The 72089-nt window shown below is 44.6% G+C and overlaps 2 protein-coding genes and 1 pseudogene across 2 annotated transcripts; 2 read left to right on the forward strand and 1 right to left on the reverse strand.

The window, feature by feature from the left end:
* Positions 1 to 8552: 8552 nt before the first annotated feature.
* Positions 8553 to 15258, forward strand: LOC121551030 (riboflavin-binding protein). The gene is made up of 6 exons (XM_041863554.1): positions 8553 to 8712; positions 9486 to 9693; positions 9844 to 9937; positions 10174 to 10302; positions 10437 to 10533; positions 13605 to 15258. Exons 2-6 carry the CDS (start codon positions 9531 to 9533, stop codon positions 13974 to 13976), a joined length of 855 nt encoding a protein of 284 aa, XP_041719488.1. The 5' UTR covers positions 8553 to 8712; positions 9486 to 9530; the 3' UTR covers positions 13977 to 15258.
* Positions 15259 to 24245: 8987 nt separating this feature from the next.
* LOC121551029 lies at positions 24246 to 26013 on the forward strand (annotated as a pseudogene).
* A 3838-nt stretch (positions 26014 to 29851) lies between these two features.
* Positions 29852 to 31760, reverse strand: LOC121551028 (transcription factor jun-B). The gene has a single exon (XM_041863553.1). It carries the CDS (start codon positions 31341 to 31343, stop codon positions 30363 to 30365), a length of 981 nt encoding a protein of 326 aa, XP_041719487.1. The 5' UTR covers positions 31344 to 31760; the 3' UTR covers positions 29852 to 30362.
* Positions 31761 to 72089: the final 40329 nt, after the last annotated feature.

Genomic DNA, 72089 nt, shown 5'->3' on the forward strand with positions numbered 1-72089 from the left:
GAAAAAAGCTATAGCTTGTCTTAAATGTCTGTTTTCATTATTATAACATTAACCATAATGTATCCCTCTCCCACTCTCCTAGTAAAGAAGTGGGTCACAGCTTCCACACACACACACACACACACACACACACACACACACACACACACACACACAGACCGCCTGCGTGGAAAGAGACTCCCCAGAGGATCATCATTAAGAGGAAACAGACGTGGCTCTGGGCTTCAGAGAACACATTTAGACACACAGGAGGCTTGTTCCAATGCCAAGGCATGAGGAGTGTAAAAATCACATAAACAAGGGGATGAGAGGGAGGAGAGGAGAACAGACAGAGATAAAAAACACAACTGATGTTGCCAGTTATTTTTCCCTCTTCCTCTCTGAACCATCCATTGCCATGGGAACCTGTTTCCTTGTTTGTCTTTTCCTTGCCTTTCCCAGACCACTGTCATTTTAGACCAGACTGTTCTATACTCAATAAGATTATTCTTAATGCGTAGTCTCATTGTATTACATTTGGAAGAGGTGGTGAACTATAGCTTCATCCCACAGCCACTGTTGAGGGCCATGAGTTTGGTAAATTAGACCAGGTTCACTGTAATAAATCCCAAGTGTGCCACTGCCACCCTGTGGTGACACGTGACAGTGCAGCAACGTTGTCACGCCTATTTAAACAGCATTGAGTGGACCCATGCTGGCCTTCTCCCAGTGAGTCTGGGAAAGGCACCTTAGGGTTTGCTAAATTTCACAAATCCAATTCCGCCACTGTCCACTACAATAGTGCTGAATTCCCGATCGCCCCTACCACTATTTGCTTATTTGTTTACTTTAGCACCCTTCAGCAGCTTTTACTCATGTGACAAAGTCACCATGGTCCTTTCTGCCCTGACAACAAGGTTTTGCATCTGCGACTGACAATATATTTTACATAGGAAATCCATGAGGCAATAAAAGGAGCAGGCAGTTTAATGTAAACCAGTCTTTAGGCAGTCTTTCAGTTATTGTTCATGGAGGTACAGTCAGATCTGGATTGGCCTGCTTTGTATTACGCAATTGCAGATGGCACTGCCCCCATCATAGAGTCACTAACAAATCAAAGTCACAGTGTTATACATCACAACAGACAGTATCCTATCTATTGTCTGTCTAGCTGTCTGTCTGTCTGTCTCTCTTGTTCTCTCTCTCTTTCTCTCTTTCTCTCTCTCTCTCTCACACGCACATGCCCCCCCCCACCCAAGCATTAACAAGATCCCCCCCACCCCCACCCAAGAACTAACAAGATGACATCATTACTAGACGATGGCAGAAGGCATGGTGGGTAATCCGTGTGGTCAGCGTGTCTGTGTCTGAGTCAGGACGTGAGTCCCCTCTGCTAAACCAATGGATGAGCCCAGCAGGATGCCATTAAGCTCTGAATTCAGCACCACAGTCATCACCCACTGTTAGGGACAGCCACTCTAAGAGGATTGGTCAAACACACACACACACACACACACACACACAGACACACACACAGACACGTCTCAAATGGCTCACAACCAACCAGCCAGGGACTGAGGGAACAGCCTGCCCTAATGACCATGGCATGGCTCCTTTCTTTTGGGCACCTAGATATTCTCCTGGATCAGAGTCCCTCTTTTTACTGTAACTGTGAGAAACAACAGCAGACAGTAACTGTAAACCCATATGGGCCAGATAACTGTATTAGAGCTCCAGGTAAATTAGTCCATGTTTACGACTGAAAGGGGATTTGAAGGCAGGATTTGCCCTGGTCAAGTTGGGGTCTTAAAATCATTTTTGTTTTCAACTCAATGGGACTTCCTGTCACTCTTTTAAGCCAACTTCTAAAGAGAAACTATTTGTCATGTATAATTCATAGCTGTCTAGCTCAGGCAGAAGGCAGTACACAATAGACCAAAGATAAAAGGCAACAACAAAGACAGACACAGCAAAGCTTATTAGAGGAAAGTGCTTTCAGAGAGCAAGTTGAAATTGATGAAAGTCTTAGTGCAGTCTTTGTTTGTGAGTGTGTGAGTGTGTGTGTGTGTGTGTGTGTGTATGTATGTGTGTGTGTGTGTGTGTGCGTGTGTGTGTTTGTGTGTGTGTGTGTGTGTCGCTGTGGAGTAGAAAACAATGCTTAGCACTGTTGCAAAGTGGCTCTGCAGGCACTGTGAGTGTGAGAGAAAAATGGGGATCAGAATGGATGTGATGCACAGCATGTGAGTATATAGGATCTACTACTCCTCTGTTGATTTGATGACCACAGAGACAGCTGGAGTTAGAGTCTCCCTGGACACCTCCTGTCACACTCACACACATACATGTAGGCTTTACACTCACACTGTTCCTGTCCAGCTAAGCCTATTAAATAGAAGCAGAGGGTCGGTGTGTGAATCTGTTTGAGAGCATGTGTGGGCATGAGAAAAACAGTATACAGCTGCAGTAACAGGCTTAAAGTGGTAATGCCCCACTGACCCACTGAACACAGGCCACATGGGTATTCCATCCCAAGAAGTCTTTCTTAGGTTTTTGTAGGGCTAGGTTTTTTCCGGTTACACTCATTTAATTAGAACGCAAAACTAACAGTGGTTACAGCACACCCCTCATCTTCAACAGTGAATGAGGATGAATGCCAAAACAAAGTGTGATCAGCATGCATACGGCTGGTCGCACTGCAGAGAGAACAGAGAGGGGGAGGTCAGTGCGGTGTATTGATCTGTTCCCTCTGAGGTGTCATTGTAAAGGTAGAGTTATGGGGCAAACAGGGCCTTACGAGAGGACGCTCCCCTCCCATCCATCTACAGGAGACGAGACTGAGTCCAGAGACTGCTTGTAATACAAACATGAATCTGTCTGCGTAGTGTCTCATGCAATCTACACTGAGTATACAAAACATTAGGAACACCTTCCTACTGTTGAGTTCCACCCCCACAGCCCCAATTTGTCGGGGCATGGACTCTACAAGCTGTCGAAATCATTCCACAGGGATGCTGGCTCATGTTGACTCCAATGCTTCCCACAGTTGTGTCAAGTTAGCTGGATGTCCTTTGGGTGGTGTACCATTCTTGATACACACAGGAAACTGTTGAGCGTGAAAAACCCAGCAGCGTTGCAGTTCTTGACTCAAACCGTTGCGCCTGGCACATACTACTATACCCCGTTCAAAGGCACTTCATTATTTTGTCTTGCCTATTGACCCTCTGAATGGCACACAAACACAATCCATGTCTCAATTATCTCAAGGTTTAAAAATCCTTCTTTAACCCGTGTCCTCCCCTTCATCTACACTGATTAAAGCGATGACATCGACAAGCGATCATAGCTTTCACCTGGATTCACCTGGTCAGTCTATGTCATGGAAAGTGCAGGTGTTCCTAATGTTTTGTACACTGAGTGTCTCTTCCCTGTGTGTACACACAGACAGACACTCTGGAGCTATACCCTCAAATAAAGGTCACAACACCTGCTTCAATGTCACCACGTTTCTGTAAGCATTAAGGTGTGTTGGGTGTGATGAAAATAGAGAAAGCGTGTGTGTGTGTGTGTGTGTGTGTGTGTGTGTGCGAGCGCAGTGCACCTCTGTCAAAATCAAATCTGATCATTACTCATTGATTATTTCTCTCTGTTTATCACTCCATCTTTCTCTGAGCCTGTCTGTCACGGAATGGAAATGAAAAAATATCCTCTTGGATAGCGTAAAATGTCTACCGCCTCCCCCAGCCAAGTCATAAACTGGATGGGATGCCAAAAGAAGAAATGAAAAAGCCTTGCTCTCCCACTCTCGTTTATACAGATTAAGAAAAATATTGAAAACAAACTTCATCCATGTAACCATATGATATGCTCTGTTGTAGACAGAAAGTCCAATAATGTCACTGTTGGTTGTTTAGAGACACAGTATAGAGGCAATCCCATTAATAAAATAATGGGAGGTAAGTTAGTATAGGCCTTGTGTCGTGTGTCAGTGTGTAGCGGTAGGACGGAGTCAGGCGCAGGACACAGAACTTAGTAAACGACGTACTTTACTTAACAAAAGTAACAGAGCATAGCTTCCACGCAGGTAAGAAAAAATACCAGCTCACAAGAACAAAAGCAAAACAACGAACATTCACGCACAACACCATGAGGAAACCAGAGGGTAAAATAGGGAAACAAATTAACGTGATGGGAATCAGGTGTGTGCAATCAAGACAAAACAAGTGGAACACAGAAACATAGATCTGTGGCAGCTAGTACTCCGGTGACGACGAACGCCGAAACCTGCCCGAGCAAGGAGGAGGGCAGCCTCGGCTGAATTCGTGACACCTTGGCCCCAGAGAGAGGGGTAACAGAGCTAGGTTGGCCTGACCTGCTGTTGTTAGGTCACAGGCTCTTTTGGAAGGCTGTGGCACTGTCCATGGTCCTGATTTAGGTATTGGGGTAGAGGCAGTATAATGCTGTGTGGGACTTTTCTTAGGAAAATAAATGAATGGATGGCACCTCTTTACCATGGCAGGACTCTATAATACAGTTAAAACCTTTCGATCTTTTGCTAAGGAGCCGATGGCAATTGTACATGTCCAAGCACGGGCTTATCTGTCACCAATCCTGTTAACGCAGCAGGTCAGGGTGCTTAGCTAATATGGAGGATTTTACATATCATGACGTGAACAAAACACTGCAGATATTAGAGCGATGAAACAGATGCCGAGTTCAAGACAACTCGGAAACTCGTAACCTACTAGTAAAAATGTGTGCAGTGTAGTACTTCTTATTTCCACATTCAGATGCGCGTTGTCTTGAATGCGACAAGAAGGTTAGAAGCATTGTTTTACATCAGATAGAGTGTTTAGTTCACCTGCACAAATGGTGCTTTCAAGACAACTCGGAAACTCTGAACTGCAGCATGATATCGGTTAAAGGACAAGCGTTGCATAGAAGTGACGCCATCTGACATAAAACAATGGGTTAGTTATGCTGCGTTCAAATCATGTCGGGAACTCGTAAAAATATCCTTCTTACTGGGAAAAATGCAGATTTATGATGGTATGATGTCTGGACCCCGATCTTTCCCACATGCTGAACTCTGACACCATGCACCACTAAAAATTGCAACAAACATGGCCGCGATTTCTGCTGTCAATCGCGAGACTGGTTCTTGCGTTCCTTCCGAGCCCCGAGCACGTGAACGCTCCAAGTCGTTCCTCCGAACTAAACTAGTCATTCCTCCGATCACTCCGACATGACACTAACGCGGCATTAGAAGCACGTCCGTCCTGAACAGGTGTCTGTCTACAAGTTAGCCAGGTGGGCTACTAATCCGGTAGGCCTCTAAGAAAGAATTGTTTCAGTCCAGATACTCCACAAACTTTCAGCCACCACCGAGAGCAGACATTGATCACATCTCACAGTCCGTCGTTGCCACTGACGCCCACTTCCAGCAGGCATGGAGGATTGCACCCCGGGGCGCCTCTTCCCAATTCGTGGGGAGCACTAACACAGCAATGTATTTGCACGTTATACTGAACCCTTTAAAAAGTGTTTCTCCTAATTTTCCATTTTTCCCCCAATAGACTACATGGATGAATAATAATACTGTTTTTTTTTACTATTGAACATGACATTTTAGTGTACTATTTTACGGTTCGTTTTTTTATGTTCTTGATTTAGGCCTGATGGACCTTGGGTGTTTTTGAAAAGGCCATCTGGCTGAGAATAACCCCACAAAGTGTAATGACATAGTAGAACCACAGGGTGGGGGTCTTGCTATTGGAGAATGCTTCAGTTGGGCTTTAAACTGATGTGTCTGAAATGTCTCATCTCATATTTCGTAAGATTTTGTTTTTCTACTTTTTCCACCAATAATCTTACCCCCTGAAGATTACTGACACTAGTGGGACACTTTAAATAGAAAGACGACACAGTAATCAAGTCCATTCATCCAAAGGACATATGTAAAGCCAGAGACAGAAGAACTGTGCTTACTGGCATGAAGAACTGTGCTTACTGGCATATAAAACGACCTGTAAGAAACATGGTGTCTGACTATGATTTATGTAATTTAGGCTTTAAATATTGACAAAGCTCTCACTTGATGGATTATAATTTATCGCAGCATCCAGCATCTTCTCTCTTTTTCATGTACGCGAACACACATGGACACAACATTTTAGTAATTTAGCAGACGCTCAGTAGTGTGTGCATACATTTTCATACTGATGCCCCATGGGAATCGAACCCACAACCATCATGCTCTACAAACTGACACACTCTCTCTTCATCACTCCCCAACACGCCTTAATGAAACATGGTGACATTAAAGCACCCAGGTTTTAGTCATTTAGCAGATGCTCTTATCCAGAGCGACTTACAGTTAGTGAGTGCATACATTATTTATTTATATTATTATTATTTTCATACTGGCCCCCGGGGGAATCGAACCCACAACCCTGGCGTTGCAAAATCCATGCTCTACCAACTGAGCTAACTGGACCTATTGTGCACCGCCCCATGGGTCTCCCGGCCGCGGCCAGCTACGACAGAGCCTGGATTCGAACCAGGATCTCTAGTGGCACAGCTAGCACTGCGATGCAGTGCCTTAGACCACTGCGTCACTCGGGAGGTTGTGACCTTTTTAGACTTAATGTCAACACAAAGTCTTCTACCACTAGAATCAATTCGTACCTCTCAATGAGGAGTCATCATCTAGTAGAGATTGAGCCTAGATTGAGCCTATTTTCCCATTGCTATCTTATGTAAAGAGTTGTAGTTTTATTTTTTTAATAATATAAAGTATGCAATTCTATCAATATTCTGTAACTTCACACAATATTTTCCAGATCATTTCTAGGGTCCAGTCTGGATGAAGTAATACTCAGGCCACATTCTGTTGGCCTGGAATTCCAATCAGTCTGTATTTCACTTGTCGTTGCGTGAGAGAGCAGGTTGTGTGTGGCCTCTCTTAGCTTACGTAACCACACTACACAGCCTCTGCAAAGCAGCACAGACTACACTAATATTTCTGCTTTGTTTGGAGATTCAGAAAGGGGACTGTGAGATCAGTATTTTGAGTTGTCTTCCTCTTTAGTTGTCCACCACTCTTAAGTCAATCCAAAAAACAAAAGCCAAAGAAATGGGTCAGTGGATCACAGCAAAGAATGTCTTGCAATTAGCGAGACGACAAGGATGGTTACACTGTTTGCCAACTCTAGGCCCGGTTCCCGGTGACCCCGTGGTTAATTAAAAACAACAGTTCACAGCAATTCTCTGTCCCCCATTTCATTGGTCCCTGAATAGCTCCCACACAAAGGATATCATTCTTCGCCTTCTAATTGCCAAATGGAAATTGTTTCTGTCTGCTTCTCGCCCCCTCGTCCTCGAATATAAGTGCATTGTGAACAGCCCCTGATTATGAAACTGTCTGGTGAATTTGGGCCCATTTGAGGCCAATGTGTAGAATCCCCATCCTGCCAATAGGATGATATGAATCTAGGCATTCTATAGGTCTACTATGTGTTATTGCTCCAATAAGCTCCATTCTTTTCTTCTATGAATACAATGGACTTATATAAGACTCAAGGTATTGCACACCAATGCTACCAAACCCAATAATGTCAATGGATCAGAATGTCATTATCTTATTGTCATATCTTATTGTCATATCTTATTGTCATATCATTTCAGGGTCTTGGTTTTAGGCAATCGTATCTAGGCCACAAGGAACTTCATCTGCTGTGATGAGGCCAAAAGGCTTGAGACGACACAGAGAGTCTGAGGCAGGGATTAGTTGGCACCCCGGGTCTGAGGAGGAGAGAGATTACAGGACAAGAGTACAGGACAGGATGAGCACTGGGCAAAGTGTTTGTTTAGATCTCTATCTTCACCAACATACAGTAGGTCACACCGCCCAAACATTGAAACAAATGTATGCCTCATTGGAAAAATAAATGGAGTGCGGATTTTGCTGCAAGTGGCAGATTTAAGTTTATTTGTGGGGCAATGGTTGTCAGCAGGGAGATGTATTCCAGGCCCTCAGCATATCATACAGTATCAAATCTCATCCCTCACCTCCCCTTCAGACAAAGCCCTGACCTCTGGGTTTGTGGGAGGAGGGGAGGACAGGTGACTCAGCACTTGAGGAGGATGCACTTATACCAAGGACAACGGAGCGCCAACGCGTTCATTTAGGACCCAATCAATTTCATTAATCCACTGACAACCATATACTAGTGTTTTTCAGTAAACTGGTGCTTGATACAGAATGACAGTACCTTTGACACAGAATGACAGTACCTTTGATACAGAATGACAGTACCTGAACATAATATGCTCAGGCCAAATAATTTAAAGGTCATCATATTACATAGTACAATACTGGATGGGAATACCTCCACACATATCTTTCTAATTACTATGATGCAAATGATTGTGTGTGTGTGTGTCTGTGTGTGTGTGTGTGTGTGTCTGTGTGTGTTTGTGTGATATGGATTACCAGCAAGGGGGAGGTCGGAGGAGGTGGAGGGGGGAGGAGGTGGCCAGGGGCTTAGATGTCCTTCAGTTAAACCAGTGAGAAACTGTCGTGCTGCCCCTGGGAAGAATAGATCATAACAAGCAGAGAGCCCGGAGGAAGAGCTGCGTAGAGTGGTGCTGATTCGACGACGATTCCAAAGCTGAGGAGACAAGTCGCACAAGACCAAGCAGAATCAATAGGAAAACGGTTTCTCCCACCGACAGGTAGGCTAATGCAGGCGAGGAGTAAAGTATTTTTGTCGATAGTGGAAAATAAACAAATAGACACCGATTGCAAACTACGCAGTTGAGATGTTGTGGTGTGAAATATTTTCATTCCCGTTATTTTGTTTAAAGCTAATCAAACATGGTTTTACAGTAGCCATTTGTTCAAGTTAATTATTTTGTCGTCAATTATTATTATTAGTTGATAGTTTAGTTTGTCAGGTATGGTCATCGTTTTACTGTAAGAAAGTCAGTCATTTGTATGTTTGTAGCTGATATTTTCAAGTAGCCTACATACAGACGACCTACAATAAGTAGCCTACATTGTTATACACCTAACAAAGCGATTAGTAAACTCTGAAATGTGTTAAAGATGTCTGTAACTCATTTTCTATAAAATACTTAAACGGAAGTTCATAAGAAAATACCATATTTAGGATTTAATCAGTTATTGTTATGCATGCTTAGCGTTATCTAATGACTAGATAGGCTATAGCGTAATATTTTACAGGCTGTGTCATACATCACACCAATCTTTGAACCTCCTTAATTAGGCTAGATGCTCCAAGGCACGTCATTGAATACAAACTATGTTATGGACAGACTAGACAGTGGTTGATCAATGGTGGTTGATCTTACTCCCTTTTTGATGGAAACATTCTCTTTAGTGCTATAGGCAATAGGGAAACATTCAAATGTCACATTATTTAAAAAACTGGTCTTGATATTGTATGGTTCACTGAACCCGTTTATCTCCCGCTCTGCTGTCCAAGGTCCTGATTATAGCCAGCTAGCTGAACGTATCGCAGGTTGAAGAAATGGCTATCACGTCAAACTCCCTGCCATTGGTCTGTGCATATTTAGCAGCTGCCCTGATTGGTCGCATTTTGTGTTTGGAGGGGGCGTGTCTACAGGACGGTAGACTGAAGGCCACGCCCAGCCAGGAACCGCACCTGAAAGAGTGCACAATCTATGCTGAGAGTGAGTGAGAGCACTGTGCTTTTGAAAGACCACAACATGCATTGTCAAACCATGATAATGACAGAAAACTGCTGTTGGAAGTTTGCTATCCAAATCCTCAGTCCTCCACACCCCATGGTCATAATCTCTCCATATCTGTTCTCTCATCAGATGCATGTTGTTCAGAGGATGACATCCAGGATCTTAATCCCACAACCAGTGAGAAGAACAGCCCCTGGGACAAGTGTGGGAAACTGAGCCCAACGTAAGTCTGAGATTTAGAGTGGCATTTGATCATGACTTGCTGATATAACCAATATTTTCAATCTATCACATCAAAGCCAATAGCCAACAGAGACAAAAGCATTGCACTGCTGGAGCAAAGAGATAGTTACATGCTGTGGTCTACCCTCTCTCTCTCTCTCTCTCTCTCTCTCTCTCTCTCTCTCTCTCTCTCTCTCTCTCTCTCTCTCTCTCTCTCTCATCCATCTCTATTTCCAGGTGTGAGGGCTTCCTGAAGCGTGTGACCTGTTTCTACCGTTGTTCCCCTGATGCAGCCCGCTGGCCTCACTCTCGCCACCAGTCCTCCATGCAGGCCGTGCCACTGTGCCACAGCTTCTGCCGTGACTGGTGAGCTCACTACAATAACCTAGGATCCCTGATGTAAACTGTACTGAAGGCTCTGCACTAACCACATCACATCATCCAGCAGTATAAAATGTTGATCTGTCATCTGGTCATTGCAACATTACATTTTTCTTCAGGTATGAGGCCTGCAGGATGGACATGACCTGTGCTCGTAACTGGGCCAGAGACCCCAGAGGACAGAACTGCACTGGGAACTGTGTGCCGTATCAGCAGGTAGGCTGTTGTTTGGAGGGCAGCAGCAGTCAGTCTCATGGGCGTTAGCCATGTTGAGTTGGCTGTAATGCTGTGTTGAGCTGTGTTTTAACCTTAGAAGACAAGTTTTGATTTCGAAAATAGATATTTAGAGTCAGTGATTCATTTCTTTGAGGAAGTAAAGGACCATCCTAGTCTTTTTCTCCAGCTCTGTCTCTTATGATAGAGCTGTAGGAACATATAGAAGCCTGGCACGCAAGGCTAGGTTAGCTAAGAATCATGGGTAGTATAGCTGAGTCAGTGTTAGTTGTACTGGTACTGCTGGTCTCAGTGGTCAGTGAGGGGTTAAGGACACAGAGCCTGGCTCAGTGGAATAAAAGGCGGGGCTCTGCCAGGGGCGGACTGGGACCAGATATCGTCCCTGGCATTTCTAACAAACCTGGCAATTTTTTTCCTTGATGCCCCCACACCGGCCCATTTTTTTATTCGAGGCCCTCACACCGGCCCATTTCTTCCCTTGAGGCCGCCATTATTAGCCAGATAATTATCATTTTGCACAAATAATCCAAGTTAGACAGGCCCACTGTGCTAAAAATGGTCCAGCCTATCTGGCATTTGCCCAGAATGCCAGATGGCCAGTCTGCCCCTGGGCTCTGCTCTGTACTGCTCCACTGGACAGAAGAGGATATAAAAAGAGGCAGAGTGACCCAGGGCTAGTGCACAGCTGGGACCAACTGTGAACCTCCCAGAGTCACACACAAGCATGCATGTACACCAGAGGAGGCTGGTGGGAGGAGATGTAGGAGGACTGGCTCATTGTAATGGCTGTATTGGAATAAATGGAATGGTACAAAAAACATCAAACACGTGTTTGACTCCATTCCATTGATTCCATTCTAGCCATTATAATGAGCCCGTCCTCCTATAGCTCCTCCCACCAGCCCCCTCTTTCATACACACACACACGCACACACACACGCACGCACACACACACACACACACATAATTAGTGGTTGGATGTGATGATGAGAGGTGACAGGAGTGTGTGTATGTTTGTGTGGGAACCACAAATAGACCAAATAAAAACATAATTATTGTGAGGCCATTAAATTAAAGTTAAGCTGTTATGAATATAATGAGGCTCCTGCTATACAGAGACCTCAAAAAGACCCCAAAAGGATGAGTCAGAATGTTTGAACAAAACAACTCACATCAACTCACATTAGTTTGACCCTTTACAAAAGAGCAACTGACTTTGGAACTCAAATGAGGTTGGAAGCCATTTGTGTCCAGACATTTTAATGACGGCTCTTTTAATGATCTTCAGCTGTTCAAAACTCTAGGTAGACAGTTTGAGGTAGACAGTTTGTAGGTTAGATTGGAATATTCAGTTTGATTCCTCATCAGACAAAGGAATTGGGAAGCCAACTGCACCCCACCCATTCACATGTCCTCCCTAATCGAGCTGACAACGCTTCAGTCTGCCTCAGGGCCACTGTACACAGCACAGGCAGGCTCCAAATAAATACACGGAAACACACACACTTACACGTAGGCTACTGCACTCACATATAGGCTACATACACACACACACACACACACACACACACGCACTTACTGCATTCACACATAAGCTAGACACACACAAAAACATTTGTCCATGCACATACAATACTGCACACACACGTACAGACTATCAAAACATCCCCTGGCCCTTCTCCCAGGCTCTTCTCTGGCTTTCTCCCTCATCATATGTAAGCTCTGCTGGCTCCTCTATATCGCCTCACTGGTCACAGCAATGTTCTTATTTACATCATCAACAAGGAAACCAACACTCTCTTCACGCTCTCCACTCAAAGACTGGGTCTGAAGTCGGAAGTGACTCTGCACTAACATGCACACAGACTGACAGCCTGTGTTGCGCTAACAGCAGGTTGACGTTTATTGGGATGAATCTTCTCCTTAAGGCAGAACTGAGCGATTTCCGCTAGATCGGCCAACGAAAAGTCAAAATATTGGCTATATTGTAAACATGTATGAAAACAAATGTAAGGTTAGGGTTAGGCACATGACCATGGCCGCCCCAGGAGAGGAGGCTAGTAATAAGACCAGCTAGTAGCTATATTGCTGCACAGCAACAGCTTTGTCCTTCTAACACAGTCAATATAGCAGTGCTTCCTAAATGTTCTGAGTGACTCACTCACTCCTAATCCCTCAGACTGACAGGATGAGAGAGGGGGAGAGGAGAGGTGGGTGGGAGGGAGGAGAGAGGGGGAGAGAAGAGTTATAACGGTTGCACTTCTTACAAAGTGGTGATGACTCACTCCCCAGAGAATCAGAGCTTACAGATGTAGGATCTTAATTTGACCTATATTGTCACAGCAAAAGAATCATGCAGCAACATGATTTAAATGTTTAGTCCATAATGTAGCTGGAGCTGTGGTTAAGCTATTAGCTGGCCAGAAATAGGCTACATGAAAAGTGTAATACTGTTAATATAATCATGTGTTAGATTGGGTTTTCAGTTAATTTATGTAAATCACAAAGCTAATCTGCATTTCCTGCATTGCTGTAAAAATCCTCAGTGATCAAATTCAGATCCTACATCTGTAAATGTGTAAAACCACAGTGTCACTACCATTCCACTAATAAGCTTTTCCAATCTAAAGCTTTTCTGAGAAATGTAGGCTTAGACTTCATGATGTTTTTTTTAGCCCTAAAACCTGAATTTGGATTCAAGTGAAGGGAAAAACATATTTATTTCCCTTAATCAGCTGGCTTTTAGATGAGAGATGAAGCATGACCTTGTGTGCTGCTCCCCCGTGTCTCTAAAAGCCTTTCTCTGTATGTTGAGGGCCACTAATGGATGGGTGAGAGAGGGGTGGGAGTGGCAGCTGCTGCAAAGGCTTTGTTTTTTCAGGGTTGGCATTGCCCTGAAAAGGTACATAATCAATAGTCCATTTAAAATGAGTGCCTTAATTAGAGGTATAATTTGCAACACAAAGAAAAGATAAGGCTCAAATGTTTCAATATATTTAGTTTGAATCTAATGTCAAACCACACCTCCAATGATTTGCTCTTTGCTACCACAGATGTACCAGCACGGCCGGGACCTGTGTGAGAGCCTGTGGGGGGACTCCTTCATGACGGTGGAAGATGAGAAGGAGGAACGGGAGGGAGGTGAGGGTATTAGCAATGGTAATAGCGGACGTCCCTGTGGATGCCTGACCCTCAGCCCCTCGGATAGGGAGGTGATCGCTGCTCTCAGGGCCCTGGAGGAAGACCCAGAGGAGCTGGACACCACCAAGAGTGGCTTGCCTCAGTACCGTGCCCCCTGCCACACGCAGCCCCAGACCAAGCCTGCCACACTGCCCCCGCAGGCGCGGAGGAGCATCGACAACATTGTGATGCGGAAACGCTCGGTCGTGGTGGATGATGTGGAGGGTAGTGGGAGTGGGCTGTAGAAGAACTGACAGAATCTGATCTCTGAATCTGTAGCACTGTCCCCCAGCTGGGGTTGTTATATCTTGCTCCTATAACTAACCTTACCTCACATACTGTACCTCTTGTCATTACGCACCATTATAACCCATCAATCAAATGTTGCTTAGAGACGCTCCATGTTTTGAAGTAATACCAGACATATAAACCATTCTGACATGACATGCCTTTAACACTGTGTAAATAATGTACGAATAGTGACATTGACCATAACATTATTCTGAAAGGCAGAACAATCAGCAGCTAACATCAAAGTGTATCATCATGCTGTATTACAGTGTGTTGTTACATGGTACTTGGCCCAGGGACTGCAGTTGAAAATTAGCCGGCTAGCTAAAACTGGCACATTTATACAGTTGTAATGTTAATGTGCACTGTCCCTATAAAAGTAAATGTAATAAAGAAAAGAGTTGCTAAAACAGGTGACACCATTCATGATCACCATCAATGTTTGACATGTAATTGTCAGTCATGTATGCTCATTATAAACATATGTAGTCTTGCAGCTACATTAGTAGGCCTACAAATTAAAATATCTATCATCTTGTGAGGTGCCTGGGGCTGGCTCAATGCATATCATACTGTAGAGTTATGTTTACCCATCAGTAGACTGCAGCTGGTAGTTTCTAAACTGCAGTTGTGTAACTTTGCCATCAGACTAGGCATAAAGGAGATATAAGTATTAATACTGAAGCATCCAAAATTCCTCTATTCCTCAATCCTAAACACTTTTTTTAGACATACCTGTACAACTGTCAACATGCTTGGAAGATTTTACTATTGTGATATAACGTAATGTACTACTGTCTTCTTGTCATTAAATGTTTGATAGTGGAGGAGGGAGGTAGGGTGTTTGTGATGGTGGTGCACAGCAACATCATTAGAGTGGTTGCCATCCTGCAACCATAGGAGTCAGTCAAGTTGTAAAAATGCTGAAGTATTCTTTATAGCTGGAGGAAGTCTTGAATTTCAGAAAGAGAATCTGCACAAAGGACAGACTTAGACTGCTGATGTGGAAACATGACTCATGCCAGTAATGCTTTTGTGTTAGTTTGATAATGCATCAAAACTCTATTGAGGCAATGTCATTCAAGATGCTGTGAAGTAGAATTAGAGCCAAACTCTATAGAATGTCTATAGAATGGAGGACCAAAAGGGAACCTGTTTGTCTGAGTGTGACAAGAATACCAATTTGGTGTTCTTGTGTTTCTTGACATCCTCAATAAACACTGGATTTCTAAATCATTCCTTGGTATTTTCTATTATGTCATTATTAGAGCTGTTGCCAGATCAAAAGACATAGCAAATATGTGTTCTGTGTTCTCCATATGCAGCACTGTCCAACCATTTGGAGAGGAGAGGAGAGGAGAGGAGAGGAGAGGAGAGGAGAGGAGAGGCTATCACACGTAACCTGGGAATGTTTGAACCCCAAGAGGGGAGCCAAATTTTGATTTACGTCGATGATATACTGGTAGCAAACCCCTCAGAGGAGGGGTGTAAAAAGGATACTCTCCAGTTGTTAACCTTTATGGCAGGACAAGGACACAAGGTCAGTAAAAAGAAACTACAACTCTGACAGAAAGAGGTAATATATCTAGGTCATACGATAACGCAGGATGGGAGAACCCTAAACTCGTCAAGAAAAACAGCAATATTAGAAGCTCCTAAACCTCTGAATAAGAAACAAATGATGAGCTTTTTGGGAATGATAAATTACTGTCGAGCATGGATTCCCCATTATGCATTACACACTGGAAAATTGAGTGATCTTATCTAAAAAAAAGTTAGCCAAACCAAGGTTAACAACTACTCCGTTCCCCTTGACGGGCTTTAACTCTCCGTCAGGTTTATCCTGCATGATTAAATTCTTCAAGCCACCTGGGAATGTGGTGAAGGAGTCTTTTAGTAACTTGCACTATCTGTATCCCCCGATAACAAAGTCACCCCGACCTAGGTTACCTCCGTTTGAAGTCTCAGGGGATTCTTATTATTGTTTTTCTAGGACTAATAAGATAGGATACAGGGTAGGGCATCTTAGCTCCTGCTCCCACACAGAGAATGTCACAACTAAAGAGACCATGACTAATCTCTCCTCTTTGTTGCAGCCAGAGAATTTTAGGAACCAAAACCAGGCCCGTGCTGACATCTGGTGGTTGTGTGGTAATGACAGATTGTGGCCTCACCTACATACGAATTGGACGGGAACCTGTGCGTTAGTTCAACTGGTAATGCCCTTCACTCTCATCAAACAATCAAACGTTTCAGAAAAGGGTGGGTTGGCACGTAGAAAACGGGACCTCCTCCCGGGATCCTTTGATGAAAGGATATATATTGATGGGATAGGAGTACCTCGAGGGGTTCCAGAAGAATTCAAAGCTAGGAATCAGATCGCAGCTGGGTTTGAACCAAGTCTTTTCTGGTGGTCAACAAATAATAAAAACGTAGATTGGATCAATTATATTTACTATAACCAGCAAAGATGTATAAACCACACTCGTGATGCAATAAAGGGATTGGCTGAGCAGACAGCGGCAACTAGCTTAATGGCATGGCAGAATAGAATAGCTTTAGATATGCTTTTGGCTGAGCGGGGCGGAGTTTGTGTTCTGTTTGGATCTATGTGCTGTACTTTCATCCCCAACAATACAGCACCGGACGGGTCCGTGACCAAAGCTCTTCAGGGACTCACCACGCTGGCGAACGAACTGGCCGAGAACTCTGGTATTGATAGCTCCCTAAACGGTTGGTTTGATAACATGTTTGGTAAATGGAAAACTATTGTTGTAACTAAGGTGGGTGCAGTAATCTGGGTGCAGCTATAGCTTCTATGGGTATACTTGTTCTTTGTGGATGTTGTCTTATTCCCTGTGTCCGAGGGTTGGTGAGCAAGGCGTTGGAGTATGCAGTATCACAGCAGATGGTGAGATACGGCCCAATCCCGGACTCCGACCAACCGAATGAAGAAAATGACCCACCAGGCTTGGTGGAGGATGACGACTATTCAGATAGTTTGAGACTGGATGAAACTTTTCTTAGTTCTAATGTGTGAAGGTTGCAGTGAAAATCTGACGAAGAACTGTGACTGGATGTTTTCCTAGAACTATAAATCTCTAGTTTAAAAGTTATTGTAATGATCTTTTGTGTATTAAAGTATTGCTTTAAGTATGGTGTACATTTAAATTTTTAGTCATTTAGCAGACGCTCTTATCCAGAGCAACTGGTTTGTGAGTGCATACATTATTTTTTAATTTTTTTTCATACTGGCCCCCCGTGGGAATCAAACCCACAACCTTGGCGTTGCAAACACCATGCTCTACCAACTGAGCTACATCCCCTGCCGGCCATTCCCTCCCCTACCCTGGGCCAATTGAGTGCCGCCTCATGGGTCTCGCGGTCGCGGCCGGCTACGACCGAGCCTGGATTCGAACCAGGATCTCTAGTGGCACAGCTAGCACTGCGATGCAGTGCCTTAGACCACTGCGCCACTCATACTAGTTAACCAATGTTGCAGGATGTGATGAAGCAAATGTTCTTCACTATAGGCTTAGACTGTTGTTTCCAGATAGTGGGTAAACAGGTTAGGTACCATTGCTAAAGAGTAATGTTACGCTTTTAATCATGGGGTAACCCTGATGAACCTGTATTGAATGAGACAATCTTTAATGTTTTTATATGCAAATCAACTTATATGCTTCAATGTGTGTGATTCATTTCTATAACAACATATCTTTTGTGAGTATGTGTGTAATATTCAGTCAAAGGGTGGATTGATAGATTAATTATTAATGACTAATTATTACACCCTGAAACTGTGTGAAATGTGTTAGAATGTGTGAGTGTAGGACCAGTAAAGATTATGACATTGTGTTACTATTTAGCAATGAGTAAGAGAGTTAGGCCAGACAACAAAGGACAAGGAGAACTGTCTACCGGCAACTGAGAAACCAAGATAACTGAGGAATTTAGGGAGGAGAGAAACTGTTAGGCTTGGAAAAGTGTATGTGTGTGTGTGAACTGATGGTCAGGAGAGCAATTATAAAGTGGAAAACTACAGCCTGCCTAAAGAGGGGAGGGATTTTTGTATGACGTATGAGTATAAAAGATGGACTCTGAAATTGTGATGGCAGAATTCTCAATGAATAAATATATCTGACTATGCAGACCGGGACTCTGTCCGTTTCTTGATTTTGGGAGATGCACGGAGACACTGAAATAGTTTGTTAAATAATTCACGTAACACATACACTTAGGTTGGAGTCATTAAAACTCATTAACACTCCACAAATTTCTTGTGAACAAACTATAGTTTTGGCAAGTCGGTTGTGCATGACACAAGTAATTTTTCCAACAATTGTTTACAGACAGATTATTTCACTTATAATTCACTGTATCACAATTCCAGTGGGTCAGAAGTTTACATTCACTAAGTTGACTATGCCTTTAAACAGCTTGGAAAATTCCAGAAAATGATGTCATGGCTTTAGAAGCTTCTGATAGGCTAATTGACATCATTTGAGTCAATTGGAGGTGTACCTGTGGATGTATTTCAAGGCCTACCTTCAAACGCAGTGCCTCTTTGCTTGATATCATGGGAAAATCAAAAGAAAACAGCCAAGACCGCCGAAAAAAAATTGTAGACCTACACAAGTCTGGTTCATCCTTGGGAGCAATTTCCAAACGCCTGAAGGTACCACATTCATCTGTACAAACAATAGTACACAAGTATAAACACCAAGGGACCACGCAGCCGTCATACCGCTCAGGAAGGAGACGCGTTCTGTCTCCTAGAGATGAACGTACATTGGTGCGAAAAGTGCAAATCAATCCCAGAACAACAGCAAAGGACCTTGTGAAGATGCTGGAGGAAACAGGTACACAAGTATCTATATCCACAGTAAAACAAGTCCTATATCGACATAACCCGAAAGGCCGCTCAGCAAGGAAGAAGCCACTGCTCCAAAACCGCCATAAAAAGACAGACTACGGTTTGCAACTGCACATGGGGACAAAGATCGTACTTTTTGGAGAAATGTCCTCTGGTCTGATGAAACAAAAATAGAACTGTTTGACCATAATGACCATCGTTATGTTTGGAGGATAAAGGGGGATGCTTGCAAGCCGAAGAACACCATCCCAACCGTGAAGCACGGGGGTGGCAGCATCATGCTGTAGGGGTGCTTTGTTGCAAGAGGGACTGGTGCACTTCACAAAATAGATTGCATCATGATGACGTTTGACCCAAGTTAAACAATTTAAAGGCAATGCTACCAAATACTAATTGAGTGTATGTAAACATCTGACCCACTGGGAATGCGATGAAAGAAATAAAAGCTGAAATAAATAATTCTCTCTACTATTATTCTGACATTTCACATTCTTAAAATAAAGTGGTGATCCTAACTGACCTAAAACAGGGAATTTTTACTAGGATTAAATGTCAAAAATTTTGAAAAACTGAGTTTAAATGGATTTGGCTAAGATGTATGTAAACTTCCGACTTCAACTGTATATGTATTGTTAAAATTACAAAGGCGCAACACCACAAGTTAAAGCCTTCAATATGGTTGTTTTTAAAAGAATAATGTCCCACTCAAATTAGTAGTATGAGACCACACTGTGTGTGTGTGTGTGTGTGTGTGTGCATGCATACGCGTGTGTGTGCTTGCATGTGTGTGGTATTATTGATATGACTATAGCTATAATGACACACAACTTTATTGTATTATTTGTATTAGCCTCCTGCACGCACACACACACACACACACACACACACACACACACACACACACACAAAGTAGTACTTGACATTTTCCTGCCTAAAGGATAGACAGCAAAACACAGCCTGCTCCACCCTCTTGAATTCTCTCCATCCCACCCTTCTTCTGTATAATTCCTAGGGTTGATAGATAATGTTTCTGCCCATGTACAGTACATTATGGGGATATTATAAACAGAATGTACAGGCAACTGCCAAAATAATGGAAACAAATTAGGGATTCCAAGTATATTGAAAGCAGGTACTTCCACACAGGTGTGGTTCCTGAGTTAATTAAGCATTTAACATCCCATCATGCTTAGGGTCATGAATAAAAATTCTGGGCAGACCATTATTTTGGCTACCATAGCTATTCCCCTATTGGATGACAATGCCCCCATCCACAGGGCACGAGTATTCACTGAATGGTTTGATGAGCATGAAAACGATGTAAACCATATGCCATGGCCGTCACAGTCAACAGATCTCAACCCAATTGAACACTTATGGGAGATTATGGAGTGATGCCTGAGACAGCATTTCCACCACCATCAACAAAAAATGTCTCATGGAAGAATGGTGTCGCATCCCTCCACTAGAGTTCCAGACACTTGTAGAATATTTGCCAAGGTGCATTGAAGCTGTTCTGGCTCACAGTGACCCAAAGCCCTATTAAGACACTTTATGTGGTGTTTCCTTTATGTGGTGTTTTTTTCCCTGTGCGCTTTATGAAAAATATTGTTAGGGGGCAGTGTCATTGAACTCCAGCAGTAGAATACATTGCTTGTCAAATCATTGTTCAAAATCATTAGGTCTGGCTATGCTTTATTTCTTAAAGGTCTAAGCCGCTGATCCCATGGATCATTTAGCTATTTGATTTAGAATTGTATATTGAATTTGGCCTTTACTACTATAGCCCATAGAAACACATTGAACACATTCATAAATGGCAACAAAAAAAAGACAGTCAAAAAATAAACCATATGGAATAAGGTTTTGAAGTGTCTGTTCTAAAAGTTAAAAGATGAGACATAATAATTCTAATCAGAAGACACTATTAACATGTGAATATTATTAGTAACATAATAGCAGAATAACTGCAGATTAAATAATGCTGTAATTGAAAATTGTACACCCAATATAGGTTACTGCATGTTAGCAGATACCCATATACTTCCAGTCATTGCGTTTACACTAGTTAGAATTGGCTCGCGAAACTACCTCTTAACTTCCTTCATACCGGACACAAGAGGCATAAAAATGGTGTCCACGAGTTCATTTGACTCTGCCAAAATCCCGAGGTATGCATTTAAGAGTTATAATTGATTTTGTACCCTATGTTGTGTTTCTCACCAATGTTGTTGTCTTCTCACACTAGTCAAACCCCACAATCGAATAAACGGCTTATGCAGCTCCCTTAGCCTCTAGATTACATAGGATATTGCAAACAAATAATCTGAACTAAAAACATACATATTTTGGCATTTCTGTGCATTCTTGACCATCGCTAATCAATATCCAAAAACAGCAAGTTTTTTCCGCGAACCTGCACATCATCATCTTCTGTCTTTTGTGGCATCAATGTGATTGGTTATGGCAGGCGAAACGGGAGGCGCGGTAGTCTAGTGGGTGGTGCGAATAATGACAAGCGAACCTGGGGAGCTTTGTGTTCACATTGTCCTAAAAAAGGGGAACCGGACTGCAGAATTTAAGCAGAGTTCGGTTCGCTTCGGGGGATCTTTTGAGGGGTCTGAGTTCACACTGCACAAAAATATAAGCGAACCGCACTGAGTTCCCAAAAATTGGCCGAAAGGGACCAAGTGTGAAAACACCCTTCAAAACATCTTCAACCAGTAAAATGTCTCTTTTGCTAGCTTTTGCTACAGCCTATGTCAATGACTGTTACCATTCTAGCTAACAATCGCTGCGTCCAAAATAGGTATTTTGCAAAGGTGACAACTAAATATAATCTTCGCAACTGTTCAAACAATAATCAAAACAACACCGTAAGCGTATAAGAACCCCAAAAAAGTATTTTTGTTTAGAAGTAATAATTATGTAAATAATGTAGTCTATGTTAAATGGGGGAACTCGAATGGCAGTCTTTCTGAATACTTGATGGAACCCATCCGTGCCTGACGTCAGTGTGTAGTGTGCTGAAAAGCCGTCTGTAGTTGTACGTGTAATGCCATGTTCACTTGCTAGTCGGAACTAGGAAACTCGGACATTTCCGAAATGCTAACTATACTGAACAAAAATAGAAACACAACATGCAGCAATTTCATAGATATTACTGAGTTGAAATCAATTGAAATACATTCATTAGGACCTAATCTATTGATTTCACATTACTGGGCAGCCATGTGTGGACCTTGGAGGGCATAGGCCCACCCACTTGGCAGCCAGGCCCAGCCAATCAGAAGGAGTTTTTCCCCACAAAAGGGCTTTATTACAAACCGAAATACTTCTCGTCTGATCTTGGCAAAGGAGAAATGCTCCTTTGTGCACAACATTCTAGAGAAATAAGCTGTTTGTGCGTATGGAACATTTCTGGGATTTTTTATTTCAGCTCATGAAACATGGGACCAACACTTTAAATGTTGCATTGATATTTTTGTTCAGTGTAGTTGTAGTTACACACGTGCTGCGTTCAACTAATCAACATGTCGGACATTTCCGAGTTTCCTAGTTCCGATTAGGATGTGAATGCGGCATATCCGCCCCAAAAGACAGTAGCCTACAGTATGAAGACAGGCAGAAACTGCTTCTCCAATAGAAATCCCGATCACGCTTGTAGGCGATGTCATGGCGACATTTGCTAGCTATGCGCATGCGCAGAAACTCTAACGGTCTCGCGCCGAACTGCGCATGTGCAGGCCGTCATATCAAAGGCACTCCTTGGATATAAAGTTGTTTTTGACGAAAATGAAAACGTGTCAGTTTAATTTCACGAGGTTTAGGTAATAATATGTTAAACTATTTAAGACATTGCCTCAAATCTAGGGTGTGCCTTTAGATTTAGAAAATTATCAACTAAGGAAGAATTTTTCAGTTCTCTCATTGACTTCTCAAACCCGGCCTAGTCTGATTGGTAATTTTCCAGGAAGTCTCGCAATATTGCGTCTCTTGGTTTAGAAACTCTGTGATATAAATTTTCCGCGATTGATGACGTCAATCAAATTCTTTATTTCCAGAAAGCTGAGAAGGCCTATTCTCGCGGGATTTGCATCTCATCGCCTCATCAGCTTTTAGTTACTTGTCAACTGTTGATAATCATTTTTACTATGTCCGTGTTCTGACATCAGTTAGGGCCTAGTGTATCTGTTGCCACTTGATTGTGCACTTTCTTTGACACAAACTCAAACACCTGTACTATTTCTTCTTACTTGTGTGGCGGTGACCTGAGAAAGTACCAAGGGCTATAACATATGTACCTCCTCTACACTCTACTGACAGTCAGACTGACACTATCAAACTGCTGACAGACTAGATAAGAGTATGCTACAGTGTAGAGAGAGTGCAATAGATCAGACAGCGTACGTTAGTTTGGTTGTTGGCTGTGTGCACTGCAGTGTTCTTTTATTAGGCTATTGTAGACTACACGTTTTATCTTACAATGTTTGGAATGTAGTAGAACATTGAAGAACATTTTAACCAAATGTGACTGTTTCCTTTAATGTTCAATACTAGCTTTAACTCTACCAAACTCTTATCTGAAGTTCATGTTTAATGAAAAATATTTCTGAGACAGATTTCTGGTTTTATTTGGTAATCAGAACAATTAGTATTCTGTGTTTGATTCTCCTGCACTACTTTCTTGCTGTGTCATGTTGGGAAAAATCCTCTGCCCACAGGTCTGAGATGATCTATTCAATGCCTAAAGTAACAATGATAAAAATGTGATATGTGTTACAAATAATACAATAGGATATGATTATAATATCCCTGTGTTATATCTAAGTACATTTTTCTCAAGGTCATTGTCTGCAAAGTTCCCCTTTGGAGCAGTGAGTTCAGTGAACTGTCTTATGTTCGCAGCAAGGGGTACTTGAAAACAAGCTTGCATGCAAATATTATGGTGTCCTTCATTGAGAGGTTGGTGCATGAGAACTTTACAAAGAGACCATAGAATTGCCCTCTGAAAATTCCTCAAGCTCAAGCATGACTGTGCAGTGTGTCATGTGCTTCGGGCATGTGCTCGAGTGTTTTGAGGTAGACAATAGTGTTGTCAAAGATTCCTGACTCTCAACAACAGGTTTTCATGTCTCAAGAAATCAAAATGTCAGCTTTCTTAGTCCACACACTTTCATATTGGTCAGCATGGCTAGGCTTATAGTACTCAAACATGAATTTGACTTTTAAGATCAATGAATACCCTTCTTGAAATATTAAGTCTATTGGCCTGTCATGCTGCTAACCAAGGTTGAACACTCTGATTCACGTCAGCCTCTTTTTCCACCAGAGAGCTGTTTTCATCATGTCAGCCAGAAAGGCCAACATTGGCGAGCCAGCCCCAGAGTTCACTCCTACAGCCGTAGTGGACGGACAGTTCAAAGAGGTCAAGCTGTCTGACTACAGAGGTAATCCCTCGTGGACAGATTCACGTGTAAACAGGAAGTGACAACTTTGCGAGAAGTTTACTTCTGGGTAACCAAGATTACTACTGAGGTAATGGTGGAACTGGGTGAATGGAGAGGCTTTGCTTTGGTGTGAAATCAACTACACACAAACAAAAATAATACATTAAAACTCAACATTTCTCAGACTTAAATCTCTGCTTAGCTATACACATCCCATGGTGTTGAGGTTAAGTCGTGGATGCAGATTTTTAACTATTAGGCAAATTACCATAAACCGTATGCAATACTTTTCAAATCCCATTTCTCTTTTCTCGCTAAGGGAAGTATGTGGTGCTGTTTTTCTACCCGCTGGACTTCACCTTTGTGTGCCCCACTGAGATCGTGGCCTTCAGTGAACATGCTGAGGAGTTCAGGAGAGTGGCTGTGAGGTCCTGGCAGCCTCTACAGACTCCCACTTCAGTCACCTGCCTGGTGAGACCAGGAGCTATACTAGGGTCATATATGGAAAATACTGATATAGGAAAACAAACCAGAATCTTGTCCTCTACTGTCCTTCTGTATAATCTATGTTTTTATTTAATTATTTTTCATCATGCTGCATATATCTAACTTAATACCCCATCTTGTGGCTATGGTTAGGTAATAATTGTCATGTCTGTGAAGAGGAATCCAGGAAGTAAATTCGCTAGGCTGCATAGGGTCCTGAAGCCCCATCCTGCCCAGAGTTGAGCTTCTCCTGTCAGCCTGTGTAGCTGTGATAAGACCTTGCAAGACTGACTGAGTTTGTTTGCACCTCCAGATACACAGTAGATGTTTAGCGGCCATTGTTCAAGTCATCAATAATCAGTCTGTCTCCGGGCATGCAGTGCATTTGCGTACAGTCCTGTATTTATTGTGTGTGTAATAGTGATTCTATCTCTCCCCCTCCGGTGCAGGATCAACACAGAGAGGAAGCAGGGAGGTCTGGGCCTCATGAAGATCCCTCTGTTGGCTGACCTCACCCAGGCCATCTCTAGGGTCTACGGAGTGCTGAAGGAGGATGAGGGCATAGCCTACAGGTCTGTTACCAAGCTCTGGGACAAGTCTTATAATCCTGTTCTCTCGCTCTCTCACTCACAGCTACCCATTTACTGACCTTTATACAGTGCTCAGCCCTAATCCTGTTCTAACCTTCCTCCCTGCTGTCCAGAGGTCTGTTTGTGATTGATGACAAGGGCATCCTGAGGCAGATCACCATCAACGACCTGCCAGTGGGGTGCTCTGTGGATGAGACACTGCGCCTGGTGCAGGCATTCCAGCACACTGACAAGTTTGGAGAGGGTGAGAGGAGGAGGGGACAGAGAGCAGGTTGGGGATTTAGAGTAGGAAGTGCTGACATCTCAGGACATGGCAGGAGACTCATATTGTTAGGCATCAATATACCTCCATTGTATGCACTCTAGTGCTACTTGACCTTTAGCCCCTCTTCAGCTCAGTTCCCATTTGTATTAGAATATACAGTGCATTTAGTGAGCAAATGTGTTTGATATACACTGTTTGATCGCAGGGCAGATGTGTGACTTGTTGTTTCTCTCTACAGTGTGCCCAGCAGGATGGAGACCAGGGAGCGACACCATCGTCCCAGACATCCAGAAGAGCAAGGAGTTTTTCTCCAAACAGAACTGATCTGTCCTCACCTCCTTAGAGGTGTTACGTCTATACAGGGTACTAACTGAGCACTTACTGCTGTTAGCTGGATCACTGACTGACTGAGTCTGCTGATCGCATTGATTCTGTGTCAACTACACTGTCAGTGGGGATGTGTTTTGTGAGATTTCTTGAAAAATAGGTATTATTTGTGTATTAGGCTTAATGTTGATTCCATCATGGGGCTTGATTACAATTCAAACAGTGCCATGTGAGCATTTTGTTAATGAACTGGAATGTTAATAAAAAAACAGAATTTCTTGCTAAATTGTTCTCTAGTTTTGTTGTGATGCGGCATTTGGAAGTTGCTTTTGCCTTTTTAAAGAAAATATAGTGTTTTATTCAGTACTTATGTATTGGAGTATGAAATAAACACTGGTATAGAGTTCATAGTAAGCTTTAGTTACTAACCACTAGATGGTGCTATGCACACATTCAACAAGCAATGTCCTGTTTTTCTGGAACATATTGGTTTTGTATAGGTTTTGTTTATTGATACAATACATACAGATTAGTCTTAAAGAGCAACTGCCCCTAAAAAACAACTTCTCATTTAGAAAACAGAAAACAGCCTATGTGGCATTGAGTCAGAAACATGTATTCGACTGTCAAAATGTAGTACAATGTGTAAATAGGATTATTTTGGTCATAGTCTCATCCAAAACGGAGTTTTGTGAGACTTTTACATTTTAGTCATTTAGCAGACACTCTTATCCAGAGCGACTTACAGTTAGTGAGTGTATACATTTTTATTTTTATTTTATTTATATATATTATTGTTAATTTTTTTCATACTGGCCCCCCGTGGGAAACAAACCCACAACCCTGGCGTTGCAAGCGCCATGCTCTACCAACTGAGCTACACGGGACTTGTGGTCATGACTGCATCAAAATGTAAATGAAGGTTGGGTTTGTTTCAAACCTGCCCACAGCTGGCAGCACACAAGTAATCATTATTTTGGAGTGCAGCTGCATGTGACCCGATCATAATACCTGTGCTAAGTTTGGGTTGTCTTTGGATATACTGTACCTATGGGGCTAGTTAGGGACCATTGGTAAATTACACAATGTACATGGGAAAAAATGTTAAAAATCCAATAGCTCCAAATTTCAATGACTTAAAAACCTCAAACCAATATAAATTGTAGAAATTAAAATTCAAAAAAATGTAAAGCATAATGAGAACGAAAAGGTGTGCAACATGAAAATATTCTAATTTACATTGTGTAATTTATTGACGGTCCCCAACTTGCCCTGGAGATAGGCTATCCAAAGTGAAACCAATTTTGCCACAGTTGCACACCAGCCGGTTGAAGCTAATTGGCAAAATAATTTGGCTAACTCTTCCTACCTGCGAACACACACACACAAGATACCCACATCAAACCACTTCCCGATATCAACTCACATTTGAATTCAGTCATGGCCACTAGCATTTCTTAATTAACCAAATCAAAAACGGGGCCAGATCAGGAAGTGTAGTTGCCCTTTTAAAGGTTTTATATTATAATTTATTATAAACTTTCACTAGTTTTGAATGACCCTAGTTGTTTGACCGAACTGCTTCTTGTATCTCCCAGGGTGACAGTGAGCCCTGCATGTCTCAGAAGAGGTTATAATCAGTTCCCTGTGCTCCAGAGGTCATTAATGGTGAGCTGCACCGTGTACACTGCACTCCAACTCCATTCTATTACAACTTAACTTACTCCTCTGGTGACACATGGGACTGAGAAACCAGACATTATGTAGACTACTACTTATCACAAATTGACTGTCTTTGAAAGATTATGGGATTACCTCCCTCGGTTTGACATAGATTGAAAAGGCTGTAGTAGTGTATTAGACGACTCCTGTTGAAGACCCATGTCACCTTTACATAGCAAAATCCCATTCAATCTGCATTGTCCTACGTAGCCCTAAATGTCTCGGAAATTAGTTATGTAATTATTGAAAGAAGCTCAGATGGCCATGGTGAGGTGGGAGGAATATGTATGATGCTAGAGAAGTGTGGGAGATGAAGTGAGAAAGTGAGGCCTGTAGGAGTGGAAGGGGGCTAGAGGGGAGGAAAATAAACCCACCCCAGATCTTAATACGTCATCACTTGCATCACAGATGTTCCCACAGACACTGTGGGTTGTTGGCTGAGGTAGCGAGAAGCGGTTTGGCTGAAATGGGCAGGTTGTGCGTGTGTATATATGCATATTGTGTAGGCCTATGTTAACACCATGTTTTTATGTATTTCCCCCTTGGTGGGATCTGGGAAATCAAGTATCCAAATAACATTGTTTCCATCTGGCAATGGAACATTTACTATATGAAGAAGTTTGAACCTCTCTCCAAAACAGCTGAGGTTAGAAAGTGTGTCAAAACCCCAGCCTTCAGCAATTCTTTTGAAGTGGTTTTATTTTATTTTCTTCTCAAGTGTGCTGAAGGTTGTGGAGAGCTGGCTGGGTTGTTTGCCTAGCTGGCTGCTGTAGCCTATATAATTAACTGCTTAACAGGACAGAATTCCCCCTCCTGTTTTCCTGAGAGCAGCTTGTGCATACTCAATAACTCCTCTGTCTGCCAAAGACCGCAACACACCAGGAGTTGCGACTGTTGCCAACATTGAAGGGCTTGAATAAAAAAAAACGTTTTGGATAAGAAGTTAATGTATGATGACTAATCCTCAATTAACTCGACTTTACTGGGACTTTTCCCATATCCCTGCCTCAATTCGAAGAGAACAGGGCCTCATACTTCTCTGTTGATGTCCCCACAATTTTCTTGTCCTTGGCAATGCCAACCCAACCCATCCATACACACAGATGCTCTCACACACCAGATGCCCACTCGCTCCTACTGCTCTGCCAAGTGGTGTGGCATCTTTAAACACCCCCAGCATTCCAAAGGCCACTGTCACTTCCTTCCATGTGCACTCATTCAAATATGATAAGACCCAAATCTGTCTTAACTACTGTGGTGTGTATGCAACCACCATGTTTAGTTACCCAGGCTGGGCATCATGGGAAACAATGTGCCCAGAATGAGCTGGTGGCCATTGGACAAATCTTTATACAAATAGATTATCCAACCAGAGAATTGATGGACTGTGGACAGATGCCTTGAATATGGGATGACTGACTATTATTGTCTAGTGGTAGGCCACTTCATGCCATATGAAAAATGAATAGACTGTAAATAGTCAAGAAAAGTTAGTGGCTGGTATTCTGACTGAATTTTCTCTGTAGTCTATTGATAACCCTTGTGAAATTATGACTGTGCCAAGTCCATATCTGGTCAACGTTTGTTTCCTTTTCATGCTCCTTATCTCAGTTCTACATTTAATTATTACCCTATGCGCCAGCTTAGTTTCAATAATAATATTGGAAATTCCGTTGTGAGCCAAACCTTCATCTTATTGATACGAAGTGTTAGATGAAGTGGAATGAAACCAATTTGTAAGGTAGGCGGGGGTTCCCAGAACGCTTCGCTCTCAGTGACGTAATCTCTACCAGAAATGTCCCTATATGGACACGCTGTGCGTAAAGGAAAGGTAACGCGCTGACGTTCTGGACGTGAAGGCGCTGAATGTAGTCTAGCGGCATCGATTGCATAGGATCTATCACTGTAAAGTAGCCAGAAATTATAAACCTGTCTTCAATGAAAATTATCTATTTAATTCACACGCTTTTGAGGTTGTTGTTTAGACCTACACAGGGATAACACTAGACTTCAGTAAATGTGTAAAATCCTCTGCGCATATAGCAATCATACTTATTTTGATCAAACACCATGATTGGCATAATGACACCAATAGAAAACATGAAGCCAAAAATCGTTTTAAGAGACTTTACTTAAATATACATCGCACAAATAAAAAATACATTGTAAACATATGACATCATATTAGTTTGTCAGGATCAACCTGGCAAACAAAATAACTTACACATTTAATGAATGCAGCATTGCATGACGATATGCAAAATTACAAACAATACAATAACATATTTCCATTTGATACCTAATCAAATCAGCCTATCAAGTACTCTCTGGTTTGTTTTTCTAGTCACTCTGAGTGTCAGTGTCTGTTCAGTCTGGATGCGGTTCCTGTTGTCATGTATTTGGGTTATATGGTCCCTTGCACGGTGTCCAGCATCCGGAAGTACCATTTCTGTCAGTCTTTTACCAGAAATGAGTGTAGCCTACACAGCCTGCGGCCCTATTGTCATTACCAACAATAGCCTGCCGGTATAGGGCATATTCCAGTGCTGTTCATGTAGAACATTCCGCCAGTGTTGTCATTTCTAAATCACAAATTTCTCTGCGTAATGCCCTCGCCGCTCTATTTAAAATGCCTCCATTTTACTCGTCAACATCAGCTGACACCCACTGCTTACATGTGTAAGGACTTTCTGTTTGAGCTGGGCGACTTGTTCACGAAGCACAGTCGCGGTGTTGGAGAGCCCAGCGTTATCCGACTTCAGAACTTTCACCTTGTCCTCCAGTCGGGAGATGCGCTCCAGTTTACGGCGCCGGCATTTGGTTGCTGCTAGTCGGTTTCTAAGTCTCTTCCGCTCGGCCTTGATTATCTCTTGGTTTTCCATGTCGATTGGGGACATTGGCGGGGAACCGTCGCTGCTGTGTAGATCAGGGACGGTTTGTGGTTCTTCTTTGAAAGCCACAGGGCGCTGTGGATGGACCCCAGCTCCAGGTAGAGAGTACTGAAAGTGGTGTGACGCGTGCGTCGAGGTCTGTTGGTGATGGCTCTGCTGGTGGTGCTGCGGTAGGTAGTTGATGGTGGTACTGGGGTAACTGGAAGCGGAAGAGAGGTTAGTGTTTGCGCTATAAGCGTTCAGTGTTGTGTAGATTGTAGGCTCCGGCTGCAGGGAGGAGCCGAAGACACTAGAGGCCGCCGCCGAACAGGTCGTCACACCACTGGCTCCAATAGAGACGTTGGGCGGGGCCATGGGCATATGGTTTATCTTGTGGAGCTCGTCCAGGGCTTTCACGAAGCCCTCCGCAAAGCCCTCCTGCTCATCGGTGATGCTCCGGTTGTAGAAGTACTGGCCTGGGGTTGGAGTAGTAATTATACCGTTACTGTTTTGGATGATAAGCCTTTCGAGCTCCGGGGAAGCAAGCTTCAGTGACCCGACGTCCTGGTGCGCTGCTTGGTACAAGTCAGACTTGAGGTTGCGATATGGCTCTGTCAAGTTCATATTCATATTCTGCTTTAGGTGTTTGTAGTCGTGAAATGCAGCATCAGAGTGGCCGTAAGCCGAGAGAAAAGAGTCGTCATGATAAAAAGGCTGCTCCATTTTTGTAGACATAAAGTCGTAGGAAAGTGAGCTTACCAGTTGTTTAAACAGTCTCAGGATATTGGTCAACAAATGACGGTGTCAGCAAAAAGCAGGCCTACGCATCAACGCAAGCACCTGTCTTCTTTTTCAGCAATGACCCAAGTTCAAAACTAAAAAGAATTTCACTTCTAAAAGTGTGAGGGAAAATCCAAGATGTAGAACAGAGCAATGGTCCACGAAGGCTGTCACGGATGAATGACCGCAGTATTGACGTGATCCAATGTCTTGAACTGTCTTTCTCAACCTTGTATAAGAAAAAACTAAACTTTATACCCACACGTAAGGTTGCGTTCCCGGGTAGCTGTTCTACGTGATAAATTCACTCTGAGTGAGCAGCTAGTAACATGCCGTTTTATATACACACCGAAACATGGTGCGAGTTCGTGTTGCAAGGCATGGTGCCCCGGGGAAGCGGAGTCTATATATTTTAGACCATTCCATTGGTCCATAAGTGAAATCTCCACCCACCTGGTGCACTGGCCATGCAAAACGAACTTGCCCACACACACACACGCTGTCAAGATTGGGAGAGGGAATTGATTGGATAGAAACTCTTTGTGCACGCCCCAACAACAAAGCGTCAGGGTTGTGACGCGATTGCCAGGAACTACTTTGATTGTAAACCGATTGTTAACACGCGCATGTAGGCAAGAAAAGTGAACAGTGAAGCAGGGCTGGATTAAGAATATACTTCGATACAGCCTTTATTGAAATCGCTGTGCAGGCTAATGCACAACGAGGTTTAGACTAATTTGTCAACATGTTCATAGGCTGTTGATATACGTTGTTTTGTGATCTGACTGTTACATTGCAACTACAGTAGACTACATTACTGTGATGTTGCATGGTCCACGTTATTACATTGTTACAAATTGATAGGAATTGTCCATCCGACGCTGAGCTGCGCTGCCTAGACCTACATATTATGTGGACGCTATATTGTGTAGGCCTATATGATGAGTTGCAATTCAGTTGTTAATTTTACAGCAAGTTTGTTTGATGACTTGCATGTAGCAGGAATAACTATTAGCCTAATGTTCTGCTGAAATTATATTTGACTGTTCCGTGTGCAAATGTGATCAACAATGCCGCAATGGGGTTAACGTAACTGGGGAGACCACATAATGTATACCATTTATTAACCATATATATTGATGTACTATGGTGGGATCGAGTATTTCATTCTGAGGAGCAAGTCCGCAGTCCATATTTGGGCATGCTGACGCGTTAGTTCCTCTTGAGAGAATCGGGAAGCTAAGCCATTTTTTTGTCATATTTAGAATTTCTGTTTTGTGTTGATATCACAGCTCTTGGCACCCTCATTCACACAGGTTAGTAGAGCTGTGCAGGAGCGAAGGGGCTGGGTTAAGCTTTCAACACATTTACCGCCTTGGAACAAACCAGAAACAGCAACCTGCGTCAACATGTATTTAATGTGAATTACACAGTCAGTACATATATTTGATAAGAAAATACTCTTGTCATGTTTAGGCTTGTGGACCAACTTCTCACGAGGCTATAGGATAACTGATCACTGTGTTATGTTAGCACAAAACACGAAAACTGCACATCATTTTCATGATTTTAAGTGACACTTGAGATCTAATTGACCAGAGACCATGTTGAAACTTGAAGCTGTGGCTTGCCATTGCTTTATTTCGTATCCTGAATGATGCCCATATAATGGCTGTCTCTCTGGTAATTCTCAAGTATTTAAAAACGATTATTGAGTCTGTCTTTTTGTCAGTATCCATGGGAATAGACCCTAACAGAGGAAAACAGTTACTGGTAATGTTAACACTCCCAAACTGCCACCTCCCTCATACATTCTATTCTGTCTCTGCTAGCTCTGGTCAGGTTGGTTTTGGCTTTATGCATCGTTGTGGTAGAGTTTTGACCTCAGCTCCTGTGACATTTGGCATTGACTGCAGCCCAGTGGGGTTCAGCGTAGTGAGTGTTTACCGTAACACCCATGAAAGTACATGCCACACATTACTCTAAAACACTCCCAGGTTAGCTAATAGGGAAGAGGGATGAATATGTGCAAGAGGGACACAGAAAACATGGTCATTGAATGCACACTTCCAGTTGTATATTCAATGTGCTGTACCACCCTCCCATGTAATAAAAGCAATATAACAGGTCAATGTGCTTCATCAGCCTCTGTTTACAATAGAGATTGGATTCAACAACCCTTTTTATGATATTTGTATTTCTGAAGATCTCTATTCTATTTTATCAGTGTTTGTACTTGTCTTGTGCCAATGTGTTAGTGTGTTTTTCTGTAAACTCTCTGAGAGATAGAGGGAGGGGCAGACCTCTTGGCAAGAGACGGTTTTCACGGTTGGGATCACATGGATGGAGGCCAAAAACAACTCCATGTTACCTGCTCTTGCTCCTGGGTGAGTTTGGGAAAGGCAAGCCTTAGGGGGTGAGGTGTAAGTCATTTACGGTAAGAGTTCAAACTATGTGTGTGTGTGTGTGTGCACACGTGCACATATTGTTTTGCTGGAGTGTGTGTACAACAGTATGTGTTACAACAGATGCCCTTGCAGCTGTGTGAACATCTGCAGGGAAAGAGGAGGATAACGTGATCATTATTTCCTTTCTGCATGTATTGTTTTTCAGTGTCGAAAATGACTCCTGCACATGATAACATCTGCTTGTTTTATTGTGTTGACATTTTCAAGAGCCTTATTACGATGAGTGTAATTATCTATGATGAACTAAGCAACAGGGCTTTTGCTAACTGCACCATATGGAGAGGCTGTGTGATGTTGTGCATGTTAGCATTCACTTCAAAAGTTATCTATTGTTCAAACTATTACAATATCTGTTTTCTTCTTTACAATGGTTATGTGAAAAACTTTAACTAGGATCAGCCTAATAGCCATTGACCCATAGACAGTGATAATATCACGGTTGGATATAACCTCTAGCCTACTAACCAGTAGATAGACATGCATAACTCTATACCTCAGTTTTTCCATTCTCCATGTTATGTTATGTAATATTACCTCCAGGGGAAGAAATCCCTGGAAAATGGGAATTTGGGACTTTTCCATAGGCTCCCCAGACAAAGCAGGCTCTCACAATAAGACACTGATATGAGTCTTCAGCCCTCCACACCACCTCTTCACAACCATCCCATTGTCCCTCTACACCTCCTCACAAACCTGCTATTGTCAGTCCCGGCTCACAACAGCCTTAGCCACTGTCCTGGGCTCCTTCAGAGGACAGGCCTCTGATTGGCTGGAAGCTCCCGCTCTCTGACTCACCCTGGCTGGAGGAGTCTGTGCCAATTAGAGGTCAAAGCCCCGAGACCAACAAGTCTTCCGAGTCTTTCCACTGTCCTTCAAACTCTGCAGAACTCACAGTCAGCAAAAAGAGAGGGGTGAGGGAAAGTGAACAGAGAGAGGGTAGAGCGAGGGAAAGAAAGACGTGCTTGGTTGGATGGGGGTTGTGAATGCCCTCTCGGCTGACTCTTGACTGAGTGGGTGATTCTCCCATTGGGACACAATGGGGCCTCTCATGCTGTTGTTGTCTTCTGTGGTCAGTGTTGTGAGTCTATAAATAGAACCATCCATCATCATTATCATCATCAACAACATCACATGATGGTTACGATGGTGTTTTTCTCAAGGTCGAGCTGTTGACCCAAACAGCTTGAACTCATGTCGATTGATTGGCATCTATTGATGTCATGGTTGGCCAATGGACAGCACAGAGAGAATCCCGGTTTCATCTGCTCACCCCCAGTTCACCGTGCTTACTAACTGATGGGTGGTTCCATGATTCTGTAATTCTCAGGTTCAGCTACTGCATAGTCAAGTCCTGTTTAAGTCAGGAAAGGACAAGACAGGCTTTACCCCTGGAGACCAGCAGCCTCTGCAGCCCATTCTAGGCCTGTCACAACCTTTTGCTCACATCTTTTTGATAAAAGGGGAAAAGCCTGTTGGGCAGAAACGCGGCCCCACGCTTTAGCACTGGCTAAAGCAGCTAATGGGGCAAAGCTAAATCTAGCCAGCCTTCCTCCTTGGCAAGGTCCCATGCTCGCCAAGCTCACTGAACCTAAAGGAGCCTGTAGGAGAAGTGAGTCAGGTAGTTGGCCAGGGTATCGGGGGCATGCACCAGGGCAACCGTCCTTCTGCTCGGCCAACCAGGACGGAGAGGTCCTGTTAGTCAGCTATAGGTGGGGGTCAGTGATGTCAGCGCCAGAGGGCAACAATTCTCTGTACCTCATGGCTCTGTCAACCCCCTCCTCCTCTGCTCTATCATCTAGCGCTCTCTCCGTTCATTATTCTGTTAGTGAAGTGGTGTATAATCATTATAATGATGCTGAATGTGCTCTTAATGAGCTTGGCCTATACAGAACTACAAGTTAAAAGGCAAAGAGCCTGTAGCGCAAGAGAACATTTAGTGTAACACGGGAATGCGGGGGTGAGCGAGCATGGCATGATAAAACAATTCTCCTGATTTTTCTGTGTGTGTGCATGCATGTGAGAGAGAGAGAAAATGGAAGACTGATGAGATAGCCAAGATTTTGTTCCCATGACTTAGAATAGACAAATCAAAGATAAGAGGATTTTTCTCTCCCCTCAAAATCCATCTTGATCTTGGTCTTCTTCTTCTGCTCTTTCTGGGTTCTTTATTATTTCCTTTAAGTTGGTCCGCTTAGTTAGGGTTTGGCCCGGCACGAATGTTATCTGTTTGTTTTTGCTAGTTCTCTGTCTTCCACATGGCTGAAATGCGCCTTTGTTTTTTATTAAAAGTGAATGCCACCAGATTATTGCCATGTCAGGTCATATGGCGCTCATAAAGTGGGTTTTTATATAATAACATAAATTATACAGCACTCTGGGAGTTATTTCTCCCTCAGGAGGTTCTGCCAACCCAGGCACTTTTCAAAGCAGCAGCCTACTGATTTACGGCTTTCACTACAAACCAGATCTCATAAATTAAAAAAACTCAAAGAGCCCCTTAGACAAATCAAAAATGTGTGTGTGACCTGACGATCACTCTATGGCACGCTGTGGAGACGCTTCAGCAGTTGTTGATGTTTATTGGAGTCACATCCACTCCCAGAGTCTGCTCTGTTTCCTGATACTTCACCTTGGCCATCTAAACTGGCTGAGATGCTGTGGAAAGTTGGCAGTGTTAGCTCATCATCATAGCATTGACCTGCTGGCCAGGGAATCCCTTCAGGGGAGATGGAGAGTTTGAGGTCATGACCTTCAAAGGGAAGACGTCATTGGCTGGGGAGACGGAGCGATAAAGAGTGAGAGGGGATGACGGTGCAGTGAGTAAGTGACAACTCACACACCCATCGTAACTGGAAACTCAAAACAAATGTAAACACATCATACATCTAAAGACAGGCATATTACTCCGTTTATTATTGCACAAACATAATGTGCAATGAAATGTCTCACAAAATATAATAGTTTAGAAACAGTAGGCCTATACATGGAACCACAGTGCCAGCAGTTTCTGGGGGCAAAAGCACTCATATTGCAAACACACAAAACCAAAAAGATCTGACTTTGGCCACGTCTGCAACTCCTGTAAAGCCCCAGGGAGCCGTATGTGATTTTGTAACCGAGTGTCATTCCCAAGGCCTTGAATTGAGCATGTTTTAAACAAGCCCAGACATGGTTGCCCTCGAGTAAAGTAGTACGTGTAAAAAAGATCCATTCCCCTTCCACACCCACACATGCATATACCCTTCGCAAGCACAAACACACATCAAAACAAAAACTCAGAATTCTTGCTCTCATCTCCAATCTGTGCCATCTCAATGTTCCCGTTTATTTTTTTTACGTCAGACTATAGTTCCTGGCAGAGCCTTTGGTTCAGTGAGGTGATGTTGTGAAGGTTACCCTCCAAGGTTGGTGTTTACAGCGGTAGAGGTTATGTAGGATGGAGACAGGCTGGGACTACCACATGCAGCTCAATTAGCAGTCTGCGGTCTGTGTGTGGCACAGTAATTACCTCACATTTAATGTAGTTTACCTTAAGTAGTGCATTTAGGAAGCTCCACTCCAAATATAGACTCTCTCAGGCAATTTCATGGTCTCGTTTTGGCACAAATCACTATTTAATTGTTTGTGCATTGTTTACTTGTGGCAAATATTTTGGTTTTGGACATTTGGAGGCCAGTCAGTACAAATCCTTTACATACAGTATATACTGTATCCACCATATACAGGCCACAGTAATGCATAACATATATAATGTACAATCACATACAGGTAACTTCCAAAAATAAAGGGAACACAAGTAAATGAGGGATAGAAAGTATATTGAAAGCAGGTGCTTCCACACAGGTGTGGTTCCTGAGTTAATTAAGCAATTAACGTCTCATGCTTAGGGTAATGTATAAAAATGCCCACTTACTCATTATTTTGGTTACTATGGCTAGAAGAAGAAATCTCAGTGACTTTAAAAGAGGGGTTTCAAGGGAGCATAGGGGGTTTAAAGTGTGTCTGTGTGTACTTCTATTACTATCCTTGTGGGCACCTTAAATGAAGTCCCCACAAGGATAATAAAACAAGGAAAATTCTCCCTCGTGGAGACATTTTCAAGGTCCCCACATGGACAAAGGCTATTTTAGGCTTAGGGGTTACGTTTAGGGTTACAATTAGGGTTAGGAGGTAGGGTTAGGGTTAAGGTTTAGGGATATGATTTTGAATGGAAATACATTCTAGGTCCCCACAAGGATAGTAATACCAAATGTGTGTGTGTGTCTCATTCACTGTCAAGATCGTCATCTACAGAGGAGGACCAAGGCGCAGCGTTGAAGGCGAACATATTTATTTATAGAATGATCACACGATCAAAACAACAAAACGATGACGTGACAGTCAATGGTAATACACAAACCAAATACGAACAAGAAACCACACCAAATGAAGCCTAACGGCTACCTAAGTATGACTCCCAATCAGAGACAACGAGCTACAGCCGTCTCTGATTGGGAGCCACCCTGGCCAACATAGAATTACAAAACCAGAAAGTGAAACCTAGAACACACATAGACTATATACACCCTGGCTCAACATATTAGAGTCCCCAGAGCCAGGGCGTGACAGTACCCCCCCCCTAAAGGCGCGGACTCCGACCGCGCCCACCAAATACCACAGGGGAGGGACCGGGTGGGCACTCCGCTTAGGCGGCGGATCCGGCTCCGGGCCTGATCCCCGCTCCCTCTCCAACCCCCCAAGGTACCCCTGGTCCGGTCTGGCCCCGCTGGCCGGAGCTGGACTGCACACTGGTGGAGCGGATTGCTCTAGCTCCGGCGTGAAGCATCTGACCGGTGCCGGACCAGCCACCGATGGAACAGGCACGGGCCGTGCCGGACTGACGACGCACACCACTGACTTGGTGTGGGGAGCAGGAGCGGGCCGAGCCGGGCTGTCGAAGCGCACCCCTGACTTGGTGCGGGGAGCAGGAACAGGCCGAGCCGGGCTGACGAAGCGCACCACTGACTTGGTGCGGGGAGCAGGAACGGGCCGAGCCGGGCTGACGAAGCGCACCACTGACTTGGTGCGGGGAGCAGGAACGGGCCGAGCCGGGCTGACGAGCGCACCACTGACTTGGTGCGGGGAGCAGGAACGGGCCGAGCCGGGCTGACGGAGCGCACCACTGACTTGGTGCGGGGAGCAGGAACGGGCCGAGCCGGGCTGACGACGCGCACCACTGACTTGGTGCGGGGAGCAGGAACGGGCCGAGCCGGGCTGACGAAGCGCACCACTGACTTGGTGCGGGGAGCAGGAACGGGCCGAGCCGGGCTGACGAAGCGCACCACTGACTTGGTGCGGGGAGCAGGAACGGGCCGAGCTGGGCTGACGAAGCGCACCACTGACTTGGTGCGGGGAGCAGGAACAGGCCGGACCGTACTGGGGACACACACCACTGGTCCTACGCAGGGATCTGGAATGGGCCGGACCGGACTGGTAACACACCCCAGTACCTCTCGCCGTGCCTCTACACCTTCCACCCCCTCTTCGACCAGTGGCCCCCGTAACCTGGCGGCCTCCTCTGACAATCCGCTGGGCCGCTCTGCCGCGGTCTCCTGCTGGCCCGTCGTCCACGGCGTTAGCCCCCCCCTAAAAAAATTCTGGGCGTCTCTCCTACCCGTGGACCAGGTCTCCATGTCCCTCGCCAGCCTTTCGCCCTTCTGCCTCAATGTCAAGCCCTTCTCTTCCTCACTCGGCTTGACCCAGTCGAGGAGGCGAAGGAGATCTGCTAGAGATCTCCCTGGCGATGGCTCCTGGACACGCTGCTTGGTCAAGTCTTGGTGGTTTCTTCTGTCAAGATCGTCATCTACAGAGGAGGACCAAGGCGCAGCGTTGAAGGCGAACATATTTATTTATAGAATGATCACACGATCAAAACAACAAAACGATGACGTGACAGTCAATGGTAATACACAAACCAAATACGAACAAGAAACCACACCAAATGAAGCCTAACGGCTACCTAAGTATAACTCCCAATCAGAGACAACGAGCTACAGCCGTCTCTGATTGGGAGCCACCCTGGCCAACATAGAATTACAAAACCAGAAAGTGAAACCTAGAACACACATAGACTATACACACCCTGGCTCAACATATTAGAGTCCCCAGAGCCAGGGCGTGACATTCACCAGGTCTCAACCCAATTGAACACTTATGGGAGATTCTGAGATGGCGTTTTCCAGCACCATCAACAAAACACCAAATTATGGAATTTCTCATTGAAGAATGGTGCTGCATCCCTCCAGACACTTCTAGAATCTATGCCAAGGCGCATTGAAGCTTTATGCTGGTGTTTCCTTTATTTTGGCCATTACCTGTAGCCTTCTTCCTCTCCCCACATAATCGTGATAAACTAACTCCTAAAAGTTGAAGTAGACCAGAGCAAGCAGTAACATACAAACAACTACTACCACACAGGAAAACTACCACACAGGAAAAACCACCACCAGAGGAAAAACTACCACCATAGAAAAACTACCACACAGGAAAACTACCACCACAGGAAAACTACCACTACAGGAAAGACTCGCTTAGGTCTCTGCGACATCAAAAGCCTCCTCAACTTCTTTTCCCTGAATGAGAGACAGAACAACATCTTCTACTCATCCCTCAGTCTGAAAGTTAAGTTAGTCATCTTCTCAGTGCCTGTCAAACAGCTCGCCGCTTCGTCACTCCACATCAGAGTGATGGACTAGGCCAAGTCGGGTGTCTTCATGTATTATCATGTGTATACTTAATGAAGGCACTTAATCATTAATGTGTTGCATGTTTACAATAATTAGGTTGTTTATGTGTCATCATGGGTAGTGAGCTGTCATTGGTAATGAATAATTCATTAATTTTTTGTGTGTCCCTCTCCACTGTATTTTGCATAAAGATGTTTCAAAACATCTGTAGAACATATAGAAAATAACATGTTAATTCATCAAAGCATTATTATTTTTACCTCTGGACTTATTTGATGTATCTAAGGCTGTCATTATATTATACCCAAATAAGATGTACATCTGATTTGAATGATCAAACATAGTTGACACTAAAAGCAAACCAGTTTTCTTTCAGTGATGTACAACACTGCCAGCTCACATTTTCCCTACAAGATGTAGTGGTACAGTAATGCTGTCTCTCTAGCTGTTCATTTTCATCCTCAGTTGTAATGGGGCTCTGGTGGATCTTTCAGTGTAAGGCGAGTGGACAGAAATAGCTAAACAATGCCTGGCGGCTAGAGGCTCACATCCATAATGACCCTTATGTTGTTTGAAGAGGCCCCTCTAAAAGGCTGAGCAGGTGGGAGTGTAGGTGGTCTCCACGCTCCCTCAGCATCCTCCTGCATACGCACACACAGCTCCCCCACAATCTGCGGTTGCGCACACACAAACACACACACACACACACACACACACACTCCTGATACAAGCTCTCGGTTTTCTCTCTAAAAGACACAAAATACTGATTTGTTCTCTCTCTCTCTCTCTCTCTCTCTCGCTCTCTCTCTCTCACACAAGCACACCAATACAGCTCTAAACCTTCATCTCAGATTCCCTCTCAAAGATGTCTTCCTCCTCTCACTCTCTCGCTGCTGAAAGTGAATGTTGACCCCATATTCGAAGGTGACTGAAACGATATTCCTGCTGTTCTCATATGGAAATAAATCAACCACTATCGTTCCCACATCCTTTTACCCAATAGCATTTGATCAGCTCTATGTTTGGGTCTCTCTATGGACCAGTGTATATATACAGTACCAGTCAAAAGTTTGGACAGACCTACTCATTTAAGGGTTTTTCTTTATTCTTACATTGTAGAATAATAGTGAAGACACCAAAACTATGAAATAACACATATGGACTCATGTAGTAACCCAAAAAGGGTTAAACAAATCAACATATATTTTATATTTGAGATTCTTCAAATAGCCACCCTTTGCCTTGATGACAGCTTTGCACACTCGGTATTCTCTCAACCAGCTTCAACTGGAATGCTTTTCCAACAGTCTTGAAGGAGTTCCCACATATGCTGAGCACTTGTTGGCTGCTTTTCCTTCGCTCTGCCGTCCAACTCATCCCAAACCATCTCAATTGGGTTGAGGTCGGGGGATTGTGGAGGCCAGGTCATCTGATGCAGCACTCCATCACTCTCCTTCTTGGTAAAATAGCCCTTACACAGCCTGGAGGTGTGTTGGGTCATTGTCCTGTTGAAAAACAAATGATAGTCCCACTAAGCCCAACCCAGACAGTGTCACCAGCAAAGCACCCCCACACCATAACACCTCCTCCTCCATTCTTTACGGTGGGAACTACACATGCGGAGATCATCCGTTCACCCACACCACGTCTCACAAAGACAGCGGTTGGAACCAGAAATCTCAAATTTGGACTCCAGACCAAAGGACAAACTTCCACCGGTCTAATGTCCATTGCTCGTGTTTCTTGGCCCAAGCAGGTCTCTTCTTCTTAATGGTGTCCTTTAGTAGTGGTTTCTTTGCAGCAATTCGACCATGAAGGCCTGATTCACACAGTCCCCTCTGAACAGTTGATGTTGAGATGTGTCTGTTACTTGAACTCTGTGAAACATTTATTTGGGCTGCAATTCCTGAGGCTGGTAACTCTAATGAACTTATCCTCTGCAGCAGAGGTAACTCTGGGTCTTCCATTCCTGAGGCGGTCCTCATGAGAGCCAGTTTCATCATAGCGCTTGATGGTTTTTGCGACTGCACTTGAAGAAACTTTCAAAGTTCTTGAAATGTTCCGAAATTCCACAAATTAACTATTAAGAAGGCACACCTGTTAATTGAAATGCATTCCAGGTGACTACCTCATGAAGCGTCTGCCGACGTAATCGTCTGATGTGGTTTCAACATGCTTCCCGTTGCGACGACCACGAAGATCCATCTGCTAGCCCCGGCCCGCTAGCACACGCAATCAACAGCCGTGCCTCCAGCTCGCCTGTAGCGTAGCAGCCACTGAACTGCTCCCAGATTTAGTTATTGCTGTTCACTGGACCTTATGATCACTCAGCTACACAGCTGATGCCTGCTGGACTGTTCCTTTATACAGTACCCCATCCTGTTTATCTGTTTAGCCTCAGCTCAAACTTACGTCGCCATTACCAGCTGTTGTCTTAGCTCTCTCGAATAACACCTGTGACTGCTTTATGCTTCTCTCCCATGTCAATATGCCTTGCCTATTGCTGTTTCGGTTAGTTCTAACTGTACTTTTTCAATGTAGAGCCCCCAGTCCTGCTCAACCTGTCTCAGAGAGCTCCTTTGTCCCAGCCCCCACACACGCGGAGACCGGCTCAATCGGTGCCTCCAGTGATGCTATCTCTTTCATCTTTACCCAACGCTTAGGTTTACCTCCACTGTACTCATATCCTTCCATATCCTTGTCTGTACATAATGCCCTGAATCTATTCTACAACGCCCGGAAATCTACTCCTTTTTTTCTCTGTACCCAACGCACTAGAAGACCAGTTCTTAAAGCCTTTAGCCGTATCCTTATTCTACTCCTCCTCTGTTCCTCTGGTGATGTAGAGGTTAACCCAGGCCCTGTAGCCCCCAGTATCATTCCTGCTCCCCAGGCGCTATCTTTTGTTGACTTCTATAACCGCAAAAGTTGGTTTCTTGCATGTTAACATCCCTAAGTTTGAGTTATTCACTGCGTTAGCACACTCCGCCAACCCTGATGTTCTAGCAATGTCTGAATCCTGGCTTAGGAAAGCCACCAAAGATTCTGAAATGTCCATTCCCAACTACAACATTTTCCATCTAGATAGAACTGCCAAAGGGGGCGGAGTTGCAATCTACTGTAGAGATATCATACTATCCAGGTCTGTGCCCAAACAGTTTGAGCTTCTACTTCTAAAAATCCACCTTTCCAGAAATAAGTCTCTCACTGTTGCCGCTTGCTACAGACCCCCCTCAGCCCCCAGCTGTGCCCTGAACACCATATGTGAATTGATTGCCCCCCATCTATCCTCAGAGTTCGTATTGCTTGGTGACCTAAACTGGGATATGCTTAACACCCATACCGTCCTACAATCTAAACTAGATGCCCTCAATCTCACACAAATTATCTGTCACGGAGACCGCCGAGGCTGCTCCTCCTCCTTGCTCGGGCAGGCTTCGGCGTTCGTCGTCCCCGGAGTACTAGCTGCTACCGCTTGATGTTTTCGATGTTTGTTTGGTTATGTCTAGTTGGTGCACCTGTCTCGTATTCTGTCTTGATTATGTCTCCTATAAGTTCCCCTGTGTTAGGTTTGCATGTTGTGTGTTATTGTCGCCTGTCGTGTATGTATAGGTTCTGTGAACTTGGCTTTTGTGGGTTTTACGCACTCACGTATTTTGTTACGCCTCTTGTGTTTTTGGAGGCTGTTTATTTGTGTGTACCTTGAGAGGTATTAGTAAAGTCGTCTTTACTATTCCTCTGTGTCCTGCGCTTGACTCCACCACCGCATCCACATCAGACCCTGACATTATCAAGGAACCTACCAGGTACAACCCTAAATCCGTTAACATGGGCACCCTCATAGATATCATCCTGACTAATCTACCCTCTAAATACACCTCCGCTGTCTTCAACCAGGATCTCAGCGATCACTGCCTCATTGCCTGCGTCCGTAATGGGTCCGCGGTCAAACGACCACCCCTCATCACTGTCAAACGCTCCCTAAATCACTTCAGCGAGCAGGCCTTTCTAATTGACCTGGCCCGGGTATCCTGGATGGATATTGACCTCATTCCGTCAGTAGAGGATGCTTGGTTGTTCTTTAAAAGTGCTTTCCTCTCCATCTTAAATAAGCATGCCCCATTCAAAAAATTCAGAACTAAGAACAGATATAGCCCCTGGTTCACCCCAGACTTGACTGCCCTTGACCAGCACAAAAACTTCCTGTGGCGTACTGCATTAGCATCGAACAGCCCCCGCAATATGCAACTTTTCAGGGAAGTCAGGAACCAATATACATTTACATTTTTACATTTTAGTCATTTAGCAGACGCTCTTATCCAGAGCGACTTACAGGAGCAATTAGGTTTAAGTGCCTTGCTCAAGGGCACATTTACGTCATTTAGCAGACGCTCTTATCCAGAGCGACTCACAAATTGGTGCATTCACCCTATAGCCAGTGGGATAACCACTTTACAATTTTTTTTTGGGGGGGGGGGGATTACTTTATCCATATACACAATCAGTTAGGAAAGCAAAGGCTAGCTTTTTCAAACAGAAATGTGCATCCTGTAGCACTAACTCCAAAAAGTTTGGGGACACTGTAAAGTCCATGGAGAATAAGAGCACCTCCTCCTAGCTGCCCACTGCACTGAGGCTAGGAAAAACAGTCACTACCGATTAAATCTAGGATAATCGAACATTTCAACAAGCATTTTGCTACGGCTGGCCATGCTTTCCACCTGGCTACCCCTACCCTGGCCACCAGCTCTGCACCCTCCGCTGCAACTGTCAATCACCGCATTCTTATTGGCAGACTAAATAGCCTTGGTTTCTCAAATGACTGCCTCGCCTGGTTCACCAACTACTTCTCAGATAGAGTTCAATGTGTCAAATTGGAGGGCCTGTTGTCTGGACCTCTGGTAGTCTCTATGGGGGTGCCACAGGGTTCAATTGTCGGGCCGACTCTATTCTCTGTGTATATCAATGATGTCACTCTTGCTGCTGGTGACTCTCAGATCCACCTCTACGCAGACGACACCATTTTGTATACATCTGGCCCTTCATTGGACACTGTGTTAACAAACCTCCAAACGAGCTTCAATGCCATACAACACTCCTTCCGTGGCCTCCAACTGCTCTTAAACGCTAGTAAAACTAAATGCATGCTCTTCAATCGAACGCTGCTTGCACCCGCCTGCCCGACTAGAATCACTACTCTCAGCGGGTCTGAATTAGAATATGTGGACAACTACAAATACCTAGGTGTCTGGTTAGACCGCAAACTCTCCTTCCAGACTCACATTAAGTATCTCCAATCCAAAGTTAAATCTAGAATCTGCTTCCTATTTCGCAACAAAGCCTCCTTCAATCATGCTGTTAAACATGCCCTCGTAAAACGGACTATCCTACCGATCCTTGACTTTGGCGATGTCATTTACAAAATAGCTTCCAACACTCTACTCAGCAAATTGGATGTAGTCTATCACAGTGCCATCCGTTTTGTCACCAAAGCCCCATATACTACCCACCATTGTGACCTGTACGCTCTCGTTGGCTGGCCCTCACTACATATTCGTCGCCAAACCCACTGGCTCCAGGTCATCTATAAATCACTTCTAGACAAATCCCCGCCTTATATTAGCTCAATGGTCACCATAGCATCACCCACCCGTAGTATGCGTTCCAGCAGGTATATCTCACTGGTCATCCCCAAAGCCAACACCTCCTTTGGTCGCCATTCCTTTCAGTTCTCTGCTGCAAATGACTGGAACGAATTGCAAAAATCTCTGAAGCTGGAGACACTTATCTCCCTCACTATCTTTAAGCATTAGCTGTCAGAGCAGCTTACCGATCACTGCACCTGTACACAGCCCATCTGTAATTAGCCCACCCATCTACCTCATCCCCATATTGTTATTTACATTGTTATTTATTTTGCTCATTTGCACCCCAGTATCTCTATTTGCACATAATCTTCTGCACATCTATCACTCCAGTGTTAACACTAAATTATAATTGTAATTATTTTGCACTATGGCCTATTTATTGCCTTACCTCCATAACTTACTACATTTGCACACACTGTATATAGATTTTCTATTGTGTTATTTACTGTATGTTTTGTTTATTCCATATGTAACTCTGTGTTGTTGTTGTTTTTACCGCACTGCTTTGCATTCTCTTGGCCAGGTTGCAGTTGTAAATGAGAACTTGTTCTCAACTGGCTTACCTTGTTAAATAAATAAAGTAAATAAAAAAGCTGGTTGAGAGAATGCCAAGAGTGTGCAAAGCTGTCATCAAGGCAAAGCGTGGCTATTTGAAGAATCTCAAATATAACATACTGTCACGCCCTGACTCAGGGGACGTTTATTTGTTGAGTCAGGGTGTGTATGTTCCGTGTAAGGTATGTTGTGTGTATGCTACCTTGGACTTCACGTTTCGTTTGTTGTTTTGTCGTGGTGTTTATTAGTTAAATAAACATGTATGCTTATCACACTGCGCCTTGGTCCTTCTCGTTCGTAAACGACCGTGACAGAAGATCCCACCAAACGTGGACAAAGCAGCGTGTTCAGGAGCAAACGCCGGGAATTAAACAGGAGGTGACTTTAGTAGATGTCCTCCTCGGTTGGGGGAGAATCACGGAGGAGGAGGCCGTCCGCTACCGGAAGGCGATGAAGGAGGATGCCCAGTAGGAGAGGAGAAACGGCGGCAACAGTGCCGATGACGGAGACCCGAGAGGCAACCCCAATACGGTGTGGATGACGAGGCAGCAGGAGGCAGCGACAGGGCGATTCTGCAGGTTAGTAGAGGAGGCCACCAGGTTACGGGGGCTATTGGTTCAGAGGGAGCAGGAGTTATTTGGTCAGAGGGAGGAGCTACAGGAGGCTATAAGGGAGAAGGAGAGTGTAGAGGCACGGCGAGAGGAGCTGGTTAGGCAGCAGAAGGAGCGGGGGTTAATAAGGGAACCCAGTCCCGCTCCTCGCACCAAGAAAGTGGTGCGTGTCGCCAGTCCGGTCCGGCCCGTTCCTGATCCCCGCACTAAGCCAGTGGTGCGTGTTCCCAGTGCGGCCCGACCCATTCCTGCTTCCCGCACAAGGCCAGTGGTGTGTGTTCCCAGTACGGTCCGGCCCATTCCTGCTCCCCGCACTAAGCCAGTGGTGCGTGTTCCCAGTACGGCCCGACCCGTTCCTGCTCCCCGCACTAAGCCAGTGGTGTGTGTTCCCAGTACGGTCCGGCCCGTTCCTGCTCCCCGCACTAAGCCAGTGGTGCGTGTTCTCAGTACGGCCCGACCCGTTCCTGCTTCCCGCACTAAGCCAGTGGTGCGCGTCGCCAGCCCGGTCCGGCCTGTTCCTGACCCTCGCACCAAGCCAGTGGTGCGCGTCGCCAGCCCGGTCCGGCCTGCTCCTGTCCCTCGCACCAAGCCAGTGGTGCGCCTCGCCAGCCCGGTCCGGCCTGTTCCTGCCCCTCGCACCAAACCAGTGGTGCGCGTCGCCAGCCCGGCCCGGCCTGTTCCTGCCCCTCGCACCAAGCCAGTGGTGCGCGTCGCCAGCCCGGCCCGGCCTGTTCCTGCCCCTCGCACCAAACCAGTGGTGCGCGTCGCCAGCCCGGTCCGGCCTGTTCCTGTCCCTCGCACCAAGCTAGTGGTGCGCGTCGCCAGCCCGGTCCGGCCTGTTCCTGCCCCTCGCACCAAGCCAGTGGTGCGCGTCGCCAGTCTGGCCCGGCCTGTTCCTGCTCCCCGCACCAGGCCAGTGGTGCGCGTCGCCAGTCCGGTACGGCCCGTTCCTGCCCCCCGCACCAAGCCAGTGGTGCGCGTCGTCAGCCCGGTCCGGCCCGTTCCTGCTCCCCGCACCAAGCCAGTGGTGCGTGTGTCCAGTCCGGCACGGCCCGTGCCTGTTCCCGTGCCTGTTAGCTGCTCCACTCCGGAGCCAGAGCAATCCGCTCCACCGGGGTCCAGTCCTACTCCGGTCAGCGGATCCACTCCGGAGCCAGAGCAATCCGCTCCACCGGGGTCAAGTCCAGCTCCGGTCAGCCGCTCCACTCCGGAGCCAGAGCAGTCCGCTCCACCGGTGCCTGATCCAGCTCCGGTCAGCGGCTCCACTCCGGAGCCAGAGCAGTTCGATCCACCGTCGTCGGGTCCAGCTCCAGTCAGCGGTTCCAGTCCAGACCCAGACGTCAGCCCCTCTCCAGGTTCGGGGTCTCCCACACCAGGGTCCAGACAGGGCTTGGTACGTCGTGGGAGGAAGGAGAGGGGAAGCAGCGCGCCGAGGTCCAGACCAGACCAGGGGCGCAACAGGGAGGTGGAGAGTAAGTGGTGGTCACGCCCGGAGCCGGATCCACCTCCGAGGCGGAATGCCCACCCGGCCCCTACCCTGTTATGTTTATGTGGCGCGGTCGGAGTCCGCACCTTTGGGGGGGGTACTGTCACGCCCTGACTCAGGGGACGTTTATTTGTTGAGTCAGGGTGTGTATGTTCCGTGTAAGGTATGTTGTGTGTATGCTACCTTGGACTTCACGTTTCGTTTGTTGTTTTGTCGTGGTGTTTATTAGTTAAATAAACATGTATGCTTATCACGCTGCGCCTTGGTCCTTCTCGTTCGTAAACGACCATGACACATATATTTTGATTTGTTTAACACTTTTTTGGTTACTACATGATTCCATATGTGTTATTTCATAGTTTTGATGTCTTCACTATTATTCTACAATGTAAAAACTAGTAAAAATAAAGAAAAACCCTTGAATGAGTAGGTGTGTCCAAACTTTTGACTTGTACTGTATGTAAATGAGATATTTCTGTATTTCATGTTTGTACTGTACTACTCTTCTAATTACAGTTGGAGAAAATAGCCTACTTCAGGGACTGATGATAATAATTACAACGCTTAATTGCGTCACACATCCAGAGTCCTGCTTTCTGTAGAACCGGATGCATGGACTCTATTTTTAATCCCTTTGAAGATTGATAACATTTCTTTATATACTGAACAAAAATATGTAAAGTGTTGGGCCCATGTTTCATGAGCTGAAATAAAAGATCCCAGAAATGTTGCAGAATTGTATTTACATCCTTGTTAGTGAGCATTTCTCCTTTGCCAAGATAATCCATCCACCTGACAGGTGTGGCATATCAACAAGCTGATTAAACAGCATGATCATTACACAGGTACACCTTGTGCTGGGGACAATAAAAGGCCACTCTAAAATGTGCAGATTTGTCACACAACACAATGCCACAGATGTCTCAAGTTTTGAGGGAGCATGCAATTGGCATGCTGACTGCAGGAATGTCCACCAGAGCTGTTGCCAGAGAATTGAATGTTCACTTTTCTACCATAAGCCGCCTCCGATGTCGTTTTAGAGAATTTGGTAGTACGTCCAACCGGCCTCACAACCACAGACCAGGTGTAACCACGCCACCCCAGGACCTCCACATCTGGCTTCTTCACCTGCGGGAATCGTCTGAGACCAGCCACCCGAACAGCTGATAAAACTGAGGAGTATTTCTGTCTGTAATAAAGCCCTTATGTGTCGAAAAACTCATTCTGATTGGCTGGGCCTGGCTCCCCAGTGGGTGGACCTGGCTCCCAAGTGGGTGGGCCTATGCCCTCCCAGGCCCACCCATGGCTGCACCCCTGCCCAGTCATGTGAAATCCCTACATAAGGGCCTAATTTATTTATTTCAATTGACTGATTTCCTTATATGAACTGTAACTCAGTCAAATCGTTGAAATCGTTGCATGTTGCGTTTATATTTTTGTACAGTGTAGCAATACCGGAAGTAGCTCTGAATTATTTGCTAATAAATATTGTACCATAGGCCTATTAATAAAAACACAATGAAAGTATTTTTAAAGCAGCACTAGTTTAATTGAATAATTTTACTTTCCCCACTGTAATAATGACTAATAGTGAGAGTTGTACTCTCATCACATCGTCGTCTTTGTGATGCACCAGTCCATTGACTGTCTATTAAATGGTGGTGTGGTTATGACATGATTGTCAGTGAGAACCTCAATCACACCAACTGACATACAACTACGCCCTGAAACAGAGATGGGAGGATAGTGAAAGTTTCAGACAAGGAGAACACATTCTGCTTAATTCCAACCAGCATTTAAACGGTTAAATGTATTTTCTTCCACCGCCACCCAAAAACCTGACTGCTCACCATTGCAGTTACTCATGTAACAGACTGCCGTCCAGATGCCCTGTGTGATGACAGTCCAAGTCTTAGTTTATTTGATGTTATCTGGTTACAGCTTCTGCCAAAACCATGGCATTCAAAACCTGTGACTCATTCCCATGTATGATACCTAATACTGAATCCATGGCTGTGATGTGAATATGCCTGGTATATTGGTATGGGGAAAGCTGTTTTCTCATTCAGTACTTTTCAGTAGATAATTAGATTAGTATTTTTATGCTGACTCAGTTCCAAGCACAGTTGTTGGAGATGATTGCATGCAGGTGGCTGGAATGGAGTAAATGGAATGGTATCAAACACGTTTTTTGGGGGGGGGTTCATGTGTTTGATAGCATTCCATTTACTCTATTCCAGCCATTACACTCAGCAGCCTCCATTGATCCACACAGGTGTTCTTCAGATTACTCTCACGCTGCTGTTCATCCACACTTGCACTTTATACACTTATTTGAGAAAATAATGAGCTTATAAGGCTGTAATTATACATATATTTACATCTAAGTATTGGTCATAACAGACAGGAATTTCGGAAGATTTCAGACCTCAAACTAAATACCAAGAAAAGCTCTTTATGATTTTATACACGCTATTTAAGAAATCTTCAAGTATTCAGGTGAGAGTGTTATTAAGCACCCACATGAGAGTATGAAGTGTTGATATGAGGGTATAATCAGCTCGTAGGTGAGTTCTGTCCCTGTAGGACAGTGTGCTGTCGTGCCTGTCTGTCCGTGTTCCAGACGTGAGGCTCAGATGGCACAGAGCATCTGTCCTGTCAGGCCACATCAGACAGCCCCCTCTTAACGAGCCCTAACGAGCACCTGAGTGTAATTGGCCCACTCAGAGTTCACTCTAATGACAGGCCGCACTCTCTTCTTTCTTTCTTTCTTTCTTTCTTTCTTTCTTTCTTTCTTTCTTTCTTTCTTTCTTTCTTTCTTTCTTTCTTTCTTTCTTTCTTTCTTTCTTTCTTTCTTTCTTTCTTTCTTTCTTTCTTTCTTTCTTTCTTTCTTTCTTTCTTTCATTCTCTCTATCTCGTTCTCTATCCCTCTCTGCCCCTTTCTTTCTTCTCCTCTCTGTCCTTCTCCCTCCCTCCCGCCCTCTCTCTGTTTTACAACCTGCACCTGCACTTGGCCTCCCTATGAGGCTACTTGAAACAGTGATCTGGGTCCAGTTGGCCCTGCCATCCCAGCAACAGCCCTGGTCCAGCCATCAGAGGCACAGTGTACCCAGACTGACCACATCTACAATGCCTCCCAGTACATAAAGCTGGTGCGTGCATGGAGCTACTTAGACAGGCCCTTGGAAACCATGTGGACTCCGCAGGTGCCCTCCCTCCTGCAAACATGAAGCCCCCCGAAACCACTCACACCGCCACACATCAAATCAGGAGCACAGAGAGTAGCCATGTCCTGCGGCAAGTAATCTGCTCTATTAAACATTATCACATTAGTACTGACTACTCTCTCTCAGGTACTGTACTGTAGACTCAGCTCAATGCCTTATTCCACACCATATCCCCTCAAGCCCCCATGTCCTACTCTCTACAGAGGACACTTCCTGTGCCGCAGCAGTGCCGCACTCACACAGGATGTGGAGAGGGCAAATAGGATGCACACATTTTAATCACATCCTGTGTGTGTGTGTGTGTGTGTGTGTGTGTGTGTGTGTGTGTGTGTGTGTGTGTGTGTGTGTGTGTGTGTGTGTGTGTGTGAGTGTGTGGTAAATGTGGCCAACAGCAACACACGGAAATGTATATTGTGAATCTGTGAATGTGTGGGTAATATAGGAAACGTAATCAACAGAATACAAAGCAGATTTTCCTGGAAGGTATTTAACCAGATTTTTACCCAGGGTTAATGGGAGGGCTTTAGTCTTCTTCTGGTTGTGATTCCCACTAGCTCATGCTGTGATAGCTTAGAAAGGAAGAGAGGCATCACAATTATAACCAGACACCAGGAAGTCTGAAAAGCCCCAGAGGCAGACAGATAGTCAGACACAGAGAAAGAGAGATAGAGAGAGAGAGAGAGAGAGAGAGAGAGAGAGAGAGAGAGAGAGAGAGAGAGAGAGAGAGAGAGAGAGAGAGAGAGAGAGAGAGAGAGAGAGAGAGAGAGAGGGTGGGTGGGGCACAATGGGTAGTCTGCTAGGGGGTAAAGGAGGGCAGGAAGACACCAAACCAGGAGGAACGACAGCAGACACAGGGTCAGACAGACAGACCGTGGGTTGGAATGGTATTCTATTCAGACCAGTTTAATTTGAATTGCCTTTTTTCCATTGCCATTGTCACAGAACCAGACTGAAAACCCCATGCCTGAATCTCCCTGGTAGGCTTGGTGAGCATAGGTCAAAGGTCAGGTTCAACAATGGGTCTTTGTGTTGGAGGTGATTCTATGGTATTGGCCATGGACGATATTAGTGGGTTTCCATGAAATGTAAAGATTGGCTGCTGTGGGTGAAAATCCAGCACTTGAAGAAAGAAGAAATTAGGAATATATGTATAATGATTGAACTAAATAATAATAATAATAATAATATGCCATTTAGCAGACGCTTTTATCCAAAGCGACTTACAGTCATGCGTGCATACATTTTTACGTAAATATACCGTAGATGTGAGCTAAATAGCTGTAAGTAGCAGTAGAAAAAAAGGGGGGGAGGGGGAAAAAATGTTGTTTTTACGTAGAGTGTGTGTGTGTGTGTTTGGTGTCAGGGGTGGTGTGTATGTGTGTGCATCGGTGGGATAGAGTGTGTGGGTGTGTACTGAACCCTTGGAATAGAATGTGTTGTAAATATCTGTGTGCAACGATCAATACCATCACTGTTGTAAACAAGATAAGAGAGCATTGGTTTGAAGTGTGTGTGTTGCTTGTGTGTGTGTGTGAGCGTGTGTGCATGTGTGTACAATGGACCCCTAATGGGGTAGGTGAGTGTGCGTGAGCGTGTGTGTGGGCTACAAAGCCACCCTCTGATCGTCTCCTTGGCAGCCGCTGTGGTGAAGTGCACTCTGGGTGATTGAGAGGCCTCCCAGAACAAGAAAGAAAAGAGACGCTTTATCAGAGTCGACAAGCTCTTTTCGTCTGCTTGCTCGGCAGGGACTAGCGTAGCCTAGATGCAGCTCTGCAAGGTTGTGCAATGTTATGATGCCAGCCCTCTCACACACACTTTCCCTCCCCCATTCGACTTCCCTTGTTTGATGTGGTCTTTGGAGGACTCTCTTTAAAGAAATGATTCTCCCATTTTGAAGTCTCCCTCTGTTTCCCTCTCTTTTTCTCTCTTTTTCTACTCTTTTTATCTTCTGGTAGTTTGTGAGGGAGAAAACAACTACATTGAAATTGGATACTTGTCCTACATACACTGTTCACCTTGTGTTATGAACTTGAGACGTTTCTCAAGAAGAAACTATTGTTTGGTTAAGGAAACCAAATGCTGGGATTTTAACTGACTGGCTTCTTTTGATAAAAAAGCCTTGGGAGAAGTGTTTTGATGTCATTCCAAGCATTTATCAAACACTGTTATGAGGGTTGGAGTTTTGAACTACGCCTGGTATGCTTAATCAAATACAGCGGGTGTCATTTTCGGATTTTCACTACAGAGACAATTACTTCAAAGCACTTTCATCTGCAGCTAAAGTACATTTCTCTTCTTGACTTGACATCCTCCACTCACAAAGCATGGAATTCACTCTCAAGTGGTGACAAGTCAGGTTTGACATCTCATCGTAGTATGGTGAAATCCTTCACGGAGCCTTCACCGTGTGCTGCCACTTTAAGAGCGCACCAGCTGTCAGGAAGATGCAAACCCATAGAAACTTGCCTTGTTCTAAAGTACAGTCTTGTCAGCACCACTGCTTTGATGGTAGTGCAACAATTTGATGTGGTTAGTTCCTGTTGAAGTCTGTTTTAAATTGCAGTGACAAGAGGAGTAAATTCTACATCAGCTCCAGTCAATTCATGAGTGAAAAATTGCCCATAATGCACAATGAGGATTTATTAGATTTATTTCCTTACATTTTAATGAAGGGAATGAATTAATATGAATTGGTTGGGATCTATATGGAATGGACTCTGACCCTGACTGAAATACTGTCTCTTGAGTATAGTGTAGTATAGGTACATCAAGCTTCATAAAGTATGGCTTTGTTATCAATCTCCTAGTGTTTAAAAACATACCGTAGAGAGAACCGGTGGAGGCAATTAGAGAAATTGCCTTTGCTCTTAGCTCTGAGGCCTCATTATGCATGGCTGGCTTGATTGACCTTCTTTACAGTAATCAGGCAAAGAGAGCAGCTGTGTTCAGGTCAGTAGAACTCACATTAACAGAGTTTACAGAGGTCAGGGGTCACAGCCCTCATTAACTGGCTTGATCAGATTGCCCCAATAAAGAAACAGCAGCTAATGCCCACTATGGTAATGAATATGTGACCCAGGGTAGCCTAAGGAATAACAGACTACAGCTTAAAACTCTAAAGGGAGATAGTGGACACGTTACATCATAGGTTGGAGGGGTTAATGCTATACCCCAGGCCTTTTCCTCGCCCATGGCCTATCTATGGTCATTAATGATCAACGCACACTCCCTCCCCTGTGGAAAGCCAGACAGACAAACAGGAAGCCAGGTGTTGCCAGGGCAACAGCTCGAGGGTCTGTAGAGTGGCGTGGGAGAGATGTTAGGTAAGGAAGGAGGGGGAAAAGACTGATAAAAATGGAGGGAAGAAAAAGACCACTGTGGTGGAATCTAATTAGATTTTGACAGGGATATAGAGGGATATTTCCCCCATGCGCAGGTCTGTGTGTGTGTGTGTGTGTGTGTGTGTGTGTGTGTGTGTGTGTGTTCATGTCCATGTGCGCATGTACCTGCGTATATCTGTGCCTGGGAACAGCCTGACTGACGCAAGCCATGACAGACCAGCTTTAGAGCCCTGGCAACCCTGCTCTCTCTCCCCCTACTCCTCCTCTTACACCTCCCACTCCTCCTCTCACTCTCTCCCACCATCCCTTTCACTTCTCTCACTCTCTTGGCATGAAATGTTTGCATATGGAACATCATATAATCAGATTCTGTCACTGAGAATAGCGGTCTCATTTTCCCAAAAAATGGTTTTATCAAAAGTGTTATCTATGTGCATTGACAGATTGGACTGCATAAAGACACAGTTTATGTATATATGTATGTACACTGAACAAAAATATCAACACAACATGTAAAGTGTTGGTCCTATGTTCCATGAGCTGAAATAAAAGATCCCAGAAATGTTCCATACACACAAAAAGCGTATTTCTCTCAAATGTTGTGTACACATTTGTTTACATCCCTGTTAGTGAGCATTTCTCCTTTGCCACGATAATCCATCCACCTGACAGGTGTGGCATATCAAGAAGCTGATTAAACAGCATGATCATTACACAGGTGCACCTTGTGCTGGGGATAATAAAAGGCCACTCTAAAATGTGCAGCTTTGTCACACAACACAATGCCACAGATGTCTCAAGTTTTGAGGGAGCGTGCAATTGGCATGCTGACTGCAGGAATGTTCACCAGAGCTATTGCCAGAGAATTTAATGTTAATTTCTCTACCATAAGCCGCCTCCAACGTCGTTTTAGAGAATTTGGCAGTACGTCCAACCGGCCTCACAATCATAGACCACTTGTAACCATGCCAGCCCAGGACCTCCACATCCGGCTTCTTCACCTGCAGGATCGTCTGACACCAGCCACCCGGGCAGCTGATGAAACTACGGCTTTGCACAACTGAAGTCTTTCTGGACAAACTGTCAGAAACCGTCTCAGGGATGCTCATCTGCGTACTCGTCGTCCTAACCAGGGTCATGACCTGACTGCTGTTCGGCGTCGTAACCAACTTCAGTGGGCAAAGGCTCACCTTCGATGGCCACTGGCACGCTGGAGAAGTGTGCTCTTTACGGATGAATCCCGGTTTCAACTGTACCGGGCAGATGGCATCGTGTGGGAGAGCGTTTTGCTGATGTCAAGGCATAAGCTACAAACACAATTGCATTTTATCGATGGCAATTTGAGTGCACAGAGATACCGTGACGAGATCCTGAGGGCCATTGTCGTGCTATTCATTCTCCGCCATCACCTCATGTTTCAGCATGATAATGCATGGCCCCATGTCGCAAGGATCTGTACACAGTTCCTGGAAGCTGAAAATGTCCCAGTTCTTCCATGGCCTGCATACTCACCAGACATATCACCCATTGAACATGTTTGGGATGCTCTGGATCAACGTGTACGACAGCGTGTTCCAGTTTCTGTCAATATCCAGCAACTTCGCACAGCCATTGAAGAGGAGTGGGACAACATTCCACAGGCCACAATCAACAACCTGATCAACTCTATGCGAAGGAAATGTGTCGCACTGCATGAGGCAAATGGTGGTCACACCAGATACTGACTGGTATTCTGATCCACGCTCCTACCTTTTTTTTATGGTATCTGTGACCAACAGATGCATATCTGTTGAAACCCATAGATTAGGGCCTAATGAATACATTTCAATTGACTGATTTCCTTACATGAACTATAACTCAGTAGAATCTTTGAAATTGCTGCATCTTGCGTTTATATTTTTGTTCAGTGTGTGTGTGTGTGTGTGTGTGTGTGTGTGTATACTGTATATCATTTGTAGTGTCCAGAAAAACAGATTCTCAGGCTTTGACATGACTCGCTACTAAAATGTTATTCATGAGTCGGTAGTCTGGTAACTGTTTCCTGGATCAACATGAAAGGGAACTGTGAGTTTGCCTGGTCTTCTTTCCATTCTCTCTTTGCTTAAAAATGACATATAAACCCCCAAGCTAGCTAGAGTCAGGCCACCTGACTGACTTTGATCCTGTGCCTGGAAAAACATGTGTGACTCTATCCAGCCCCACCCACACACTTAGTTTGAACACACACACACACACACACAGAGCGAGAGAGAGTGAAAGAGAGAACAAGGAATCATACAATACAAAGAATTGATACATATAATAGTTCATCTAACCATCACACAACCTTATCAGATATCACCTTCCAATCATTGCATTGAAATATAATAACTGTGTATTACAAAAGTGTCAGATAGATCGGTAACACATGGATGCATCTGTGTCTGATGCCTTGGGGGGAAATCAGAATGCAAAGCCTCCAATGAGAAATCTGGCCATTGGCCTACAGTGTGTGGACTTTGCCATGTCTTTGGAAAAATCATTTTCCTGTCATTGTATTTCTCCACCTCTCAAAGGGCATCCATCCATGCTCTCATTTTCTCTCAGCCTATCCTGGCCAGAGCCTCTTCCAGTCACAATTATTTTACCAGACAGTTTCTGGAAGCAGCAGCTGTGGCAGGATGCCCAGGAGGTTACATGCTTGCAGTGCTCTCAGCCCAAGCCTGTTGCTGAGTCTTCTAGACAGTGTGAATTAATTTAAATCACGTACAGTGGGGGAAAAAAGTATTTAGTCAGCCACCAATTGTGCAAGTTCTCCCACTTAAAAAGATGAGAGAGGCCTGTAATTTTCATCATAGGTACACGTCAACTATGACAGACAAAATGAGAAGAAAAAAATCCTGAAAATCACATTGTAGGATTTTTTATGAATTTATTTGCAAATTATGGTGGGAAATAAGTATTTGGTCAATAACAAAAGTTTCTCAATACTTTGTTATATACCCTTTGTTGGCAATGACACAGGTCAAACGTTTTCTGTAAGTTTTCACAAGGTTTTCACACACTGTTGCTGGTATTTTGGCCCATTCCTCCATGCAGATCTCCTTCTAGAGCAGTGATGTTTTGGGGCTGTCACTGGGCAACACGGACTTTCAACTCCCTCCAAAGATTTTCTATGGGGTTGAGATCTGGAGACTGGCTAGGCCACTCCAGGACCTTGAAATGCTTCTTATGAAGCCACTCCTTCGTTGCCCGGGCGGTGTGTTTGGGATCATTGTCATGCTGAAAGACCCAGCCACGTTTCATCTTCAATGCCCTTGCTGATGGAAGGAGGTTTTCACTCAAAATCTCACGATACATGGCCCCATTCATTCTTTCCTTTACACGGATCAGTCGTCCTGGTCCCTTTGCAGAAAAACAGCCCCAAAGCATGATGTTTCCACCCCCATGCTTCACAGTAGGTATGGTGTTCTTTGGATGTAACTCAGCATTCTTTGTCCTCCAAACACGACGAGTTGAGTTTTTACCAAAAAGTTCTATTTTGGTTTCATCTGACCATATGACATTCTCCCAATCCTCTTCTGGATCATCCAAATGCACTCTAGCAAACTTCAGATGGGTCTGGACATGTACTGGCTTAAGCAGGGGGACACGTGTTGCACTGCAGGATTTGAGTCCCTGGCGGCGTAGTGTGTTACTGATGGTAGGCTTTGTTACTTTGGTCCCAGCTCTCTGCAGGTCATTCACTAGGTCCCCCCGTGTGTTCTGGGATTTTTGCTCACCGTTCTTGTGATCATTTTGACCCCCCGGGGTGAGATCTTGCGTGGAGCCCCAGATCTAGGGAGATTATCAGTGGTCTTGTATGTCTTCCATTTCCTAATAATTGCTCCCACAGTTGATTTCTTCAAACCAAGCTGCTTACCTATTGCAGATTCAGTCTTCCCAGCCTGGTGCAGGTCTACAATTTTGTTTCTGGTGTCCTTTGACAGCTCTTTGGTCTTGGCCATAGTGGAGTTTGGAGTGTGACTGTTTGAGGTTGTGGACAGGTGTCTTTTATACTGATAACAAGTTCAAACAGGTGCCATTAATACAGGTAACGAGTGGAGGACAGAGGAGCCTCTTAAAGAAGAAGTTACAGGTCTGTGAGAGCCAGAAATCGTGCTTGTTTGTAGGTGACCAAATACTTATTTTCCACCATAATTTGCAAATAAATTCATTAAAAATCCTACAATGTGATTTTTTGGATTTTTTTTTCTCAATTTGTCTGTCATAGTTGACGTGTACCTATGATGAAAATTACAGGCCTCTCTCATCTTTTTAAGTGGGAGAACTTGCACAATTGGTGGCTGACGAAATACTTTTTTCCCCACTGTATATATTGTCCTCAATGTCATGTCTCTGTCTGTTTGGGGTATAAAGGTGATGCATCCTGTGATACTATCGATATGAATGTGCTTCTACAAGAGACTTACAGCCAGACACATATACACAGGAGGCCAGGAGTTTTGAGCAATCCGAGTCATCAAGTACAAGTTGTACGTCAGTGAGAAACGTTGCTCAATCGCCTCCCAAACCACAAGACAAGGAAGCTGTGACCTCACCATTCAGGTTTGTTCGAATTAGTGAGGGGAAATGGCTTAAGGATACATAGTAGGAGGCTAAAAACATTCCACTCAGACACAATATTTCCATAAAGGAGTCGAGAGGAAGGAAGAGCCAGATGGGGTTAGTCATGTGAAGTGGTCAGTGTCTTTGCCAGCCGTATCGTCCCATTCATTCTATAATGGGCTTTATGGCTTCAAACCATATGTGTTTGTATTAAGATGTACTTGAGCGAATTCAGCAGGCTTATATTGTACTTTATGTTTATGGTACGGTATGTGATTGTCACGGTTTACTAAGCCAGAACCCAGAAGCAGACCAGGACAAGGTGAGTTGAAACGAAGGTGAGTATTTATTTAACAGATTCCAAAACGATGTAGAATAATCCAGGGGACAGAGCGGACGGCGGAGATGAGTTGGTGGAGGTGCAGTGGTAGATCCAAGAATGGCTCGGCAGCCGCCGACAACCAGGCAGGGGTTGGGTGAAGGTTCCGGGAGATTGAAAACATACTGTTCATGGCTAACGATCCGGCAGGGAATGGATGTTAGGCCAGAGCCTAAGAAGGGTGATGATCAGGACCAGGTGTGCAGATTGCTGATGGGATGCAGGTGCGGAAATCAAGAGAGCTCCCCGGAGCGTTCCAGAACCCTCGGGAAACTGGAGATCACGAGCGGAAAAACTAGTCCACAGACAGGACCCGACTCAGACTGCCGGGATCGTTACAGTGATATCTACAGGAAATAGCAATATTGCTTAAATTTAACATGGAAGCAAAGGTGTTATAACTTCCTGTTAACTTGGGGTATTTCCCTTTGTAGCGTTCCTTGTTTCACTCAGAAAACGAACACAGTCCTCACCTGCTAAGGTCTGTGACCATACAAACAATAAATCTCCTTTGAGAGAAAAAAGCAAGTCTGTGGCAAATGACCAGTATCTGTTAAAAGTGTGTGACATCTCGTATTATTTTCTGACCTCAGGGTGATACCATCTGAAGTTCATCTGTGATAAAAAGAAAAACAGTGACGTGTGTATTATAGTGTTGAACATCAGTGTCTTGGTAGAAGGATTACTGTTATACTATTCCAGGTATTACACCTCAAAGCTTATCCTACACGGGTGGAACACTACACATTTCTGCTTACATTCCATGACCAAGGGGCTAGTAATAATACTTTGAAAGGAAGTGTTGTGTAAAGCCTTTTCTTTTTTTTTATTCCATGGTCACTGTCAAAGCCAGGTCATCATACATGCTTGCTATCTCCTACACAGTCCTCCCACCCACCTCATCCTCTTTGTCTTAACAAACAGCCAAGCTGGTGATTAATAACCACTAATGCCATTGTGACAGTTAGGAGGGCCTCACATAGAGCCAGACGTAAATTGAATCTTTCCACTCAGGCAGGAGAGAGTTACTCATCTCAAGGTGAACTCCCCCTGTGTGTGTTGACCCGGGTGATGCCCATGTTCTCCTTATTGACCTGGTGGACCACAGGCGTGTCAGACCACCAGGTTGACTAGGGCTGTTGTTAGACCACAGGGGATGAGGGAGAGGAGAGGCTGGGTCACATTAGAGCTCTTATCACTAACTCTGCTAAAGTCCAACACATATCTCTTTCACATGAGGAACCAGACCAGACCAATCGAAAAATAAGCCCAGTATCCTGTGGGTGGTTGGAATCAGACCAGTATCAAGTTACTGAGTGACACTGCATCTAGACTGAGAGGCCACCACATTGGCACAATATAAATATTAGCAATCAAGTCGTAACAGTTTACAAGGTGTGCTGCGTTAGCGTGTGGATGATAAACATTTATACAGATGCCGTATCTTAATTTGATCAACCTGTTGTTGCAGGACTTTTCCTGCACAGCATGAAATACTAACGTGTAGTGTATTCTAGGTTTAAAATACTACTAAAAATAAATATTTCCACTTTAACATTTTAGACTTGATTTGCCGTAACGAAACATTTATCAAACCCTACAAAAAAATATATATATATATAATTCACATTTCCTGTTGCAGCAGGATTATTTTCCTGCTGTAGCAAACTGGCTCAAATGAAGATCCTACATCTGTAATCACCTCAAACTGTTAGATGAATGATACAATGTACTTCCATCAATGCACTTGTACAGAAAGTGTTGGTAGAACATTACCGATAAAGTAACTGATTCTCACTCTCTTGTAGAGTATGGTTCTTCTCCTGAGACTAAACCACCTGAGAAAAAAAGAACCTGATTGGATGGGGTTGTCCCTATTTCTGTGTCTAGATCTCACATTCTCACCCAAAACTAGACTGCTCCTACAGTGTCTCTCTCTCTGTAGGTGTGTGGGCGGGAATAGGAGCGGAACATAACATTTCCCCATGGAGTCTGACACAAAGAGCAGCAGCGCCAGGGTAAGGAATACTGTCCTCCTTACACGGCTGTCAATCACGCCACATAACTGGCCTGGTTTCAAGTGCTGCTGTCAATCACATCACACAGGATGTGTGTGTGTGTGTGCGTGTGTATGCATGTGCGTCAATATCTATCTATTTGTGTGTGTCTATGTCAATGTGTGTGCCCATGTATGTGTGGGTTTGCGTGGATGTTTGTCTGTGGCTTTTGGTTCTTGGTGAGTCGGACACTGAGCATCCCTTGTGATTCGTGTGGGTGAGTCACGAGTAAAATCCCATCCCACTCTAGCCACCACCTCGTGTTGGGGGTCTCTTCATGGACATGACGGCTATACCAGAGACCAGAGCCACGATAGCAGGACTCGCTCCTGGGGAATCTGTCTGTGGCTGCCCAGTGTTAGATCCATTCACTCATTCTAAACTTACTACAGAGCAAGCCCTAACAAAAAACTTCAGTGTTGGACCTTTGCCCAAATGTGTCTCAAAGCAATTATGTTTTCCTTGAAGATTATTCTATAAGTGCAATCAGAGTATGCTGGTGGCAGAGAGGGGGGGGGTAGTAGCTGCACACTTAGAGAGGAAGGAAGCGTGAAAGAGAGAGATAACGGAACCGAGACAACAGATATGCAGACAGATAAGGTTTTATTACTCGCCAGGGGAAATGTGGGCAAGGCAGCGAGAGTTGTAAAAGGAAGGCCCTTTTGTAGTCTCAGACAGTTACAATCTTCACCTCCTGTCCTTCCCCCTTGTCTGCAAAATAACCAGTCTGCAAATAACGTTCTAACGATCCACACACACAGCGATATTAAAATCATAATGGCAATCATGTGCCGATCCCTCCCTCCATCTCTCATTCTTTCTCTCTGTGATTCAGCCGCGCAGGGCCACAGCTGCCAGCTGCTAATGGCTTCCAGATCCAGCCAATCTCTTCCTCCCTCTGTTATGCTCCCTGGCCCTGCACTATTTTAGTGGAACGGGTCAAAATGGATGTGGAAATCCGCTGCACTTCAACCAATGAGTCAGCCCGCTAGGCCGCTTTTGAAGGAAAACCACACCAGGGGTTTGGAGAAGTAAAGCAGTTTGTTTTTCATAAATCACTGCCGAGGTTGTTTCTTTTTTTCTATTTCAAACGGAAGGTCTTTGTAGTTGTGTGCTTAACTGAAATACTGTATGTGTGAGTGCGTTTACACTGAGGACCATGTTAACAGAAAAGCTATTAAAATGATTTAGTCTACCTGGAAACTGAAAGGGTGTTGTGTGTGTAATTGCTGTGAGATATGTATTGTGGTTTAACGAAAATATATTGATGATGGTGTGTGTGTGTGCGTGTGTTTAATCTTAATCAGAAAAGGGTGAGTGTTATAACTAATAACTCTGTATGAGCAGCACATGTATTAGTGCATGGAAGTGACTTTACGCCTGTCTTCCTAAGTGAAAGCAACAGAGGGAGAGGGAGGGTTTGCATGGACATGACAGCTATTGTTTTGAACACAATGTGTGTTTGTGACTGATGACGAACAAACGGCCCGTGACAGCAACTGGCAACCCTCCGAATGGAGCCTGACAGGCAGGAGACACAGAGAGAGCATGGGCCCGCATCACAACAACACAAGCCTTCACTCCCACCACTAATAAACAGCGCAGCCAGTCAAATGAAGACCATGCACTTAACATAGCCTAGAAGTATCTTTGTTTTATATCAACTACCTGATGACACTTTAATGGTAGCCTAACAACCCTGGCTGTGAAGTGCGGCTTTTTCTTTCCAATTGTTATTATTACTCAGTGTTACTCATCAGTGGCAGCAGCAGCGTGGCCTCATGGGTCGCATACCACAGCGGCCACACTGGCACAAAGAGTCCAGTGAGACTGAAGCCTATCAATCATGTGAGGTCACTGTGGTTAAGCGGAAGGGAGAGTGGGACAGGGCCCTTTTATTGTATGTTGGTGTGTTGCGGCCGGTGACGTCATCCCTTGCGGAGTCTGTCATTAAAGAGTGCTAAATGTCCTGTATGTTGAAGAGGGGGGAGAGGTGCTTGGTTTGCAGGCTAAACGTTCTCTAATTGGAGGGGGGTTGCAGGGTGCCAGGGGTCCTGGTGGGGAAAAAACCCTAACCGCAGAATGATGTCAGACCATTTGTGAAATGAACGGCTTTGAGGGTGGATGAATGGTCAAACAGAAAGGCTGTCCAGACATAGAAGAAATAATGGCAATAAAAGATGTGGTTCTCTCCATGAGAAATATAAATACTTCCCATTGTGTGGTTCTCCCATGTTTTACCTCTACAATGTTTTAAATATCCTCTTGACCATGTCTGGACAAGCACTTGGCACACACTTACCACATTCAATGACAGATTGGAGTGACAAAAAATACTAGTTCAGTAGCAGTTAGGAGCCGTTTCAGGCCACTCTAGCTGCTGGAGGTCTTTCTTGTTATTCAATCAAGTTCCAAAGTGTTGACTACTAGTCTACTAGCTCTGTTCTACACTTCAAAGAGCTCAAAGCAGCGGTCACAGCCGGCCAGGCAGCTGTGAACGCAGGACGAGCAGTGTGCGAGTCGCTTGTCAAAATTCGATACAGCCCGCTGCAAAGCATGACAGGGCAAACTGTAGTGGAGGTATTCAGAGTCTGTGGAGCAACGCCGGGGGATAGCACCGGTTGAAAAGAAAAAGTGATGACTCACTGAACTTCCCAAAATCCCCCTCCCCCTTCCCGATTTACGGGAACAGGAATGTTGTTTTCCTTTTTTTTTCTCCCAGTCCCAGGCATTTGTCTTTTTTTGACAGGCTGTGTGATCAGGCTCTGGGTTAATGTTTGTCTGTGTGGCTGTTAAATCTTACCTTCAGGCAAACGGGTAATTATGGACGTGGCCATTTGAACGTTTGTTAGCATTGCGGGGGAAGGAAGGCGTGTTAGACAGATATCTCTTTGTTCTGGACCCAAAACCAGAACATTGGCTTTTCTTTAGCTGGGCTCACCAACTGCCAAAACCTAATTTACAACCTATTTAAAAAGGGTAATGTTATTATACTAGTTATACTGGTTCATATAATCGCTTAATAAGAAGCTTTTGGTTAATTAGCTTTTGGTTAATTGGATCCTGTCCAGTTGCCCTCAGTTGTTTGGCTTAAAACAGGCTAAATAAAACAGACATTTTCAGAGCTACTGGGAATTTGGGGGACTTTTCCTCTCCATTGTTTAAGTGTGTGATTTGGGGGAGTGGTGAGAGAGTCTGAATGGGATATGTCAATGAAGGACAATGGACATTTATAACACATTTATTTATCACAGAAATGTATATGGATGCCTATGAGATACAAATACAGTATTATAGGCTTACTGACTCTTCAGGTCAATGTGAAACTAATAAATGCACGTAAGAGATATCTATGCATTATTAGGTTCCATTACATTGGGCCTAGGTACAGTGAGGGAAAAAAGTATTTGATCCCCTGCTGATTTTGTACGTTTGCCCACTGACAAAGACATGATCAGTCTATAATTTTAATGGTAGGTTTATTTTAAATGTTATAAATTGATTTGCATTTTAATGAGGGAAATAAGTATTTGACCCCTCTGCAAAACATGACTTAGTACTTGGTGGCAAAACCCTTGTTGGCAATCACAGAGGTCAGACGTTTCTTGTAGTTGGCCACCAGGTTTGCACACATCTCAGGAGGGATTTTGTCCCACTCCTCTTTGCAGATCTTCTCCAAGTCATTAAGGTTTCGAGCCTGACATTTGGCAACTCGAACCTTTAGCTCCCTCCACAGATTTTCTATGGGATTAAGGTCTGGAGACTGGCTAGGCCACTCCAGGACCTTAATGTGCTTCTTCTTGAGCCACTCCTTTGTTGCCTTGGCCGGGTGTTTTGGGTCATTGTCATGCTGGAATACCCATCCACGACCCATTTTCAATGCCCTGGCTGAGGGAAGGAGGTTCCCACCCAATATTTGACGGTACATGGCCCCGTCCATCGTCCCTTTGATGCGGTGAAGTTGTCCTGTCCCCTTAGCAGAAAAACACCCCCAAAGCATAATGTTTCCACCTCCATGTTTGACGGTGGGGATGGTGTTCTTGGGGTCATAGGCTGCATTCCTCCTCCTCCAAACACGGCGAGTTGAGTTGATGCCAAAGAGCTCGATTCAGATGTTCATTGGCAAACTTCAGACGGCCCTGTATATGTGCTTTCTTGAGCAGGGGGACCTTGCAGGTGCTGCAGGATTTCAGTCCTTCACGGCGTAGTGTGTTACCAATTGTTTTCTTGGTGACTATGGTCCCAGCTGCCTTGAGATCATTGACAAGATCCTCCCGTGTAGTTCTGGGCTGATTCCTCACCGTTCTCATGATCATTGCAACTCCACGAGGTGAGATCTTGCATGGAGCCCCAGGCCGAGGAAGATTGACAGTTATTTTGTGTTTCTTCCATTTGCGAATAATCGTTGTCACCTTCTCACCAAGCTGCTTGGCGATGGTCTTGTAGCCCATTCCAGCCTTGTGTAGGTCTACAGTCTTGTCCCTGACATCCTTGGAGAGCTCTTTGGTCTTGGCCATGGTGGAGTTTGGAATCTGATTGATTGATTGCTTCTGTGGACAGGTGTCTTTTATACAGGTAACAAACCCTTTAAGAGTGTGCTCCTAATCTCAGCTCGTTACCTGTATAAAAGACACCTGGGCGCCAGAAATCTTTCTGATTGAGAGGGGGTCAAATACTTATTTCCCTCATTAAAATGCAAATCAATTTATAACATTTTTGACATGGGTTTTTCTGGATTTTTTTGTTGTTATTCTGTCTCTCACTGTTCAAATAAACCTACCATTAAAATTATAGACTGATCATTTCTTTGTCAGTGGGCAAACATACAAAATCAGCAGGGGATCAAATACTTTTTTCCCTCACTGTACAGTAGCCTACTATAGGCTGCAGTTTACACACCAATGTACTGTTTATCAGTGAACACTGAAGGCCAGGGCCCACCCCACAGATAACGAAAGCAATGTATTGTGATAGAGGGTAGCGAGTAGTGAGGTTGAGCTGCCTGAGATTAGGTCTGCTTTTCTCTGTCCTGCAGGGTGTGAGTGGGCGGAACTATAGCTAACCCTGCGTTAAAAGTTGAAAGTTCACAAGGGTCATGCTATCAACAAAGCTCTAATCCTAACATGACACCTACCTTTCCAAACACCTCCAGAGTGTATCTTCTCACTCAGCTGTACTGCACTCTCCTGTCATTGTCTTCTTTGACTACTTCTTTGCCATCTACTTTGACTACCTCTTTGTAGTGTTGAGTGTGACTCGTTCTCTGTGCTTTAACAGTGTTTATTTGATGGCAGTAACCACGGCTTGAACATCTTCAAAGGATACGAAAAACTGATGTAATGTGTTTAGAATTCATTTATTCATCGCAGGACTTCTCTAAATTGTGGTCACAATAAAACATGACAGGAGTTTGTGTTGGAAGGAGAGAATCAGCAGTCAGTCAGTCTGTATGGTCAGCAGTCAGTCAATCTGTATGGTCAGCAGTCAGTCAGTCTGTATGGTCAGCAGTCAGTCAGTCTGTATGGTCAGCAGTCAGTCAATCTGTATGGTCAGCAGTCAGTCAGTCTGTATGGTCAGCAGTCAGTCAGTCTGTATGGTCAGCAGTCAGTCAGTCTGTATGATCAGCAGTCAGTCTGTCACTTGTTTGGCATGTCAATCAATGGAGCAGTCCATCCGTCACTGTGTGGGTGAGCGGAGTGGACAGCAATTCACCTGGTCGTGGATCAGTCACTAGATGCTGTCTTAGTGGATCAGTGTCTGGAAGGACAGGACGCCCTGCAGCCCCCAGACCCAGACATTGACTGATTTGTCGACAGTGCTAAAGGCACATAGATGGGAGAGTAACAGGTGGGCATGTAGCCCCGGCCTCCCCCACTGCATCTGGGGAACAGCTGGATTGAAGGATGCCAAACAAGTCAGGCAAACAGAGAGGAGAGGCTGGGATAGAGGAGGAAAGAAAATCAATGTTTCTATTTTAATTTCCTACAGCAAAGATGTTTTCTTAAGATGTGTTAATTATAAATACAGTATATACATATGAAGTGGGTAAAACAGTATGTAAGCATTATTAAAGTGACCATTGTTCAATGACTATGTACATAGGGCATCAGTCTCTAAGTTGCAGGGTACAGTACTGGGTGGTAGCTGGCTAGTAACAGTGACTAAGTTCAGGGCAGGGTACTGGGCGGAGGCTGGCAAGTGGTGACTATTTAACAGTCTGATGGCCTGGAGATAGAAGCTGTTTTTCAGTCTCTCGGTCCCAGCTTTGATGCACCTGTACTGTCTCAGGCTTCTGTCTCCTTGATGATCTTCTTGGCCTTCCTGTGACTCTGGGTGCTGTAGATGTCCTGGAGGGCAGGCAGTTTTCCCCTGGTGATACGTTGGGCTGACCGCACCACCCTCTGGAGAGCCCTGCGGTTGCGGACAGTGCAATTGCCGTACCAGGCAGTGATACAGCCCAACAGGATGCTCTCAATGGTGCATCTGTAGAAATTTGTGAGGGTCTTAGGGGCCAAGCCAAATGTATTTAGCCTCCTGAGGTTGAAGAGGCACTGTTGCGCCTTCTTCACCACACTGTCTGTGTGGATGGACCATTTCAGGTTGTCAGTGATGTGCACGCCGAGGAACTTAAAGCATTTCACCCTCTCCACTGCGACCCTGTCGATGTGGATGGGGCTGTGCTCTCTCTTCTGTCTCCTGAAGTCCACGATCAGCTCATTGTCGTTTTGTATATATTCATGATAAAAAAGTATAAATCAGTGCTAATCAGAGTTAAAATATTCCCCCTTGGGCTGTATAGGAGAGAAAATGCACAATGGAATACTTTTTATTGTCAACATTTTGGCTAAAGCCCTTTCTCAAGACAAGTCTCCTAAATATTCACATTATGAAAGATAAAACATTTTTTATGTCTAAGTACTAGCCTACACAGGCTCAAAGCTGGAATTAGCCATCCTGTGTGGTCCAAGAGTGTCCATCAGACCTGCTTGTGCATTGTGTGTGCATCCTTTGTGTGACAGCTCTGTGTGGACTCTGTGATGATGAGGGGGGACAGGGGATTGGGCACTCACAGGGTTAAAAGTGCTGCACTACCCACGCCCTAGTGGAATTAAAGTCAGGCCAGATGCAGGCGTGTTGATTGCAGTGGACAGGTCCAGTAAACCGGGCCAGATTGCTGAGTCAGGTGGCGTGTCACTCTGGGTGAAGGGCTGTGGCTTCACTCTGAACCCACACTTGTTGACAAGCGCAGCTCAAGCCCTGCTGTATAATTAAGGTCATTAGGGAAGGGCATCAATTGGCAGAGCTGCAGTCGACTGCAGCAGGGTAAACAGCTAAGTATGGGTGTGTGTGTCTGTGGAGAATGTGGAGTACAGGAAAAATAGGGAAGTTGTGCAAGCTTGGCAGGCTCTTTTTGAAAAGATTTGTTAGAATTTGGTCTCACACCCTTCTGTAAAGTCAAGTACTAACCCTATAGAGAGTGCATTTATAGATAAGTAACCACACACAACTACACACACACACACACATACACGCACACACACAGCTCTGTATTACTATACTTGTGAGGACTTTTTATCCTAACCTTAACCCCTAAACCTAACCCCACCCCCCCAACACACACACATCATTTCCCACTCTCTCCACACTATTGATTTGCTAGGGCTCTTCTCAGACGGTTTAATTTTACTGGTACAGTACTTCATTATGCCGGGAAGCACAGTCACGTAGCAACACACGCACACACACACACACACCATCCCCAGTGTCAACACGGCCACCACCATGCCACCAGGCAATCTCAATGGTCTCAACACTTTGGTTAAAGGGCGTATGGAATGTGTCTGAAAGGGCATGGGCCAGGGTGGTGCAGGGTGGTACAGGGTGTTTCATTGTTTAGGCTATGTGGGCGACGTGTGTGCTTGCAGTACTTCACCACATGCAGGGGAAAACAGGTTCAGGTGGAGTCTAGCCTATTATTAGTCTTACTCTGCAATCACTGAATTTATTACGATTGAATAACAGTGTCCCCAAGCTCCTTTTAGCAAGATTCAAGCATTTGTTATTTGTAGCTGATGACATATAAACACTGAGTGTACAAAACATTAGGAACACTTTCCTAATATTGAGTTGCCCTCCCCCATTTTGCCCTCAGAACAGCCTCAATTCACCAGGGCATGGACTACAAGGTGTCGAAAGCGTTCCACAGGGATGCTGGCCCATGCTGACTCCAATGCTTCCAACAGTTGTGTCAAGTTGGCTGGATGTCCTTTGGGTGGTGGACCATTCTTGATACACACAGGAAACTGTTGAGCATGAAAAACCCAGCAGCGTTACAGTTCTTGACACACTCAAACTGGTGTGCCTGGCACCTACTACCATACCCTGTTCAAAGGCACTTAAATGTTTTGTCTTGCCCATTCACCCTCTGAATGGCACACATACACAATCCATGTCTCAATTGTCTCACGGCTTTAAAATCCTTCTTTAACCTGTCTCCTCCCCTTCATCTACACTGATTGAAGTTGATTTAACAGGTGACATCAATAAGGGATCATAGCTTTCACCTGGATTCACCTGATCAGTCTATGTCATGACAAGCAGGTGTTCCTAATGTTTTGTTCACTCTGTGTACAGTCGTGGTCAAAAGTTTTGAGAATGACACAAATATACATTTTCACAAAGTCTGCTGCCTCAGTTTTTATGATGGCAATTTGCATATACTCCAGAATGTTATGAAGAGTGATCAGATTAATTGCAATTAATTGCAAAGTCCCTCTTTGCCATGAAAAATGAACTTAATCCCAAAAAAACATTTCCACTGCATTTCAGCCCTGCCACAAAAGGACCAGCTGACATCATGTCAGTGATTCTCTCGTTAACACAGGTGAGAGTGTTGACGAGGAAAAGGCTGGAGATCACTCTGTCATGCTGATTGAGTTAGAATAACAGACTGGAAGCTTTAAAAGGAGGGTGGTGCTTGAAATCATTGTTCTTCCTCTGTTAACCATGGTTACCTGCAAGGAAACACGTGCCGTCATCATTGCGTTGCACAAAAAGGGCTTCTCAGGCAAGGATATTGCTGCTAGTAAGACTGCACCTAAATCAACCATTTATCGGATCATCAAGAACTTCAAGGAGAGAGGTTCAATTGTTGTGAAGAAGGCTTCAGGGCGCCCAAGAAAGTCCAGCAAGCGCCAGGACCATCTCTTAAAGTTGATTCAGCTGCGGGTTCGGGGCACCACCAGTGCAGAGCTTGCTCAGGAATGGCAGCAGGTAGGTGTGAGTGCATCTGCACGCACAGTGAGGCGAATACTTTTGGAGGATGGCCTGGTGTCAAGAAGGGCAGCGAGGAAGCCACTTCTCTCCAGGAAAAACATCAGGGACAGACTGATATTCTGCAAAAGGTACAGGGATTGGACTGCTGAGGACTGTGGTAAAGTCATTTTCTCTGATGAATCCCCTTTCCGATTGTTTGGGGCATCCGGAAAAAAGCTTGTCCGGAGAAGACAAGGTGAGCGCTACCATCGGTCCTGTGTCATGCCAACAGTAAAGCATCCTGAGACCATTCATGTGTGGGGTTGCTTCTCAGCCAAGGGAGTGGGCTCACTCACAATTGT

Source organism: Coregonus clupeaformis, unplaced genomic scaffold (genome assembly GCF_020615455.1).
Source record: "Coregonus clupeaformis isolate EN_2021a unplaced genomic scaffold, ASM2061545v1 scaf0010, whole genome shotgun sequence".
NCBI lineage: Eukaryota > Metazoa > Chordata > Actinopteri > Salmoniformes > Salmonidae > Coregonus > Coregonus clupeaformis.

Coding starts and splice junctions, on each gene's coding strand:
- LOC121551028 (XM_041863553.1), bottom strand. CDS start 31,343: ATGTCTACAAAAATGGAGCAGCCTTTTTATCATGACGACTCTTTTCTC.
- LOC121551030 (XM_041863554.1), top strand. CDS start 9,531: ATGGCTATCACGTCAAACTCCCTGCCATTGGTCTGTGCATATTTAGCA. Junction 9,938..10,173: donor TGTGGGAAACTGAGCCCAAC/GTAAGTCTGAGA, acceptor CTCTATTTCCAG/GTGTGAGGGCTTCCTGAAGC. Junction 10,534..13,604: donor ACTGTGTGCCGTATCAGCAG/GTAGGCTGTTGT, acceptor TTGCTACCACAG/ATGTACCAGCACGGCCGGGA.